The sequence below is a fragment of the Canis aureus genome, chromosome 12 (assembly GCF_053574225.1).
Source record: "Canis aureus isolate CA01 chromosome 12, VMU_Caureus_v.1.0, whole genome shotgun sequence".
Lineage (NCBI taxonomy): Eukaryota > Metazoa > Chordata > Mammalia > Carnivora > Canidae > Canis > Canis aureus.
Window position 1 is genome coordinate 26630350 of NC_135622.1, and position 72089 is coordinate 26702438.

At 43.3% G+C, this 72089-nt stretch overlaps 1 protein-coding gene and 1 long non-coding RNA gene across 2 annotated transcripts; one reads left to right on the top strand and one right to left on the bottom strand.

Moving 5' to 3' along the window:
• Positions 1 to 10678: 10678 nt before the first annotated feature.
• LOC144280809 (uncharacterized) lies at positions 10679 to 43428 on the top strand. Its single transcript, XR_013349219.1, has 3 exons — positions 10679 to 10854; positions 32566 to 32701; positions 43264 to 43428. It is a non-coding gene; the product is annotated as an uncharacterized LOC144280809 (long non-coding RNA).
• A 19360-nt stretch (positions 43429 to 62788) lies between these two features.
• FOXI3 (forkhead box I3) lies at positions 62789 to 68704 on the bottom strand. The gene is made up of 2 exons (XM_077843214.1): positions 68017 to 68704; positions 62789 to 65315 (listed from the first exon to the last, which is right to left on the bottom strand). Exons 1-2 carry the CDS (start codon positions 68687 to 68689, stop codon positions 64684 to 64686), a joined length of 1305 nt encoding a protein of 434 aa, XP_077699340.1. The 5' UTR covers positions 68690 to 68704; the 3' UTR covers positions 62789 to 64683.
• Between the last annotated feature and the right edge of the window lie 3385 nt (positions 68705 to 72089).

The following is a 72089-nucleotide window of genomic DNA, read 5'->3' on the forward strand; positions in this document are numbered from 1 at the left end:
TTCCTTTCAGAACTTTCCTTATTGTTAGAAGTTTGATTTCTCTGATTAGGAAATTGTTGTGCCATGACAAATCCTGCTTTCCTTCTGCCCCATTCATTCAGAGACCTGAATTGAGGCCCTGGCTTTGACACTAGGAAACTGGATGAGCTGGGAATGATGAATCTGACCTCCCTGGGCCTCTTTTTCTCAACCTTCAAATGAAATGTGACAGGAGGTATAAGTCTCTGATTCTAGTTAGAGCTCCACGTGGCTGGCGTCTTGGAGGACAGGAACACTTAAGCCACTTCCAGGAAGCCTTGTGAAGCATGATCTTATCCGGGATGTGCAAAAGAATCATTAATGAAGGGATGCCTGGGTGGCTCAGTGGTTGAGCATCTGCCTTCAGCTCAGGGTGTGATCCTGAGTCCTGGGATCGAGTCCCACATCGGGCTCCCTGCTCAGTGGGGAGCCTGCTTCTCCTTCTGCCTATGTCTCTGCCTCTCTCTCTGTGTCTCTCATGAATAAATAAAATCTTTAAGAAAAAAGAAGAATCACTTATGAAGCTTTTAAATCTTAATTTCACATAAAAAAATCTCTTCAGTATAGGAAATTCTGATACCATAGCTTTAAAGCAGAGCTTGGAGACTATTATTTTCCTTTTTTAAACTTCCCTCATGATTCCTGATTGACTGACAGACCGACCGACATAGATCTCCTTGCTTGTATCTCCCATACAAAGTGTAACGGATGTATCTGGTTATTATCTCATTATTAAGTTCACCTGAACAACCACAATTACCAAGGAGGATAATTCTTGACGGAAAAAAGAAACCCACAGCCTGTCTTCTGCACCCCGATCCTTTGCTAAAAACTTGGGTAAGGTTTCAAATTGCAACAGCCAGAATCAAAACAACCTATAGTCAAACCCAGAGAGGTTAGTTTATCCACTCTGACAGAAGCTTTAATGTCAGAAGTCAGGGGAGCTGAAGCATGACAAAGGACAAAGACAAACAGCTTCTCTGTTTCCTCTGTGTTGCAACTCCCTGGGAATCGATAGAAAGAGACTTGTCAGGTATTGAGAGTCTATAATAAGGTGCTATGGGATGAAGAGAGGTGGGCTGGAGTGGGGGTTGATATCCAAGAGCTATAGCCATCTTAAAGATGACTGCAGGTCAAGGGGGAAATGGGTAGTTGATCGTCAGTTCACTGTGGCTGAGACCACCAGTAACCAGCCTGTGAGATGTTGAGCCTTCGAGTTTCATCTCTGTATCTCCCCCTATTTAGGCTCTACTCCCTATGATGTATCTCTAGGACTTTCACAAATGGCTCAGCCTCAAGAGAAAAGGCAAGGAAGGAGTGACAGGAGAGGGGTCAGAGTGATGGTCAGGGATTCGATTTGGTAAGGCTTTGTAGACTAGGATAAAGCATGTTCATTTTATGATGTATATGTCTGGGAAGATTTACAGGATTTTAAATCTGATTTATGTTTCTAGAAATCAGTCTGGCTACCATATAGAGGATGGTGTATAGGGGATTCACAAGGATGGGTAAGGAATGGAATACCTTCTAAAAGACTACTACAAATGTCCAGGTTAAAGAACATGGTGGCTTGGACCAGTGATAGCAAGGGACATGATGATATGGAAATATTCGACAGATCAAAGTATACTTTGGGGACATCTTTATTTGGACTTGCTGATGGATTAGATGTAGAGAGTTAGGGGAAGAAAGAAATCAAGATCTCTATATTTTTTTTATGTGAAGAATTGCCTGGATGGTTGTGTAATTTACTGCAAAGGAGGAAACCCAGGGAGAAATAGGCATGAGTAGGTAATAATAGAGGAGATACCCAGAACGACGACTTCTGTCTTGGCCATGTTAAGATTGAAATACTTACTAAATTGTCAAGTGGAGATATCAAGTAGATAGTAAAATATATGTCTGAAATCCTAGTGAGAGGCCAGGGCAAGAGATATGAATTTGGGAGTCACTGGCATATACGATTGAAAGCCATTCATGACATTATCTAAAATGAGAGATTGGATATAGAAAAGATACAAACTTGGGATTCAGTCCTGGTTTACTTCAATATTTCAAACAAGCCACAAGGTCTACCTCAGTCAAGAAGGAGAGAGAAGAGGCAAATCATTAACATGTACACACACATGCAAGTGAAGAAACACATATGCCTATGGTCTTAATTCTGTAAATGGTCATGAAGATGTAGTTGACATTTATGAACTTTCTTCTCCTACAACCCTTTCTAAGTTTCCTTTTACTTGGCCAAGTGACACAAATGTTCATTCTCAGAAGGTCTGAATCTTCAATGTCCTTACCATTTTTTTTTTTAAGAATGTATTTATTAATGAGAGACACACAGAGAGGCAGAGACACAGACCCAGGCAGAGGGAGAAGCAGGCTCCATGCAGGGAGCCTGACGTGGGACTCAATCCTTGGTCCCCAGGATCACACCCTGGGCTAAAGGCAGGCGCCCAACTGCTGAGCCACCCAGGTGTCCCAATGTCCTTACCATTTTTGTAGGTTATTGACATTTTCATTGACTTTTACCATTGCAAGTAGAAGTGAAGAGACCTCCCAGGGACTCTTTTAGGTTCCAGATATGTCCTGCATGCCCCTGTGGTGCAGCAGCAACTCCATTCCTTTTTGGTATTGAGATCAATCACCCTCTCTCCACAAAAAATAGTAACACTTTTCCTTTTCTGCTAAGTCTTTGTCATGAGAGGACCAAAATGGCCAGATGGCAGTTTCATTTACTAGTTCAATGGAATTGCTAATGTGTCCTTTGGTGGAAGTGTTTTCCCCACCTTGGGAATTAAGACCTTAAAATCAACAGAGCTCAAAATGGTGGAGATGTGAAGCAAAAATTCTGCAAGTGAGGTATTAGATATAATCGTGAATGCGCCCCCCCCCCTTATTTCTACCTCCTGATATCCAGACCCAATTTCTATATTAGTCAGGAATCGTACAGATGACAGAAATGGTACCATTATTTAAATGGAGGAAATAGAGTATTTAAAAATGTTACCTAGGTATACATTTGTTAACTAGGGGAATGAAAGAGTAAATCCTGACCCTTAAGACATCATGAGGATAAGAATTACAGGAAGCTTCTATCATTCCCAGGCCTGAAAGAACAGAGGAAAGAGGTTAAAAATATTAATGCCTAGAAATCTAGAAGAAGAGGGGCACTAAGGAGCTGAACCTCAAAATCTTAAGAAGGCATTCTTAACCAGTACTGGTGTCTCTGAGCTCTGAGGAGGGTCTTTGTGAGCCGGAGAACTAGACCCTTCAGAGGGAGCACCGGCCAGCTGATGCTGGGGTTTCTGAAGTGAGGCACCATAAAGCTAGTTCTGCAAGTATTAAATACTTTTCATTCTTATCACATATGCAAAGCATTTCTCATAATGCATGACATGTAGCAAATGCAAACTCTTATTACAAGTAGTAAGTATAATAGTTATAGGACGGCAGCAGGTACGTGATGGGTTCCCAATAAATGATTGTTTTTAGCGTTCATATCTGTATCCCTGAACAAGCATAAAACTTCAGACAAAAAGCTCACCAAGATTTATCAAATAGAATATCTGGATGTGCCCACCTGAGGAACCCCAGGCTTAACCACTTTTATCCTTCTTTTGGCCCTTAACTAACATTGTGGTAGGCAGAAGAGGGATCCAGAAAGATGTCTGCATTTTGATCTTTGGGACCTGTAAGTTTGTTACTTTATATGACAAAAAGGACTTTACAGATATGATTAAGTTAAGGATCTTGAGATGGAGAGATTACACTGGATTGTTCAGTTAAGATGCTATGATCTGAATGTTTGTATCCCTCCAAAATTCATGTGTTGAAACCTAACTCCCCAGAGGAGGGTATTAGGAGTGGGGTCTTTGGGGTGATGAGGTCATAAGGCACAGCCCTTGTGAGTGAGATTAGTCACCTGACAAAAGAGATCTTTTCTGCCACCTGAGGACACAAGGAGAAGTCTTTGACCAGGAAGAGGGCCCTCACCAGAACACAGCCATACTGGTGCCCTGATCTGACCTCTAGCCCCCAGAACTGGGAGAAATAAATTTCTGTTCTTTAGAAGACCCTCAGTCTGTGGTAATTTATTGCAGCAGCCCTAACTAAGACATGGGCCCTTAGAAGTGAAGAATCTTTCCTAGCTGTGGTCAGAGGGAGATGTTATGACAGCAAAACCAGAGAGCTGGCAGGGTGAGAAAGACTCAACCTGCCATTGTTGGCTCTGAAGATGGGGGAGGGGGGCATGAGCCAAGGAATGTAGGCAGCCTCTAGAAGTTGGAAAAGTCAAGGAAATGAATCCTCCTATGGAGCCTCTAGAAGGGAGTTTAGCCTTGCAACATCTTAATCTTACCCAACCAGATCCACATCTGACTTCTGACCTCCAGAACTGTAAGATGATAAATTTGTATCATTATAAGGTACCAAGCTTGTTGTATTACAGCAATAGGAAATGAGTACCAGCACTGTGGTTGCCTTAATCTCTTCCTGGGCTGTCATTCCCTACTCCCAGCAGTGGCCACACAGTCCTCTGATGTCCCTGGGTCCTGAGAATCAATTTTGGAAGGAAGCAAGTTGGTCATTTCTTCCTCATGTCCCTGGCAGTGAGAGAGGGGGTCCTGGCAGGGCCAGCAAACGACTAAGGCTTCATCACCAGGTCCTGTCCAGACCCTCACAGGAAGGGTGAGCATGTTTTCCACAAACCACAGTGTCTGTGCATCTATTGCCCTTATTCAGCACCACGGTGACAAAATTCTACCTTTATTAAAATCAAACTTCTTGATGTGGCCTATAAGGCCTGTAAAGTCTAGCCTCTCCCATCAACTTTCCTTCATACTGTGCCTCACACCATCACTATCATCTTAGCAAGTCCCTCTTTCTATTTCTCCAGTGGGCCTAGCTATGTCCCACCTCAGGGCCTTTGCACCTGCACTTCCCTCTGTCTGGAACACTTACCTGTTACTTTTTACATGATGGCTATTTCTCGGTCTTTATTTACATTCCAGCTCAAATCTCACCCCTCAGATCCTCCCACCCATCAAAACATTCTCTATCAGGTCAGCCATTAATTTCTTTCACACCATTTATCACAGTTAGAAGCTAATTTTTTGTTTCTGGGTTTCCTCATTTACTTTTCCGTTTACTACATTTATGAGAATGTAAATTCCATGCCATCAGGGACCTTGTCTGGCTTGTTTGCTACTCTATTCCCAATGCCTAGAATAGCACCTGGCAAGTCACTGACATTCAACAAATACTTTGAAAAAGAGGGAATAAGGAAAAGAAAAAATCCTGGTTATGTCCCCATTTCCTGATCTAGTATGAAATCTCGACCCTAATATCATTTAGGGTCTACCCCAAGCCTGTCCTAGTCTATGTCAGAATTGAGTGCCCTGCTCGGTTTCTAGAAGGTGCCTGCTGGAGGTCCTGGCCCTTGACCCAGGCCTGGTCCAATATTTGAGCTGTAGCAGCAGGTCAGGCAAATCCTGACTTAAAAGTTATCCTGCTCTAGTTCTGCCTGTCTCTTAGAATATGACCCTGACTTGAGAGTCTAGAACAAGGAACACTATTATTCATGAACAGAGTCTTGTTTCGACATTTAGGCAGTGGGGTGAGTGTGCTGCAGATTTTGGAGTCAGAGAATTGCAATATGAATCATGCCCGTGCTGCTTTCCTGTGTCTTAGTCAGCTGCCATAACAAAATACCACAGACTGAGTGGCTTAAACAACAGAAATGTATTTTCTCACGATTCTGGAGTGCAGAAGTCCAAAAGTCCAAGATCGAGGTGCCAGCAGGGTTCATTTCTGGTAAAACTTCTTTTCCTGGTTTTCTGATGACCACCTCGCCACCATGTCTTCACATGGCCTCTTCTCTGTGTGCACACAGGGGCAGTGAGACAAGAGTTCTTCTGGTGTCTCTTCCTCTTTTTAAGAGGACACCAGTCTTAACAGATTACGGCCCCATTCTTATGACCTCATTTACCCTTAATTATCTCCCCAAAGCCCCAACTCCAAATACCACCCACTGGGGGTTAGAGCTTCAACATATGAATTTTGGGAGGACACAAGTCAGTCCGTAACGTCTTGTGACTAATCTGTTCTGAGCCTTGGTTTTTTTCTTGCCTATAAATTAGAAATGATATTCTCCTGGTTACTGACAGCATTAAATGAGCTGAAGAAACAAGTGTGTTTCGGTTATCTGATACTGTACAACAAGCCACTTCAAAACGTGGTGACTTAAAATAACATTTTGCTTATGAGTCTGCAGTCTGGGCAGGGCTGGGCAGGGACAGCTCATCTCTGCTTCATTGGCAGTAGTTAGAGTGGCCGAGGGGTGGGAGCTGGAAGGTCCCTCACTTCCCTGGCTGGTACCTGGGCAGGGAAGAGTCAAACATCCACGGACTGGAACATGTGAGGCTCCATGAGCATCTCTCTTGATATAGACATAGATGATACAGGTAGAGGTACAGGTACAGGTAGATACAGTCGAAATTTCCAGGGGGGGTCTCTAGATCACTGACTTTCTTAAATATCAGCTCAGGGTTCCCAAGTCCCAAGAGAGGAAGTCAAGTGGAAGCTGTATCACCTCTAATGACTAAGCCTTGGAAATCAGGGATCATCCCTCCTGCCTATCAGATGAGATAGTCACAAGGCCTGCCCTTGTTCAGGGGGAGGAGAAATAGCATCTCCTGATTGGAGAGATACAAGATTCTAGAAGGCATGTGAGACTGAAAACTCAGTTGTGGTCAATTTTAGAAAACTCAGCCTGCCACCGTACTCGAGTATATGACTTGCTTTGGACCCAATTTCCAGATTACAAGCCCTGGCCTTCTGTGAAGCCTCTGCTCCTCGAGAGATCAGCAAAGCCTGGGAGCTGTCCCCTGACCAAGTACCCAACTGGGCCCAGAACACATAGGAAAAGGTTTCTGGTTCTGGAACCAAAGTGATCATTTTGCTGATTTCCTTGCATCCTTGGAGCTCTTGTGGTTTGTCATACTGCTATTCATTCAGAAGCCTTTCAGAGAGAAGAATAATCTAGGATCTCTCTTTCCAGCTGAAATCTCTCATCCATCATATCCTATCCCGGCTGTTTACTACACTTATCAGACTGTAAGTTCTGATAGGGGGGCTGGCGCTGCCACCTTGAGCACTAGGCCAGATGCCCTGGCTGTGCTGGCCTGAGGGCTGGAACTGAGGGCTGGAACAGAGCCTTCTACACACCTAGAGGGAGGTCTATGCCCTCCCCTCCACCCGGGCTGGGGATCCTCTCCTGGTACCCCTCATGATCAACTCCATCGTCACCAGCCAGCTCACCACACCGTGCACAGAGTTCTCTGGCTCAAAGAAATGCTCCTTTAACGAGAAGTCTGGTGAGGGTCCATGGCCACTGTCTCCTCTGTCCCTCTTTCCGTCTATCTTCACTGATCCTCCTCATTTGCTCTCTCCTTCTGCACCAGCCCTTGTTCCTGAACATCGTTGTGGCTCCGTCTGTTCCAGCTGCAGAAAGCCCCCCACAGAGGTGAGACACATCCTCCCTGCTCTTGGACACATAGCCCAGGGCCAAAGGGGCCCTCAGACCTGCCTCGTTTTTCCCCTTCTTGGGTTTTTCTTGAACTGCGTGGGGCTCTGCCCAAAACTCTCGCTCCCCAAGTGCCAGCCTCTCTCCTCGGCTTGCCCTGATCCAAAAGAAAAAATCCAGAAAACTCCCTTTGCCCTCACTCCACAGAGAGGTTCGGCTAAACTTTTCAGATGGATCTTCTCCGTAGGTCTACAGGAAAGCACCAAGCAGGCCTACAGCCTGGACACTGATGTCTCCCTCCAACTTTGGCTACCTCCTGGCTAAAGGCTGGCCTGTCCTGGGTTTGACAGGCCCGTGGCTAGCCCTCAGGCTCTCCCTCTCTGAAGCAGCAGCCGATCCAGGCAGGAGGTGGGGAAAATGTGCAGATGGCGCTGCCGTCTTGAGCGCTAGGCCAGGTGCCCTCAGAGCACATCACCTACTTCCCTCTGATCACATTAGAGGACCTTTCACGCGAAGTTTCCAAAATAGGGATTCGTGAGCAGTACTTCTCTGATGAGGTCAAGCATGGCTCTGTTATAAAATAATCCAGACAGAACAAGTCATAAACAGTAAACAAGGCCTAGTGGAGCTCTGCCCCCGGTCAGCTGGAGAACCGGGAAGGGCAGTCAACTGCTCTGGGCTTTGGTTTCCTCATGCATCGGATGTGAGCAAGGCTCAGACTGACAGGCTAAAGGGGCCCCCCTGTGCCCTCGGTGATCCATTCCGTGCCCGAAAGCCCCTGCGGAAGTGTGTCACCCAACCCCGTAAAGCTTTGTTTCCCTGGGGTCTGGGGTGGGGGAGGGATGGGAGTGGCAGGAAGGGAGGAGAGAGTGGGGGGCGGGGGCGGGCCCAGCGGAAGGCGCTTTGGGGGAGCCCTAGAACGGGGCGGCGTGCCCCCGTCTCTCCCCTGGTGGCCGCTCCACTAGGAGGTCTGGGTGGGGCGCTCCTCCCCGGGGCACAGGCTGCCAAGCGCCCGCCCACCGCCGGCGGCCAAGCCCCCGGGAGCCCGCGGAGCTGCAGGAATTCAAAGGAACCTTCCCAGGTACAGGTGTGCGCATTCCTGGCCTGACAGCCGCCTCCTCCGCCCCGTTCTGGGGCCGTTTGTCCGAAGGCATTATGCAAACTAAAGCCGCCTTGTTTCCCGGGCCTGGCAAGCCCGGCTCCCGCGGGGCCTGGGGGGGCGGGGGGGATCCGAGGGCGCGGGCCGGCGGGGTCCCCAGGGCTGGGCCTTTCTGCAGGGAGGAGGCCCCCCGGTTCTGGCGGAGCGCGGCACTCGCGGCGGCAGGGGAGCCCCGGGCGCCCTCCCCGGCTCCAGCTCGCGGGGCCGCCAGCCTCGCGCCGAGCACCCACGTCTGCGCCCTGCAGCGCCCGGGAGGGTCTCCGCGGGGCCGAAGGAACTGGAATCCAAGCCCCGGGCGGGGTGCCAGGACGTCCGCCGTCGGGCCTCTAGGTGGCACGATTCTTCTCGAGGAGCCGCGACCCCCGCGCCCCCCCCCCCCACCCCCGGAGTCCCGCTTCCCCCGCGCCGCCTCGTGGCTCCTGGCTCTGTTTCTCCGGGTCTTCGCGGCGCCCCTGACCCGCCGCATCACGCCGCAAAGGGCAGAAGCGGGGATGCTTGGGCGGATGAGGGCCTCGTTCCCTAGCACCCAGCAGAGCTTTCCCAGCCCGACTCAGCCTAGAGAAGACATGTGTGCCTGCTTGTTTTTTTGTTTTTGTTTTTGTTTGTTTTTTGAGTGTCCCGAGGGAAAGCAGTTTTATAAGCAGATAATTATAATGCCGTTTGCTATGATTATAATAAAGGCTTGTACAAGGTTTCATAGAAGTTCAGGGAGAGGGATTTTAACTTTTCCAGGGAAGTTGAAAGAAGTTTCGCAGAGAAATTAGGGGGGTTTTTTTGTTTTTGTTTTTGAGAAATTAGGTCTTGATGAAGAGCAGGCTTTCCGGAAATAGGAATGATGGAAAGTCAGACAATTAAGAGCAAAATCAAAGACCTTGAGGCAGGAGTGTAGAGACCATATTCAGAGAAGAGTCTCACAATTTTCAGATGACGCGGGTGTCTACACCGAAAGCATCGTCTGAAAAACTGTTGGGGCTTGTGAGGCTTCGGGAAAGTGGCTTGTCACAAAATATACGGGAGAAAAGTCAGGTCCCCCCCCCCCCCTTTTAGTTCTAGTAGTAAGCAATTAGGAAATATAATGGGGAAAATCTCCTTTTGGCAACAAGAGCAATAACAAGCAAAAGACCAAGAGGTAAACAAAATAATAAACATGCAGGATGTAGATGAACAGAGCTCCAGCACTTTCTGGAGCACACTTCAAGAACTAGAGACACATGATATTTCTGGATGGAAAGACACGAAATAAGAGGAGGCACTCCCAACATATTACATATGTATCCTCAAAGCAGAGCAAACTGCGTGCTCATTAGAGGAACAATAAAATCACATCCCTATCCCACATCATACTCCAAATAAATTCCAAAAAGATTCTGATATTTCCCCTCCCCACCTTGTAACTTCATATCTTCTTGGCAGAGACCTGGTTGAGCCAGTCCTAGTGTCTAAGCAGGGTCCTCAGCAAAAGGCCGGAACCCCTATGGAGTTGGCCCCTGCATGAGACCATAATAAGGAAAACTTGGAGAATTTTTTTTGCCCTTTTGAAGAACTGAACTGTTACATGCTCAGACATGGAGGCCTAGAGCACGATGGAAGTTACAAACAGCAGTTGACATCTAGCCAGCTTGCAGAGGAGTGAACAGGCATTACAGATTTCTTTCTTTCTTTTTTTTTTTTTTTTAGATTGTATTTATTCATGAGAGACACACACAGAGAGAGAGGCAGAGCCTTAGGCAGAGGGGGAAGCAAGCTCCATGCGGGGAGCCCAATGTGGGACTGGATCCCGGGACTGCGGGATCATGCCCAGGGCTGAAGGCAGGCTGAGCCATCCAGGCGTATAAGATTTCTTATTTATATTTTCTGACCATGTCATGAATTGAATCGTGTCCCCTAAATAAAGATAAGTTGAAGTCCTCACCCCTCCCCCATACTTTAGAGTGTGACTTTATTTGGAACTAGAGTAACTGCAGATGGAATTCCTTAAGCTAAAATGAGATCACAGTGAATTAGGGTGGGTCCCTACTCCAATGTGACTTACATCCTTATAAGAAGATGGCCAGATGGGGACAGAAACCCAAGGAGATGCCTTGTGAGATTTAAGTGATATAACTAATGGACCAAGGGACACCAAGAACAGCTGGCAACACCAGAAGATAGAGAGGTATGTGACAGGTTCTCATCAGAGCCCTTCAAAGGAATCGACCCTGCCAACCATCTAGATGTTGGACTTCCCACCTCCAGAACTCTTTGAGAAGACATTTCTGTTGTTTTAAGGTACTGAGTTTGTGGTATGTTGTTATGGCAGCCCTAGGAAACAAACTCTCTAAAAAGGGAGAAATATTATTCAGGCATCATCGAATAAGTTCTTTCAAAGTCTGCTAACCAACAAGTCTATCATTCTGAATGGAATCGTTCAACTTGTATTTTTAACTCTAAAGACACTGCTGGTGGTAGGGGTGTACAGGCTATTGGCAGACGCGTGAAGAGGGCTGAGCCCTACCTCTCCTCAGCCCCTCGCCCCAACCTGTACCCTGGCTTCCCCTCAGAAGACCAACAGGCAACTTGGCTGGCTTCCCAGGCAGCTGCCCCCCAAGGGGAAGCCACCCAAGCTCCCTTAGTTACTTTGGTGCTGGATTTACCTGACAAGGAAAATGCCTCCCAAACAACATAAGAAAAGGAAGGTGGGACATTTGAGCAAAGAAATCCTAGGGTGTTGACCACCCAGACCAGCCCACTTGCTCTACATAAAGTCACAGGACAACAATTCTTGGAGCATGAATTCGAGCTTGTCCGGAAGCTTGTGGATAGTTTAGGTTTTCCAGCCACAATTTCCTGACTGGTACAGTGACACTTCTGCTGTGGAAAAGGAGGGGAAAGTCCTTTGTACATCCTGTAACCTTTATAAAGATAAGGGAGGCCTGGTGGTAAAATATCAGTGAAGAGTTCAGCTGTGGTGGAAATCTATTGCTCCAGCCTAGCCTCTCTGATGAGGCCCTTTGGAATAGGTCTTTCCCTCTGCTTTCCCTCTGCTTTCCCTCTGCTTCATCCTGAGCCCTCCACCATCCCTCCAGTTTTTCATTCCTTCTGTGCCACAAAGACTTCATGCCAGCTCTTCGTCGATTGGCATACTCCTCCCTGATTCCAAACCCCTGCCTCCCCCACACACCTCCAGGCCTCTTCTTACTCCTCAGTCAGGACTCAGGTTTAACATTTCCGGGAGCAGCTCTCCATCAAACACCCCATTCCGTCTGCTCAGAACTGTAGCTAAGGGATAGTTCAAGTTAGTTATAAAACTTGATTTTTACGTATGAGTTCAGGGTTTCCAGAAGTAAAGTAAATATACTGAAATTCTCCTTTACAAAATAGTTACATATTTTGGGATCCCTGGGTGGTGCAGCGGTTTAGCACCTGCCTTTGGCCCAGGGCGTGATCCTGGAGACCCGGGATCGAATCCCACGTCAGGCTCCCAGTGCATGGAGCCTGCTTCTCCCTCTGCCTGTGTCTCTGCCTCTCTCTCTCTCTCTGTGTGACTATCATAAATAAATAAATAAATAAATAAAAACAAAAAAAACAAAATAGTTACATATTTTAAAGTGCATGGGCAAGATTGCAAAAAGGAAAAACAAATGCAAAAGGAAAAATCCTAGGAAGAAGCAGTGCAGAGTAATCACCAGTGGAAGCTCTCAGCTGCCCCCAGGCATCTACTCACCCCAAGCATCTAGCTCGAAAACCACACACAGGAAACTGGCCCAAGACTCTCCAGAGCCCAGAGGGAGATCAGAGATCCCCTTTTAAAGCTGGGCCCCAACAAAGGGCCACATTTTAGGGAAAGGAGGAATTAGGGGGAAAAACCTCTGGCACCTGGAATAGGCAGTGTGGAAGAGTCTGTTTGGCTCTTGGTGAGGGTAAAGGGAGTCTCCCTAGAAAACTGTCAAATGCCTGAGTGTCTATGGGTATGGATTTGTCTTTACATCATTTGCATGGTCAAAAAATTGATTTTTTTTTTAAGAGAAGCATTTTAAAATGAGATAGCAAAAAGAAAAAAGACTCAAACCTGAATCCAATTAGGTTTTTAAAGCTCATGTCAAATACAACCAGAAGGTTGCATTCAGCAAATGCTAGACTGTGGGACACTCTACTGGACAAATAGTCCAGTTTTTTCAATGAATGGGTTACAAGAAGAAAAAAAAAGATGGAAGGAAAACTCATAAGTCAAGAAGTTAATATGCATTATCAGCCAACTACAATGTGAAGACCGTATTTAGATCACATTTCAAATAAATATACAGACAAAAATATGACTTTCATAGTACAACTGGAAATTATACACTGCCTGAATATGGAATATTAAGGAATTACTGTTCAATTTTTTTTACATGTGATATTGGTATAGTGGTTTTGGTCTTTTAAAGTACTTATATAAGAATACCTCAGTGATATGGGCGTACCTGAGTGGCTCAGTGGGTTAAGCATCTGCCTTCAGCTCAGGTTATGATCTCAGGGTCCTGGGATTGAGCCCTGCTTCCGGGGGCTTCTGCTCAGCTCAGCGGGGTGTCTGCTTCTCCCTCTGCTTCCCCCTCTGTCCCTCCCCATTACTCGCACTTTCTCTCTTTCTTAAATAAGTAAAATCTTTTTTAAAAGATAAATACTTATGTATTAGAGATATGTAGTGAAATTTTTATGGATACAATTGTATGATATTGGAATTTACTCATAATGATATGTGAGGGGGATGTGGATGGAGGTTTATCAATGAAACTCGACTGGCCGTGAGTTGACAATTTTCAAAGCTGGGGGATAGAGATACATGGAGTGCTATACTATTCTTCTTACTTTTGTAACTGTTTGAAATTTTCTATTATGAGTTAAAAGATAAAATAAAATGGACCAAACCTGGCTGTGTTTCAAGTTGTCTCCAGAAAATAATGCAAATTCTTTCCGAAGGCATGTACCCCCTTTAGAAAGTCCAGAAGGTTCCTACTGGTAGCCTTCCAACAAATATGAGTTTACAATTGAAATACACGTGACAAAACAAGGTTTTAAGACCAAGAGTCAACAGATAAAGCTGTAGAGCCAACATAAATATATTTAAGATGTTTAAAGATATTAAAGAGATCACGGAAAACATGAAAAAGGATTAAGAAACCATAAAAATAAAAAAAAAAAAAAAAGAAAGCTGGATAATTCTATCAATAGCAGCTCCTGTTATTGCAGACCAGCCTTCCCACTGAAAAACTATTAGGAAATCTGTCTAAAGGCACCAGAGATCTACCAAGTCAATGGTAGATCAACTATAGACAAAAAAACAAAAAAGAAAAAACAAAACCCTAAAATGATAATAGAATTAAAAAAACATAATTATAAACAGGGGCACCTGGGGGCCCAGTCAGTTAAGCGTTGGACTCTTGGTTTCAGCTCAGGTCACGGTCTCAGGGTCCTCTGATCGAGCCCCAATTTGGGCTCCATGCTCAGCCAGGTGTCTACTTTTCCCTCTCTCTCCCCTTCTGCTCCTTCCCTCATGCTCTCTCTCAAATAAATAAAATCTTTAAAAAAATAGCACACACAACCAACATAATTATAAATATAACCAGTTTGTTTCTCTTCTTCCTAACTTTTTTGGGGGAAATTACAAATGTACTTAGAATTAGAAAAAAATCAGGGACGCCTGGGTGGCTCAGCGGTTTAGCGCCTGCCTTCAGCCCAAGACGTGATCTGGAGTCCCAGGTTCAAGTCCCACTATCAGCCTCCCTGTGTGGAGCCTGCTTCTCCCTCTCCCTGTGTCTCTCATGAATAAATATATAAAATCTTAAAAAAAAAAAAAAGAAAAGAATTAGAAAAAAATCATATAGTGAAACCTCATGTATGATCATCCAGCCTCAACAAACTCCAACTTGTGGAATGTCTCTCTGTATCTTTACCTACTTCCTTATCCCCATTGTTTTGAAGCAAAACCCAGACATTATATCAGTCTATTTGCAAATATTCCATTATAAAATGCAATCATATTCAACCATCAAATGAATTACTAAACCAATCACTCTCAAATGTCCATTTCTTTGTCTGTATATCACACCCAGGTAAGACATTCCAAACTTGTCTGTAAAAGTAAAACTTTGTACATATATTTGGAACTATCTCCACAGGTACCAGAAAAAGTTATAAAATGCACCATTACCAATTTATCAGAATAATTTTTAACCTGGTCTCATTAACAAGTTGCCATCAAAACTTACAGATACAAGAGATAGATATAGGTAGATAGATAGCTAGATGGATAGATAGATAACAGGGAGATGCATAGACACAGAAACAGATTTAAAGAATCGACTCGCACAATTGGGATGATTGATGAGCCCCATATCTGTAGGACAGGCTGCTGGGCTTAAGTCCAAATTCTGCACAGCAACAGGGAGGAAGCTCAGGTAGGATTTTCATATTTAAGTCTTGAGAGTTCCATCTTTGAGAAAACTGTCTTTGCTGTTATGGCCATTGATTGGAGGAAGCCTACCTATCCACACTGTAGAGGGTAATCTGCTTTACACCAAATCTCCTGATTCAAATGCTAATCACATCTAAAAAGATCTTCACAGCAATATTCAGCCTGGTGTTTGACTAAGCAAGTGGGCACCAGAGACTAGCTAAGTTGACACATAAAATTAACTTTCACATCTATAGAAAAATGAACTACCTGGCAGAGAAAAGAATACGTATTTTTAATAAATGTTTGTTATATTTAATAAATATCAAATTTTGGATTCTTTAATGATGTTCTGATCAATTTGGTCTTAATAAGCATTGAAAATGACCACATATTTTACTGTACAGCTTTATTGTTATAGAACATTAGAAAAGTAACACAAATATGTTTGTTGCACAGGTGTATGAAAGTGAACAGTCAGTAAGAGTTTCAAGCAAAACTTAAATTAAGGGGCACCTGAGTAGCTCAGTTAGTTAAGCGGCTGCCTTTGGCTCAGGTCATGATCCTGGGGTCCTGGGATTGAGCCCCATGTCTGGCTTCCTGCTCAGCAGAGAGTCTGCTTCTCCCTCTCCCTCCATCTCTCCCTATGCTTGTGCACTCTCTCTCAAATAAATAAATAAAATCTTAAAAAAAAAAAAAAAAAAAAACACCTCAAGTTTCGGGGAAGAAAAGTGGGATGTAAACTCTACATAAAGAGTTTATGCATTTTTTTAAACAACTAATCAATATGAAAGTCACTGTGAAATGTAGATTACATGGGATAAATTTAAAATAAAGTTAAATGACACAATTGTATTTTTAAGTCGCATGTATGTGTATATATGTATATATATATTCAGAAATCACATTTTCTCAGCTAAACAAATATGTTTAATGTCAACGTAAAAAGTATATAACAGTACACAATTTTTCAAAATTCTTTTATCTAGGGTACATAAGCAAAGAAGTCTGAAAGCCACTCCCTCTAGATACTCTGATTTCAGGACAGCATAGAATCTTGGGAACTCCCTTTTCAAGACATCTGCCTTGAAACAGCTATTCATGTTTTAAAGTTTTTTTCCCCAGGATTTCTTATCACAATGAAGCACAGGATCTACTCAATAGACTCCAGGTTCTCTTCCCTTTCCTGATTCACTGGAATTCCCCTCCTCCTCCCCATGTTCCCTTCAAACCATCCTAAAGCCTAAGGCCCTCTGCCTGGTTAAAGCATGAAACCTCAAAGGATTAGTGGCCCCGTGACTTCAACTCAGAAGAAAATTTTACTGCCATCATCTGAGTCATTTAGTAGAAAAGTATTGGGACCTTGGACCAACCATGTTACTTCCGGAACACTCCAAGTAGTCCCTTATATCTTTGTGTGTGTGTCTGTGTGTGTGTGTCTTTGTGTCTATGAATGACCTAAACTTGAAGATTGGCTTTGACTTCAAGGTGAGTGCCTGAGGCACTGTGTAATCAGAGATCTCCATCAATAGAGCCACTCTGGTTTAATACTCCTCAATGGCTCTCAATAGCATTTACAATAAATGTAATCCCCCAATGGCCCTCTTTCATTCCATCAAGCTTATCTCACTAACCTCAGCTGAGGCCACTCTCCTTCTTCACTAAACCCCATCACCCCATCTTCCTTCCTGAAACATGTCTATCTCTCTTCTGCCCCAGGGCCTTTGCCTTCAAGGGCTCTTAGCCTGGTATGTTCTCCACACTCCTTCAAGAAGTATAGTAGTTGCCTTTTTTCAAGTTTGCTACAATTTAAAAATACCTCAAATTGTAAGAGATCTGCTCATGGACCCATGAAAGATAATTCTAGAAATCTTCCTGAAGGAATGTTTCTATGGTACCTAACAATATATATAAAAGGATATTTATGGTATCAATGTTAAGAGTAAAAGGTTAAGAATTTCAGGATGCTTGGGTGGCTCAGTGGTTGGGTGCCTGCCTTCAGCCCAGGGCGTGATCCTGGAGTCCTGGGATTGAGTCCCACATCGGGCTCCCTGAATGGAGCCTGCTTCTTCCTCTGCCTGTGTCTCTGCCTCTATCTGTGTTTCTCTTGAATAAATAAGTAAAATCTTAAAAAAAATAAAATAAAATAAAAGGTTAAGAATTTCAATGTCCTTTGAGAGAAGAATGGTTAAATTGTGGTACTATGCAGCCGTAGAAAAGAATATAATCTGTAGGTCCTGGCTTGGACAGGGGTCCACTGTATATTGTATGTGAAAAAAGAAAGTCATGCACACTATGGCGCACGTAGGCCCTTTTATACAAGTAAAACAAAGCCACAACACCCATGTGAATATAGAAAAGCAGGCCTCACACCAACTAGGAATGGGAGGATGGAGGAAGGAGGACAAAACTCTTCACGACTCATGCTTATTTTGTGTGCAATTTTTACAGCAACTGTTGCTTATGTAATAACAGTGTGCTAAATCTCTTAAATGTTTAAATAAATTTGAGGAGGAGGGACTATCTACAAATTGGTGTCATGCTAGGGAAACAGTCTTTCAAAGATACCAAAAACTTGAGGCAACTTCCCACACCTCTGAGCAGAGCTGTGAAAAGCCAGGTTACTGCCCTGATGCTGGAACTGGCAGTCAGATGCTTATCATCCAGGCCAGGACCCCATCTTTTGACAGGGGGCTGTTTGACGGTCCAGCTGGCTCACCATCATGGATGTCATGATGGTTAGAAATGCTTCATTTCTTCTTGTGAGGGAGTCCCAGCCAGGGGAAGCTTGCTCCGCCAGTTCTTTGGCAGAAGGGCTGGAAAGGGAGATGGGAGGAAAGAGAAAGCAAGAAAGATAAGAAAACAGAGGTTGAAGAGTAAATGAGCAAGGGGAGTAAAGAAGAGAGGAGAATTAAGGAGGCAGGAGGTGAAGAGAGAAGGGCAGGGGATGGGAGAAAGAAGGGAAGGGGGAGGCGGGGAGGGCTGGGTTGCAGGGAGCAGAGCTGAATGAAAGGAGGAGAGGATGATAGCGAACACTTACTGGATGTTTAGTATGTGCCAGCCATTCAAAGTGCAGTGTGGTTTTGATGTTGTCCTTTTCAATGAGGGTGGTTATATCACCATCTCTGTTTTATCACTCAGGAGATGGAGCCCAAGGCATAGAGATGTAAAGAAACTTTTCCAAGTTCACTTGGCTTGTAAGTTCTTTTATTTTTTTTTTAATTTTTATTCTTAAAGATTTTATTCATTTATTCATGAGAGACACAGAGAGAGAGAGAGAGAGAGAGGCAGAGACACAGGCAGAGGGAGAAACAGGCTCCATGCAGGGTTCCCGGGTGTCCAGGATCAGGCCTGGGGCTGAAGGTAGCACTAAACTGCTGAGCCACCCGGGCTGCCCGGCTTATAAGTTCTGAAGCAAGAATTCAAACCCAGTTTGAGGCCAGAGCATCTGTTCTTATCTCTGGAAACTTAAAGAGAAGAAGAGCGCTTGTGACAAAGGGAGGAAAGAAGGAAAAGGAGAGAGGAAGGAAGACGGAGCAAAAATAAAAACATGGTCTGATGGTGCCTGCTGTTCTAATCTCTACACCTTGTGGAAGGGGAGATCAAGTATACACAATAAGCCATTTCTGTATAGATGACATGTGGGTGTGCTTTGTTTGCCTGCCTCAGCCAGTCTAGATAAACCAAGGTGTCCACAATAGCACAACAAATCATCCCCAAACTCAGTAGCTTCAAACAATTAACATTTGTCATTTAACAGTTTCTGAGAGTTAGGAATCCAGGGGCAGCTAAGATGGGTGGTTGTAGTTCAGAGTCTTTGGTGAGGTTGCAGTCAGGATGACCGCCAGGGCTGTATCATCTGAAGGCTAGACTGGGGCTGGGGGACGTGTTTCTAATTAGCACTGGCTAGAGATCTCAGCTGTTGACTCCCTAGGTCTCTCCATAGGGTCGCTTGAGTGTCCTTCAACATGGCAGCTAGCTTCTAACAGAGGGAGTGACCCAAGAAAGCCAGGTAGAAACCACAATGTCTTTTATGACCTAGCCATCACTTCCACAATATTCTATTGGCTACACAGACCATCCCTGACACAATGTGAGAGGGGACAACAGAAAAGCATGAATATCAGAAAATAAGGATAATTCAGGGCCATCTTAAAGGCTGGTTGCCACATAAAGCAGCAGATTGGTTTCTGATAAGCAGTGTCTTCTCTGGCCATCTACAATAACTTAAAAACTAGTCAAATCTCTCTGGGAGGCTTGTCACCCAGCAACTTCTCTACTAGCTACATAATATGGAGTTACATGTATTTATGAGCAAGACTGTCCCTAGAAACATTATTTGTAATAGTCAAAAAATGGTCAATAGCCCAAGTGCAATTCAACAACTGAATACACATATTGTGTGACATTTATATGACACAAGACTCCATAGCAACTGTGGAGTCACATGAAATACCTAAATGATTCTTCCAATGTAGAGCAAAAGAAGCCAGGCTAATATCTAATGTATGAATTCCCATTTACATCCAGTTCAAAAAAAGGGAAAAACTAAACTAGTGCTTAGGAATGCCTATTTAGATAGTGAAACTATAAAAAAAAAAAAGCAAGGAAATTATTAGCATAAAAACCAGGGGTGTGGTTACCTTTAGGGGTCAAGGAAAGGATTGTGATCAGGTCAGGGCAGGATGGGGCTTCTGGCAAAGTTCTGTTTCTTTACCTGAGTGCTGATTACAGATGTTTTTTATTTATTTATTTATTTATTTATTTATTTATTTATTTATTTATTTTAATTTTTATTTATTTATGATAGTCTGAGAGAGAGAGAGAGATAGTCAGAGAAAGAGAGAGAGGCAGAGACACAGGCAGAGGGAGAAGCAGGCTCCATGCACCGGGAGCCCGATGTGGGATTCGATCCCGGGTCTCCAGGATCACACCCTGGGCCAAAGGCAGGCGCCAAACCGCTGCGCCACCCAGGGATCCCCAGATGTTTTTTAAATAATACCTCCAGCTGTACATTTATGTTTGATGCACTTTTCTGTATATTTGCCATATTTCACAGTAAAATAACTTTAACCAATATTTTCGGAATGGTTTTAGTGATAGATTCTGGGTTTAATGCTCTAAGGTCCTGTCTCAGAAAACAAATAATCAGCAATGATTATGGCAATTATTAGTCTAAATATGCACAAAGGGCCCTGTTCCTTTATCAGTGTGGGTTTTACAGTGGGGATTTACAGTGAGCTGAAGAGGTATGGGGGAGCTTATTTCCTTAGATCAGTGACATGTAGTAAACCCTGCCCTACAGTACCCATTGCTACAGAGTCTCCCATTTGGACACTGGGAACTCAACCCCTATCATGGTAACTTTTGAACTTCACCTTCTAAAAACTTGGTCCTGGAGGAATTTCAGTCTGGTTCTACCATCATGGGTTCTTCCCCGCCCCCATCCGTCTTTGCCTGCTCCCTCCAACCCTTTCCTAGTCTAGCTTTCCTGAATTTCTTTTGTTAAGCTGACAGAAGCCATAATTGAACCCACTGACAAGAGCTGGACTGTGCTTCTCTCTCTCTCTCTCTCTCTCTCTCTCTCTTTTTTTTTTTTTTTACAATCTACAATGAACCTTCCAAGTTCATTACCGCAAATGGTCTTGGTCAGGACCCAGGGGCTGGTGGCAGAAGCTTATTATCCAGCCCCAGGGACAGTGAGAGCTGGCTGGCGGCCGCAGTCATTCTGAAGCAGTCATGTCCAATTAGAAGGAACATTAGGCACTTTCCTTCTGGAGCCCCATTAACAAATTAGTCCTACCACAAACTGAGAGGGACTGGATGGGACTGAATACCTTTTGACCACGGGATAATTTGATAATTTGGAGAAGAAACAGTGCAGAACACTGCTGTGTGTGTGAGTGTGTGAGTAAGTGCTGGAGGTAGAGGGTAGGCAGGTGGCTAGGGAGGAGGACAGGTCCTGCATTCTTGTCCCACTCAAGAATGAAACTTTTCTAATACCTGTTATGAGGTTACAATAGTTGGGGAACTGGGAAGAATGGCCACCTTTTCCGAGGTTAATACTTTGCCCCGGGCTGATGCAATGGGCTGGAAGAGCGGTTGCACCTGCCCTCAGCCAGGGCATTGCCTCCTTAAGTATTTTTGCAAGTCTGAGTTCCAGGAAGTTCATGGGAGAGAGAGCTAGGGGAACCTCTGTCTCTTGTACCTGCTGTGGTAAAAAAAAAAGAAAAAAATAATCACAACCTTAATTCATTATCTAAGGTTATATTATGTTTTCAAAATATTGGTTATAAATGGCTTGCTCAGTGAAAAGTACTAATTAGACTTCTGAGATCTTTAAAAGTCTGAATCACAAATAAATTTTCTTTTCTTTTCTTTTTTTTTTTTTTTTTACAAATAAATTTTCATTGCTAAGGAAACAACCACATTCAAATTACCATTACAAATTCCAATTGCCACTTCAGGTTCACTTGTAATAGAGCAAAAGACTGGAGCAAGACCTTCAAAAAAGGAGAGTGGGAAAAGAAACAAAGAGGAAAGGATGTTACAGTAGGTGAGAAAAGTATTCCTGTTTCCCATTCACAGCTGAAGAGCTAAGAATCCAGAAGCAGAGGACCACAGAGAAGACTCATCCTGTCTCTTTCTATGATAGTTTGTTAACCCTGGGATTTTCCACTGGAAAAATTCTTAAAGATTTTCTGCCAACTGCCATTCAATGTAGGACTGACTGCTCTTTTTATTCACAATAGATCCTATGGATATAAACAAATACTCTGAGGATCTTATGAATAACTTCATTCAAAATAATTTTAAAAACCTAAGAGGGAGGCCTGGGTGGCTCAGTGGTTGAGGGTCTACCTTTGGCTCAGGATCATGATCCCGGGGTTCTGGGATAAAACAAGCAACTATTGACAAATCCCCACAGGGAGCCTGCTTCTCCCTCTGCCTGTGTCTCTGCCTCTCTCTCTGTACCTATCATGAATAAATAAAAATATAAAACAAAAACAAAAACAAAAACCTAGATAAAATGGATAAATTCTACACCTAAAGGCTAAATGCCTTCAATAACATAACTTACCAAAATAGACAAAGGAGAAATTAAAAAAAAAAAAAATTAAATAGCTCCGTATCTATTAAATAGACTGAACTTATAATTAAAACCCACAGAGAAATCTCCAGCTCCAGATGACTTCACTGGTGAATTCCATCAAACATTAAAGAGAGAAATAATACCGTTGTACACAAACTCTTTCTGAAAAATAAAGAGGGAAGAAACACTTCTCGACTTGTTTTATGAGTCCAATATAAGCCTGATACTAAAACTTCAGTAGATGTGAAAAAGAATTTGACAAAATTGAACACCTTTCACAATCAAAGCTGTCAGCAAGCTAAGAGAAGGGTGCTTCCTCAACTTGATTAAAGGAACGATAAAACTTATAGTTAATTTCATAGTTCATGACGAAACATTTAACCATCTCTCATTAAGTCTGAGAACAGGGCAAAGATGTCTGCTCTTGCCAATTTTATTCAAAATTGAGTCCCCATTCCAAAGAAATAAAAAGCATAAGGGCTGGAAAGAAAAAAATCCTGAATCTGTCAATATTTACAGACAACTTGATTGTGTACATAAAAAAACTTATGGGAATCTGTGGAACAACTACTAGATCTCATAAGCAAATTTAACAAGATTGCAAAATACAATGTTAATATGCAAAAATTAATTGTATTTCTAGATATTAACAAGTAAAAACTAAAAATTTTAAATATACTATTTACCATAACATCAAAAAACATCAATTATCCGGGATGAAATTTAACAAAAGATGTGTAAGACTTCTACACTGAAAGATCTACAAAATGGAAAGGTATGCTATGTTCATGGATTAGAAGCCTCCCATGTTGCTAATATTTTCGTTCTCCCAGAAAAACTGAACAGAGTCCAGAAACGAACCGGCCTATATTATAACCAATTAATTTTCACCCAAAATGTCCTCAATTCAATGGAGAAAAGAAAGTCTTTTTAACAGTGTTGAAACAACTGAACATATTTGAGGGGAAAATAAATTAATCTCAACCCCAATCTTACTCCATACGTAAAATTAACTTGAAATAAATCATGACCAAACAGAAAAGTCCAAACTTTAAAGCTTCCAGGAGAAAAAAAGAAAAAAGAATCTTGGGATGAGCTAAGATTTCTTGGACAGAACACAAAAAATAATAACTACTAAAGAATAAAGAAGTAAATATGACTTCATTAATATTTTTATTCTTCAAAGACAGTAGAAAAGCAAGCCACAAAGCGGGAGAAAATATTCTCAATGCATATATGTGACAGACATCTTGAATACCAATTTAAAAGAATCCAGGGGTGCCTGAGTGGCTCAGTCAGTTAAATGTCTGACTTTGGCTCAGATCATGATCTCATGGTCCTGGAATCAAGACCTGAGTTGGGATCCAAACTCAGTGGGAAGTCTGCTTGTCCCTCTAGTTCTCTTCCCACCCCACTCCCTGGTTGTGCTCTCTCTCTCTCTCTCTCTCTCAAGTAAATAAATAAATAAGATCTTTTAAAAAAATCCATACAACTCAACAACAAGAAAAACAATCCATTTTTTTAAAATGGTCAAAATCTTGGCCAGAAATTTCACCAAAGAATATATACAAATGGCTAATAAGCACATGAAATTATATCCAATATCATGAGTTACCAAGGAACTGCATATAAAAAAGGCACTCATAATGAAATTTTAGAAGGCTGTTAATTACGAGGTTGAGGAGGATGTGAAACAAAACAACCAAAAGCTCACTCCAAGATAATAGAATAAAATGGTATAAACCCCTTTGAAAACCAGATTGTGACTTTTATAATTTTACCCCTCCTGAATCTAGCAAATTCTATTTCTAGGTAGAAACATATCCACAAAATGACTTTCATATAAATGTTCCTAGTAGCTTTATCCATAATAGCCCAAACCTGAAAACAGTCAAATGTCCATCAATAGGTGAATAGATTAACCAACTGAGGTGTTCCTACACAAGGAAATACTAGTTAGCAACATAAGACAACCAACTATTGGTGCATGCAATAACATGGACAAATCTCACAATTATGCTAAGTGAAAGAAGCCAGACAAAAGGAGTACATACTATGTATTTCTTTTTTCTTTCTTTCTTTTTTTTCTTTCTTTTTTCTTTCTTTCTTTTTTCTTTCTTTCTTTCTTTCTTTCTTTCTTTCTTTCTTTCTTTCTTTCTTTCTTTTCTTTTCTTTTCTTTTCTTTTCTTTTCCTTTTTTTTAGAGAAGGAGACAGAGGGGCAGAGTGGGGAAGCACAGAGGGAAAGGGAGAGAGAGAATTTCAAGCATGCTCCACACCCAGCACAAAGACCCACATGGCGCTCAATCTCACAACCCTGAGGTCATGAGCCTGAGCCAAAATCAAGAGTCACTTAACCATCCAGGGGAACCCCTGTGTATTCCTTTTATAGGAAGTTCTAAAATAAGTTCAAAGGGGGCTCAGTCTGTTAAGTGTCTGCCTTCAGCTCAGCTCACATTGGGCTCCCCACTCAGCAAGGAGCCTGCTTCTCCCTTCCCCCCTGCTCATGCTCTCTTCTTCTCTCTCTCTCTGTCTCTCTCTCAAATAAATAAAATCTTTAAAAAAAAGGGGGGGGGGAGTTCTAAAATAGGCAAAAGTGATGCGTAGTGATAGAAATCAGATCATGGTTGGCTTGAGTGGGCTCGGGCTTCCAATGGGGGATTCTGGGCTCCAGATGGAATGACCTGAAGAGGAGCCTTCAGGAGACGTGACAGGCCAAGGGCAAAATCTTTCATGGGAGGCAACTGGAAAACCAGGTGTGTTTAGCACCCTCCCTGTGGATCATCTCCACATTTAAGAATTCAAGTTTCCTTTCCTCCCTCCTTCCCTTCCTTTCTTCCTTCCCCTTCTCCCCTTTTCCACTTTCATCCAATTGAAACCTGTGGGAAATGCTGGTATCCCCCTGAGCCGAAACCTTTTAAAAATTTTTTAATCTGATTTCAGAGAGGCATCTGCTGATCCCTCCATTGTCTGTGATGGAGCAGAATCTCAGACCCGTAATTATCTCTTCTCCTGGCAGGCCTTAAGATGAAACAGACAGGAAGACCTGAACGGATTCTTCTCAGATGCCACCTCTTAGCACTGGGCTTTGTGAGCCTGTTATTTGGGGCACTGCAGAAGGCAGGGCCCTATCCCGCCGAGGATCAATGGGAAAATAAGCGGTTGCTCGTGCATAGACTGCGGTCTCCTGCAGTTGTCAGGCCTCCTTGGTAATGGCTATTTATCCCCACTTAATTGCTACCTGGGCTCCCCCTCATTCTGTGCTGGCTGGCACTTCCCACCACTGCCATCCTCGGCAAACTTAGGGCAGCCTGCAGAGGAGCGGCATCCCTGCCCGGTACCCCTTCACAGAGACTCGTGTTGCCCACGGTGACCTCGGCCAGATTGCTTAGGGGTGCCACCTGCACTGATTCTCTCCTGGGTGGTGTCACCTGATTTCCAGTGCCTGGGGACAGCTGTACTAGCGCAGCCCTGGGGTCTGCTCACTTGCCATGCTAAGCGTCCAGGCATTTTCTGGGAAGGCCAGAGGGACAGGGTGGGAAATTCTGACAACAGTCTGAAAAAATATTAGTCCATATTCTCAGAGAGTGCAAGAGCCAGAGAACCTCAGAAAAAGAGAACATCAAGCCCATCTACATCTGGACTTCTTGCTGTGTGAAAGGCTAAATGGATACCTGTCCTTAAAGAGAAGAAGAAACACATTAGCACATAAGCAAAAATCCTACCCAAAATATTATAATCCAAGCCAGATATTACATAATAAGCACATTATATCAAGAACAAATTTGCCCAATGCAAAGTAGTGTGAACTTGGAAAATGAAATACTGTAATTCATAATTTAACTCCATTAAAATAAAAAGCTTGAGATGCCTGGGTGGCTCAGTGGTTGAGCATCTGCCTTCAGCTCAGGGTGTGATCCTGGAGTTTCAGGATCAAGTCCCACATCGGGCTCCCTGCATGGAGCCTGCTTCTCCCTCGCCTATGTCTCTGCCTATCTCTCGGTGTATCTCTCATGAGTAAATAAATAATTTTTTTTTATTGGAGTTCAATTTGTCAACATATAGCATAACACCCAGTGCTCATCCCATCAAGTGCCCCCCTCAGTGGCCGTCACCCAATAAAATCTTTTTTAAAAATAAAATTTAGGGGATCCCTGGATGGCTCAGTGCTTTAGCGCCTGCCTTCAGCCCAAGGCATGATCCTGGAGTCCCAGGACTGAGTCTGGCATCAGGCTTCCTGCATGGAGCCTGCTTCTCCCTCTGCCCGTGTCTCTGCCTCTCTCTCTCTCTCTCTCTCTCTCTCTGTCTCATAAATAAATAAATAAAATCTTTAAAAATAAATAAATAAATAGAAATAAAAGATGATATTTTAAAAAGCTGATGATTAAAAAAAAAGGCTTTGTTCACTTGTTAGGGGCTCTCTCAGAGAGCTACATCATCACATAACTTGCCATATTACCTTTGGGATTCACTTTGATTCTGCAGGGTTAGGCAAGCAAGCTTCATTTTTGTTCCCATCTACACTGAGTGCCTGGTGTGCCTGGAGCCCAGTGTTGGGGAAGAGGGAGAGATCCCTCTGTGGGCTGGCAGGAAAGAGGGTCAGCATTGATCGGTAAGCTCTGCTGGGGCACTGAGGTGGCAGGTAATGGTGCCCACACCTTGTGTCACCCTGGTAAGCTTGCCTGCATTGGAAAGTATAGAACACTTTCCCAAAGTCGTCTTGTGAAAAATCACCTTGTTAGTCTAATCCTTCACACCAGAAAGTAGAGACCAAAACAACAAACTGTAAATCTTCATTGGTTAAGTTGTTTGCTTGTATTCCTGAGTTGATTTAGTCCAATCCAGGAGTAAATGGGGACTCTGTTGCACAGCCATGTACCCAAGCTCCTAAAAAAAGTTTTTCCTCTGTGGATAAGTTGTCTGTAAAAGTTTTACCTCTTACATAAAAATAAAAAATAAAAAAGAAAGAAGGAAAAGAAAAAAAAAAAAGAAGCCTCAACTGCTCAGAATCCCACTTTAATTCAACAAACATATTTGCCTGCTTACCAAGTAGAGGAGGAACTATGTTAGGTCCTATAAAGAATAAAATTTCAAAAGTCTATGGCATTGTACCAAGACCCTTTGATGGGGAAAGAATATTTTTTTCAACTACGGATGCTAGAACAACTGGATATCCACATGCAAATAAATGAATTTGGACCTTTATCCACACCAGTTACAAAAATTGACTCAAAATAGATCAAGGGCCAAAATATGGGTTAAAACCATAGAACTCTTAGGAGAAAGCATAGATATAAATGCTCATGACCTTGAATTAGACAATGATTTTTTTGCTATGACACCAAAAGCACAAGCAAGAAAAGAAAAAAATAGATAAATTGGACTTTATCAAATTAAAATTTTCTTGTTCTTCAAAGGACACCATCAAGACAACAGAACAGGAGGAAATATTTGCACATTATGTATCTAATAATGGTCTAGTATCCAGAATATATAAAGAACAATGACAGCTCAATAATAAAAGGACAAATTATCTGATTTTTTAAATTTTAAATAAACATTTCTCCAAAGGCAGTATACAAATGGCCTATAAACACATGAAAAGATGCTCAGGGATCCCTGGGTGGCGCAGCGGTTTGGCGCCTGCCTTTGGCCCAGGGCGCGATCCTGGAGACCCGGGATCGAATCCCACATCGGGCTCCCGGTGCATGGAGCCTGCTTCTCCCTCTGCCTATGTCTCTGCCTCTCTCTCTCTCTCTCTGTGACTATCATAAAAAAAAAAAAAAAAAAAAAATTTAAAAGATGCTCAATATCATTAGTCATTAGGGAAACACAAACTAAAGCCACAGTGAGATACCACGTCACATCTGCTAGAATGGCTACGATTAAACAGATGGACAATAATAACTGTTGATAGGATGTGGAGAAACTGGAATCCTCATACATTGCTGTTGGGAATGTAAAATAGTTCAGTCACTTTGAAAATGTCTGGCAGTTTCTCAAAAAGTCGAACAGAGTTACTATATAACCCAAGAACTCCCCTCCTTGATACATATCCGAAAGAATTGAAAATGTGTATCTGCACAAAAAGTTGGACATGAATATTCATAGTCAACCCAGGTGTCCATTAGTTGATGAATGGATAAATAATAAGTAGCATATTCAAACAACAGAATAGTATGTAGCTATAAAAAGGAATTTGGTACTGATACATGCTATAACATGAATGAACTTTTAAAAAAAGCTAAGTAAAAGAAGCCAGACAAATAAGACCACATATTGTATGATACCGTTTACACAAAGTGCCCAAAATAGGCAAATCCATCATAACAAAAAATAATAGGTTAGTGGTTGCTGGGCTGGAATGAGCAGGGAAGGATGAAACCTTCATTTCTTAGAAAGGGGTAAGGCCTTCTTTCTGGGGTGGTGAAAATGTTCTGGAACTCCATAGTGGTGATGGCTGCCCAGCTTTGTGAATACACTAAAAGCCACTGAATGCACACTTTAAAGGAGTGAATTTTTTTTTAAAGATTTTATTTATTTATTCACGAGAGACATAGAAAGAGAGGCAAAGACACAGGCAGAGGGAGAAGCAGGCTCCCTGCAGGGAGCCCAATGCAGGATTTGATCCCAGGACCCCAGATCACAACCTGAGCCAAAGGCAGATGCTCAACCACTGAGCCACCCAGGTGCCCCTTAAGAGGTGAATTTTATGGTATATGAATTATATATTAACTTTATATAACATATGTTTTAAGTCTAAGACATAGTCTTGAACTCTCAAGTAGCTGACAATCCTTAGTGCTTAAATGTGCCTACTTAACACCATCTAATTATCAATACTGTATGCTTTTATTTTTTGAGGTGGCCACAAATCACATTATTTTTGATACATTAATCAACTCACAACCTAAAAAATAAAAATCAGTCTATGGATACATTGTATTAATTTTTAATTATTAAGAATGGAGCATTTTACAATACATTTTTTTCTAAGTGACAAGGAAGACATTAATCATATCAGTGGGCCTGAAGATATCTCCATTTGATGGTCTTGGAAGTGACTCAGACTTAAATATAACAAAAAAATCTCTCAAATGAGGTATCTGGATGGCTCAGTTCATAAAGCATCTGGTTCTTGATCTCAGGATCCTGAGCTCAGACTCTGTGTTGGACTCCTAGTTGGGCATGGAACTTACTAAAGAAAGAAAAAAGAAAGAAAGAAAGAAAGAAAGAAAGAAAGAAAGAAAGAAAGAAAGAAAGAAAGAAAGAAAGAAAGAAAGAAGAAAGAAAGAAGAAAGAAACAAAGAAAGAAACAAAGAAAGAAAGAAAGAAAGAAAGAAAGAAAGAAAGAAAGAAAGAAAAAGAAAGAAAAGGCTCTTCTGTTTTTATTTGTTCATTCATTCCCAAAACTTTATTGATTATTATCATCTGCTGGGCCTTGGGGAGAGATTGAGTTCCCTTAAGGAGTTTCCCCAAGGAGCTCACTGTGTAAGGTAAGAGGAAAGCCTGAGTACAAACCCCTGTGAGCCTGCCCTAGGAAAGCCATCACAAATCTATGGGTAGGCCCAGCTGTGGGCCATCCCATGGGACAATCTTTTGCACACAAAATTTAAGGGACACATAAAATATATTTAGGGGACCCAGAAGCAGCGTGACATTGGATTGTGTTTCCTGTTCCACCAGCAGCATTTTCTCCAAGTATGTGTTATTACCCCAAATCAGCAACTGGCAGCACCACCTTGATCTCTGCCATCTGTATTACAAATTTTAAATGAATTGTTAACATATAAAAGTCAGGGGGTTTCAAATGAAAATCACAACGTCTAGCTTCTTTTAAAAACCTGGCGGTGCTGGCATACTCTGGAATAGAATTCTCAGGTGGGGTGGCGTAGTGCCCACTCCCACTCACAGGTGCAAAATGGGCAAGGATCTCTCTAACTGGCTGCGATCAATGAGCTGGCTGATGGGCTCAAAGGCCTTATTATACTATTCTCTCTGTTGCTGGTTTTTTTTTTTTTAATGTTTAAATGTCTATAATAAAAAGTTAAACAAAAATTGGTGGGTATGCATTCTACAACTGGCTACAGTCCCCACCCTACTCTATTGTCATCAGCAGGACTGTCATCACCACTCACCAGGCTTACGCTACTCTTTTCCTTAGAAGTATTAAAAGGAAGCCGAACTCTCTCACACCTCACTTGTCTGCCTCATCTTCCTCATCTGTGCAAGGACCCTGCTGGCATCTGAGGACTGTCTCTGAAAAAAGCCTTAAGCATAGGGCACAGCCTGGTGGCCAATGGCCAGACTTGGCCCAGAAATGTGTTTTTGTTTCGCCCAGAGAATGGTCCCCAGTAAGAGCTCAGTGTCGTGGATGAGCATCACTGGAGCCAATTCACTCCAGTCCTCACCACCTACATTAGTATCTGGCCCAGTAAATGTTTTTGTTCCACACTTTGCCTCTAAAGATATTTGATTTTTAAAATCTAAGACAGGAGGGACAGCGGTTTCCTTCAGGATTTATGCTGGCATGGAGATTGGCACTGCGAATCTTCAAATCTTGACACCCTGTCTGTCCATTAATCCTTCCTGTTGTGAAGATGACCACCCTTTCCATGTAGTGGCTTTTGTGAAAGTCTTCCTGTCTGGGGGAGTTGAAAACAGCTCTTTAGCTTTCCTAATTTTTTAATTAAATGATTAATTCTGTATTATTAACATAATCTCCATCTCCAACTATGCCTAATTGTCCTTAAATGTTCAACATAAGTGGGTAACTCATATTTTTTTTAAGATTTATTTATTTGAGAGAGAGAGAGAGAGAGAGAGAGAGAGAAAGAAAAACAGTGTGCACAGCAGTGGAAGGGCAGAGGGAGAAGGAGGGAGAGAATCTTAAGGAAGCTTCGCCTTTGGCACAGAGCCTGACATGGGGCTCGATCTCACAAGCCTGAGATCATGACCTGAGCTGAAATCAAGAGTCAGACACTTAACTGACTGAGCCACCCAGGGGGCCCAGAAGCAGGTAATTCATTCTGTGACCAAATATAGTTTACACCCAAAAAAAGCAGGAAGTACATGATTACCTTTTTTTTTTTTTTAAAGATTTTACTTATTTACCTGAAAGAGAGCACAGAAGGAGAAGAGAAGCAGACTCCCCACCTAGCAGAGACCTCTATGTGGGGCTCCATCCCAGGACCCTCAGACCACAACCTGAACCAAAGGCAGACGCTTAACTGACTGAGCCACCCAGGCACCAGAGTACATGATTACTTTGAAAAATTCACAAGCCTTCTGACAGAGAAAGAAATGCAATCCCAAACAGGTTTAAGACTTTATCTCTATTAAGTAGATTACAAACATTTCAAAGGGTCACATTCTGTGACTATAAGAAAACAGGCACACTTACATATTACTCCTGTAGCTACAAATTGGTTGGATGAGTAACCTGCAAATGTTACAAGAGCTGTGGTCACGTCATTTTATTGGGGAAATAAATTTCCAAGGAAATAACCAAAACCGAAAGGTACAAAACTATTCCCACTAGTGTCATTCTCAAGGTAGAGACACATGTCAACAAACCCTGGCCACAAAAACAAACAATATCCCGAAAACTCTAGCTTCTTAACAAGATAGCAAACTATAAATTCTTCAAATGACAATGATGCCCACTGTGGTCAATAAATAATGAGCCTGTGAGAGAGAAGGGTAAGTGACAAAAACTAAATGAAACGGAGACTAGGTTCACAAGGATTTCATATGAATAAAAAACAAAACATAATCATTGAAAAAGGTCAGAAGTGGGACACCAGGCTGGCTCATCAGTTCAGCATCTGCCTTTGGCTCAGGGCATGATTCTGGGGTCCTGGGATTGAGTCCCACATCAGGGTCCCCACAGGGAGCCTGCTTCTCCCTCTGCCTGTATCTTTGCCTCTCTCTATGTCTCTAATGAATAAATAAACAAAATCTTAAAAAAAAAAGAAAAAGAAAAAGAAAAAAGTCAGAAGAGAATAGCAGAGGCTCCAAGGATTTTAAATGGCTTGACGTTCATATGTAGTCCAAAAGAACGATTTCAAAGAGAAAGTTAGAATCTGGTTAGAATTGTAGATGAAAAGGATGTAACACAGTGATAGCGTTGTCATCTTGTAGACAAGGGGACGGAAAACAGAATACATGTGGGGAAGAGCAACCCAAAGCATGGAGGTGTGCAGAAGAGTTTGAAGAACACAGCTAGTACCCAAACACCCAGAAGCTAATGGTCACTGTTATTTCTGCAAATGAGGCATCTTAGCTTGTGGATTGAATTTCTCAGGGTGTAAGGTAATGGTTAACTGTTTTCCTCTTTTGCTTTTCATAAATTTGCTAACAGTCTCCAGGAAAGGTGCTGAAGACAAATTTATGAAAGGAAACAGCAAACTTAGCCACTGGTGGGAGAATGCCACAGAGATCTCTCAGAAAACCACAGAGAAGAGGTGACATCTGAAGTGGGCCCTGAAGGATAAGCTGTAATGTGTCAGCAATGGGAAAGGGTGAGTGCAGGAGAGCAAACAGCCTGGGCAAAGGCATGGGAATCTAGTGTTTGACTGGGAAGTGGTCACAGACAGAGAGTGAGTAGGTTTGGAACAACAAGGTTTTATCATAGAAAAATTTGCTAAACACCTACCAACTACTCCCTAAAGTCTCTGACTACTTGCACCCCATAAAGCCAACCAAGGATAAAAACAATATAAACAAATACACCAAAGCTTGAACCATAGCACCCCCTGGCATGTGAAACAACTGCAAATTCTCTTTGATTGTTCTTTGTTTCCATGAGTATGTCTTGTTGGCCCAACCCAGCTATAAACACATTTCTTGGAAAGAGTGAACACTGCCCCAGTAGTTTGTGCAGTGCATAATATACCAACTGTTCCTGCCCATACTGATTATGGTTAGTGTTAAATGTGGAGGTTAAAAAGTTTTCCTGGCTCTGAGATGCTCTTGCTGTAGAGTGTTTGACTGAGTTCTCTGATCAGTCTGCTCCTAAGAAATACAAGGAAACATCACACTTCTCAGAATGACTTGAAGCTATCCCACCACCTTTTAATAGACTGCTATTGATTATTTAATTTATTAAATAATTTTTTTAACAAGCATTACTTGAGTAATAACCATGGGCCAGGCTCTGTGCCCAAGCAATAGAAAGAATCAAACCAACAACAATGAGAAAGGAAGATGTGATCTTTTCCTTGTGGGGCCTAGAAAATTAAAGTGATAAGAGTCAAATATCTCTCTCCTTTATTTTCTATTTGAAATAATACACAAACCCCCCATAGTCTTTTTAGACTTTTCACTTCAGGCAGTATCTATTCACCACTCTTTCTTATCTACAAAAGGCAGGTAGAGATGTGAATAATCTGTTTCATTAGCAACAGACTACTTACTCAAAAAACAACAAAGCAGGAGATGGAGGCAGTTCATGATCAAATAAACTTGAAAAATGAGTCGAGTCATACTCCATCTTAGAGATTTACCTTCGTGTTCACTAATTAAAGGGTATGTAAAAGAACTTTTCACCTTTAGCTAATTCAGGATTTCCAAAACTTCTCTGGCCATAGAGCCATTTTTTTTTAAGGATTTTATTTATTTATTTGAGAGAGAGAGAGAGAGAAAGCATAAGCAGGGGGAGCGGTAAAGGGAGAGGGAGAGGGAAAAACAGACTCCCCACTGAGCAAGGAGCCCAATGAAGGGGGCTTGATCTCAGGACCCTGGGATCATGACCTGAGCCAAAGGCAGACACTCAGCTGAGTGATCCATCCAGGTGCCCCAGAACCATTTTCTTTATAGATTTTCTAACATTAAATTTAGGGAATAGTTCTCAGAGTTGTGAGGAAGTCAGAGCCATTCTACATTGGAATCACCTAAAGGTACATTATCAAAATTCTGCAGAGAGGCTTTCAAGGGTTTTAGGTAACACTTTAGATCATTAACACTGTATAGGCAATAGTGAGTTAATGGCCAGCAGAACTGGTAACTGGTCACAGACCTGAGCAGTGCTGAGGATGGGCAGTGTCCCTAGGAGATTTTGGGCTGGGTACAATAGGACAGAATTAGGACTCAAGCACCTAAGTACTGTCCTGGTGTCCCTTTGGATTCAGTGTGATCTGAAGGAAGCCACTTCCTTCCAAGAACCATCTGTGAAGCTTGGGGTTTGGAATTAGACTAGGTTTAATTGTGGAAATGTATGAGGACATTTTATTGGTCAGTGGTCAGGGCTCACTACTGACATGGAGTATGTAAGAAGCTGTGAATGCTAGAGGTCTGTGGTGTGCAGAGTATTTTCTTTCTCACCTTGAATTATCCTGCCTACTGCATGATTTTCTGATGTTTTGGACATTCATATAAGAGGTGAAAACCCTACTACCAATTACCTGAGCCAAGAAGTGCACATAAATGGTTTAACATGCACTGAAGTTTCCAGGAATGCAACTACAATGTGAATCAAGAGAAGATTATACTGTATACAGTCAGAAATTTACCAAGAATGTTACCACCATTTTGGAAAATCACACCACCGATGGTAACAGTACTCATAGGTTTTAATTAAATTGCTAATGTTATATGCCTTGCAGCTGTCACATTCATGTTGACTCTATGGTGCAAGCACCCAGTGACCTCATTATATCATCTAGACCAATGCTACTTGACATGCCCTTGTACTTCTTGATAAGGAACATGCATCAGAGCATATTATCAATATCTCACTTCTTTCATCAAGAAAGTCTTGCCATGAAAAAAAATGTCAGCTAAACTAAATAGTGTGCTTAGTGATATAGTTGATTTTCATTTCTGGTATAAGCTTGATGTCAATGAAGATCAGTAACAGTTTATTTCATGGATGGGATATGATCTTTCCATAGTCATATATATGAGTAAACTTTATTATCAATGCATTTTATTTCAGAAAAGGAAAGGGAACGCAACAAATATTGGTTATAAAAAAAGAAAATTCAGTCCAACATATCTGATGATCATTGGGGTCAAATGATTGCCAAGGGCAGCACTGGGCCCTTGCCCAGCACTGGGCTTTTATTTGCCCATAGCACCATCAACTGCCTCACTCAGTTCTCTGAGAACACAACTGAAGGTTTCTCAGTCTTGCATAAAGTGAGTGCTGGTCAACTGCCACTTTGTGACACCCCTTTCAACCAGAGCACAAGCCCTACCTATGTAGAAAGTCTGGAGCACCTGCTAAGGATCTCTGTGGCCTTTTCAGACTTTTAAAAAACTTATTTTTGTGTCTTTCAAGTTTTGCAACTCTGCCTTTGGCCCATCTGAATGGTTGCCCAAGTCACAGAAAGAATTGGCACTGTTCTATTAGGGGAAAAATTCAATGCGTTCTCTCCTGCAAAACAAGGACAATTACCTCCTTCACTGCTCTATCCCCTAAATGTGTACTAGATGGTTGATGAGAGCAAAATTTCTTTGCTCCAGTCAATGCAGTTCAGTCCCACAGGGGTTAAAGCTGGCTTCTTGTCTCTGCTGGGGAACCAAGCAGGATGGGGCTCCTCCTGTAATGGGCGCAGATGCCGCCATGCTTTGTTGATTACAGTCTCCCACACCAAGGAAGCTTTGACTAGGTTTGACATAATCAGCTCACAGCCTCTGCCTGCACTCTTTCACAAACAGGCCATTTTCACATCTTTTTCATGGAATCCGACAAGCGGAAAAATAATTAATGTTACCTCAGCCCAACAATGACCCTGGCTCTGATTCAAAAAGAAGGCATGTTGCATAAACTGCCCTTTAATTGAGGGTTGGGGGCAGACCCCACATACTCCTGTATCGGTTCTGCCTCCCTGGCCAAGACTGATTAAGCCTTTCCTAAGATTGAGGATCCATGGTCACTGAGTACTACTCAGTTTCAGGTTCAAAGAGTTTCTGTGAAAGCATTCTGTTCATGGTATTTAGCAAGCACAGACTTGTTATGCCTGTCAGAGAATTCCAGAAGGTACTGCTGGTTGTTCCCATTTTATTGATAAAGACAAAGTGACTTGCTCTTTGCGGAAGGTCCAAAATTAGAAACCGCAACTATTTTTCAGTATGTTTCTTTCCTTTGTTTTGAAAAAGAAAATACAAATGTACTTTAGTTATAGAAGTCTACATGGTCATTTACACAGTTGTGAATGGTACAGCCATTCGAGTGGCAAAATGGTGCGGCCCCTTTGGTACCTAATCTGACAGCTCCTCAAATGCTTAGCAATTCCACACCTAGGAATTCTCCTAAGAGAACTGAAAACATATGTCCATAAAAAATCTCATACATGAACGTTCATAGCAGCCTTATCCATAGCAGCTGGAAAGCGGAAACAATCCAAATGTCTCTCAACTGATAAATGGAAAAACAAAAGTGGTATATATAACCATACAATAGAATATTATTTGGTATTAAAAAGGAATGAAATAGATAATGTAATATGAATGAATCTTGAAAACATTATGCGAAGAAGTCAGTCACAGACAACACTTACTACATGACTCCATTGATATGAAATGCCCAGAATGGGCAAATATAGAGAGATAGAAAATAAATAAGTGATTGCTTAGGGCTGGGGAGAATGCGGGGCTTGGGACTAGATAACTAAGGGGTGCAGAGTTTCTTTCTGAGGTGATGAAAATACATTCTAAAATTGTGATGTTGCTTGTGAAACTCTATAAATACACTAAAACGCATTGAATTGCACACTTTTTTCAAAAAGTGTGTACTTTGCTAATCTGATTCCAGAAAAATGATTGTCAAATTGTGGGCCAAGGAACCTGGTGATTCTCAAGATCTTTTCGGGATGTCTATTATATATATTGTGTTTTATTTTCCATGCAATGATTTTTGAAAATAAAGAAGAACCCCCTTTTGCATATACAAATTTTCTTCATAGTAGTGTTAAACTAACAGGCTTCAAGTCCTAAAATAACCAAAAATAATTTTATAGGCAATCTTATTTTCTCTCATGTCAGAATGGCCAGTTTGTGAAAGGTTTCTGGATGGATCTTGCATGTAAATACCATCTAGTTTCTTCTACTCTTATGAACCTAATTGCTTTTTCTACTGACATTGAAGTTGCTCACTGTTTTTTCCCTTCCATATTTTCTTACTTTACAGTAAGGGTGGGTTGGTTGTTTTTGTTTTGTTTTGTTTTTTGTTTTTGTTTTTGTTTTTTTAGCATATTCTGATAAAATCTTTATTAAAGAACTTGAACCATATTCTCCTAGGACAGGATCAAAGGATATTTGAGGTACATTCTATAGTGTCATTCTCCAAAGATCCTCCCTGTCAACACTAAACATTTCCTCCAGGAAAATGTCCAGAATGGATCTTTCTCTTTCTTTCTTTCTTTCTTTCTTTCTTTCTTTCTTTCTTTCTTTCTTTCTTTCTTTCTTTCTTTCTTTTTTGATTTTTCTTTATATATTCAGCAACATAGTACCAGTGCAACAGATTGAATGCGGAAGCAGATGTGAGAATCGAGCTATTTTTTATCAAGCCATGAAAAAGATTTTCAAACACATAGAAAGAAAAAAAAACTATACGGTCACTGTAGAAAATTTGGAAAAATCCGGAAAAGGAGAAGACAGACAATAAATATCTTTAGTGATCTGACCAACTGCAGATTACTGCTGTTAGCATTTTGGCACATTTCCATTTGGTCTTTTCTCTAACACTTCGAGTTCAGAAGTCTTTTTTCTGATACTTTGAGTTCTAAGTCTTGTGAAGTGGTGAAGCTCTAGAAAACAGAGTGAGCCTCTTTCCCTCCATTGTCCTTGGTTCTCTCCAAAGTAAAGTGGCTAATACCCACCTTGCCAGGGGTTGGGTGACAGGAAATCCTGAGTATACTCCGTCAAAGCCATTTTACTTACTGATTACAAAAGTAGTATGTGGTCAATATAAAAAAAATACCATGTGTGTTTGTTTGCGTGTGTGTGTGTGTGTGTGTATGCTTGCACACATGCACATGTCTGTGTATCATGAATATATAAAGCAGAAAACAATGAGCTGGGATACTGGGTCAAGGTGGCAGATGAGAACACAAGTCTTAAAGTCTCTAACACAAGTCCCTTAAAACAACAGAAAAATTACTTAAATAGAGAATAAACTTATCATAGCAAATGAGAAGAGATGTCACTAGCAGACTGGCAATCATGACAAATTCCAAGAAGACAGAATAAAGAAAGGAAACAGATGAATAAGAACAAATAAATGAGAGACTCCAAACATACTCACACAAAACTGCAAGTGAGGAAAAACAAATTCACAGATATACCAAACTCCAGGTCAAATAGTGAAGATTCACAATCTCATTTTTGCGATGCCTAGATCCAAAAGCTCTCAAAACAGAAAGTGTTTTTTTTTTTTTCTCCTAAGTTTGGTACAAACTCGTTTGTAGCAAAACCTGACCAGAAATGAAATGAAGCTATTATTAGACTTTATCCATCTCGTTTTGTGTGAATATTCATTTATTTCTTTGCAAAAAAAATATTAATGTACCTGATTATAGGGTACTGTACCAGATACTGCTAGGAGTGTTATGAAATATTCAGTAAGTACAATGAACTACGTTTTTGAAATCCAAAAAATTCAGAATTCCAAAACATGACTGGGATCCTAGGGATCTGAATAAACAGTGTGAATTTGTTTCTGTATCAGAAGAGGTCCTAGGGAGAAAGTAAGAATTGGTTTCCTATCAACAGGAGAATAATAAGTAAGTTGGAGTATATTCCAGTACAAGTAAAGACATACAGATTGGAAAGGAAGAAATAAACTGTCTTTATTTTCAGAGAACATGACTGTCTAGAAAATTCCAAAGAATCTAAAAAAAAAAAAAAAACCCACAAAACATTAAAATAAAAACCACCAAAATTGTGTAGAATTCGTGAGTTTAGCAAATCCTCAGGATTTAAAGGCAACACTTGAAAAGCAATCATGCTAACAGTGCTATCAGTGAACAATGGGAAACAAATTAAAGCACAATAATGTAGCCAATTTATATGCTAAAAACCACAAAATGCTGAAAAAGTAAAAAAACAAAACAAACAAAAAAACCCTGAATTGATGGAGACACACACTGTGCTCATTAATTGAAAGACCCAACGTAGTAAAAATGGCAATTAATCTATTGAAGTCCCAGCAAGATTCTTTGTAGATATAAGCAAACTAATACTGAAATTTATATGGAAAGACAAAGAAACTAGAATACCCAAAATAATTTTGAAAAAGATTAAAGTGGACGAATCACACTACCTGCTTTTGAGACTTATTTATACAGCTACAGTAATTAAGACAATACAGTGTTGGCAGAAGAATAGACGCTTAGGTCATAGAACAGAGTATAGTCTAGAAATAGACAATATTTTGTGAACTGATTTTTGACAAAGGTGCAAAAGCAAGTAAATGGAGGAAGGATAATCTCTGTAGCAAATGGTGTTGAAAATACTGGATATTCATAGAATCTTGACCTAAATCTCAAAACTTAGACAAAAATTAGCTCAAAATAGATCGTAGACCTAAATGCCAAACTTAAAACCATACGACTTTTAGAAGAAAACAGGAGAACATCTTCATTCTCTGGGGTCAGGTGAAGAGTTTCAAGACATGTCTCTATGACTCTGTTTATACAATATTCTTCAAGTGATAGAATGGCAGTGATGGAAAAGACTATGGTTGCTAGAGTTGTAGCAATATCCTGGTCATGCTGATGGCTACTATAATCTAAATCCACACAGAATAAAATTTCATATAACTGTTTATGCACACACAAGAGAATGCATATAAAATTGGTGAGATCTAAATAAGGTCTGTATCTGGGTTTATTTTATTTTATTTTATTTTATTAATTTTTATTTATTTGTGATAGTCACAGAGAGAGAGAGAGAATGAGGCAGAGACACAGGCAGAGGGAGAAGCAGGCTCCATGCACCGGGAGCCCGATGTGGGATTCGATCCCGGGTCTCCAGGATCGCGCCCTGGGCCAAAGGCAGGCGCCAAACCGCTGCGCCACCCAGGGATCCCTGGGTTTATTTTATAATACTAAATTTAACTTGCAGGCTTTGATGATAAACATCACTTATGTAAAATATTATCCCTGGGGGAAGCTAAGTCAATGGTACACTGGAGCTCTCTCCACCTTCATCGAAATCTGAAGAAGCCTTTTAAATTTTAAATTTTAATATAAAGTTATTAAAAGAAAAGGAATGAAATGATCATTGAAAAACTTCAGAAAGTTATTAACTAAGGAGAGATGCAAGAAAATGGAATAGATAAGAAATATAAAAATAAAATTAATAAATAAAGAAATATAAAATAGATGTAGGTTACTAGTTATTTTGTAGTTCTGGGTTCACAGGTGTATTTGTGGCTATTTGTTGTCTTGCAATGCTTTCTACAGATGTAGGTATGGGTATGGGTATAAGTATTGATAGACATTGATAGAGATACTGATAGATGTAGATGTAGATGTGAAAACAGGGGGACACCTGGATGGCTAAGCGGTTGAATGTCTGTCTTTGGCTCAGGGCGTGATCCCGGGGTTCTGGGATCGAGTCCCACATCAGGCTCCCTGTGAGGGGCCTGCTTCTCCCTCTGCCTATGTCTCTGCCTCTCTGTCTCTCATGAATAAATAAATAAAATCTTTATTAAAAAAAAAAGAGATATGAAAACAAGGAGAGGCAGAGATCTTACACATAAACTTCCCTGTCCATCAAGACAATATTTTAAGAGTTGATGAAGAAAAAGAATTTAAATAGAAAGTTCTAAAAGTTTATACAATAGGAACCCAGTCAGATTTAAAGAAAAAAAAAGAGCTCTGTTTATATATTCACATGTATGTGTTTAAATGCACAAGAAAAAGCAGAGAATATAGATCCAAAGATTACCAAAGACTCTGGTGACAGAAATGGTATGGTACATAGGGTAAGGGGAAGTACAGGAGCAGAGAAAATGGAGAGTTTCCCCTTTTCCTCTTTATATTTTGTATTTATATTTTGTCCCCAAGAAAAGTGGGTTTCATCATACCACTACCATCATCATGTGTTCTTTCTGAAGTAGACACTGTTTCCACATATGCATGTGCCTTCCTGCCCACAATGCTTCTGCTAAAACCATTGCCTATGGAGTTATAGAGCGCCTTGTTCACCTGTATTCACACATTACTACTTCTGACCAAGGGATTTTTTATTTTATAGCAAATGAGGACAGCAATGGGCTTATGAACATAGAATTCACTTATCATGTTCCCAATTGTTCAAAGAAAGCTTCATAGAATAATTGATGGCCTTTTGAGGACTCAGTTGTGTCATCAACTGGGAGAGCTAGGGCAACGTGTGCTCTAAATCAGTGATTCCCCATGCTGCTGTTCTCCCACTCTCAGGATTCACAGGCTGAGTGCACCTGGGTGGCTCAATGGTTGAGCATCTGCCTTCAGCTCAGGTCATGATCCCAGGGTCATGGGATAGAGTCCAGCATCAGGCTCCCCGCAGGGAGCCTACTTCTCCCTTTGCCTATGTCTCTGCCTCTCTCTGTGTGTCTCTCATGAACAAATAATTAAAATCTTAAAAAAAAAAAAAAAAAAAAAAAAGGATTCACAGGCTCAGGGTATCCAGGAGTGGAAATGGCAGGGGGTCCTCTCACTATGATCCCTCATGAGCCATAGGCAGCATTCTCCTCCCCACCTCCATGACTTTGAGCTCCGCTGGTCCAGAGCTCTTAGTCCTCAAGGAGGAGTTCCACAGGAGACACAAAAGTGGAAGTTGGGACTGCCACCTGGCCATGGCAGCTCTTCACTCCAGTGATCAACAAGCGAAGAGGTCACTGTACTGTTTGGGGTGACTGATCCTGACTCTCAGGAGAAAATCAGGCTGCATCTACACAGTGGAGGTCAGGAGGAGTATGTGTGGAATGTGGGGGCTGCCCTGGGGCTGTGATAAAATTCAATGGAAAATGACAGCAGCCCAGATCAGGCAGGACTGCTATTGGACCAGGCCCTTCAGAGAGAATGGATCAGGTCACCCAAGCAGGCAAGGAACCTGGACCAGCCAAGATGCCCAGCAAGGGCAGAAGGAATATGGCATGAGCAGTGGATAAACTGGCCCACAACCTGGCAAAAGACTAAAAGCAGCTGAACTAGCTGCTGGCCCCAATGCTACCAAGTTTTTCTGGCCACGGAGAAAAATAAAATCCACTAGCACAGTGGTTCTCAAATTCTGGTGTGGATCTGAATCACTGGGTGAAGCTTTTTAGAAATGCTCGGTCTAGAGTCCTCCACTAGGTTTCCTGCTCAAAACCCTTGAGATGTGGCCAGGACATCTCATATTTAGTTCTCAAGACAATTCTAATACACAATCAAGGCCAAGACCATTGTATTGGGAGGCAGGTACTTGGGGAACATTCATGCATGGCCACTTTGTTCGTCAGTTGTCCAATATAATTATTCATTTTATATTCCAAATGAGTGACACCCTTGGACCATAGCTCCAGAGATGATAGGAAGTACGACGCTCCAAAGTCCTTCTTTAGTGTAAAAATCCTTACAATAAAGGCTGTCTCCTTAAAAACAAAAAACAAAAAACAAAAAACAAAGTCTTGAAACTCAGAATCTTCCCAAGTCAGTTCTTGGGTATTTTGCTTCAATTCATTAAATGGAAAAATTTTTAAATTAAATAGAAATACTACCCCTAGTAAAGGTACTTTTTTATCTTGCTTATGATAGTCAAGCCTTAAATAGACATTAAATTGTCTTCTGATCTGGAGACTCCATGAGACAATAAGAAATCTCTGCTGTGGATGTGCAGATTGAGATGTGATTAAGAAGGATGCAGTCAGCCCTCGTGGCCCAGCGGTTTAGCGCCGCCTTCGGCCCAGGGTGTGATCCTGGAGACCCGGGATCAAGTCCCACGTAGGACACCCGGCATGGAGCCTGCTTTTCCCTCTGCCTGTGTCTGCCTCTCTCTGTGTGTCTGTCATGAATAAATAAATAAAATTAAATTTAAAAAAAGAAGGATGCATGAGATCTATTCTTTGTGCTCAATTGCTAGCTCCAAGAATCCTGATGCCACGACTTTGTATCCTATCAACGCCCGGAAGGACGAGACCTCATTCCCCGAAGCAAGAGGCTGAGTTTCTCTCCTGAAAGGTGGAATCATTTCTAGCACCCGTAGCTGCTGAAAAGGTCCTGTTCCTTTGTTCAAATATACCATTACTCCTAAAGTCAGTGGGATGTTTTATTCACGTCATTCTTCAAATAGTGGTAATAAATTTGTGATATTCATGATCAACTCCTTGCTGACCACTGATGGCCTTTTAAAGATGCAAGTTTTGTTAGGGCTGCTTTCCAGGGGGTTCAGTCTTCACTTGCCTAAGACTCTCCACTGTGTCTTCCCATCTCTGGAAATATTCCACCATTTAATCAAAAGAACTTATACTATTCCCTAGGGCCTGACTCCACCATCCAAGGTGACTGGCCACTTGGCTGATAAGTCAACCCTATATATGTGGTTGTAGGTGGTAAATCAATAGCAACGATATAATATACAAAGCACAAAGCTTCCTATGACATTAGCACCCCGTGATGTGGGTGGAATTGTCTCTATTTTAAAGATGAGGAAATTGAAACCAAACACCCACAAAATTCAAAAGCAGAAAAGACAGGGTTAGAACCAAGGCCTGCCTGCTCCTTCGTTCACTCATCCGAGTGTCCCCGGTAAGATGCTCATCTCTAGCTCAAACTCCCCCAGGACCACCACCACCACATGCCTCATATCAGATGTCTCTGGAAAATACAGTCTTTTCTGTTTTGTTTTATTAACTAAAGTCCATACTTTATTCAGATTTTTTTTTTTTTTTTTTTTTTAGTTTTTACCTAATACTGTTTTAAGGAAAATACAATCTTAAGTCATTGTTTGCCTAATTTGGCTAATGATAAGAATTTATCTGTAGACCCTATTAAAAATACAGCCTCTGGGGCACCTGGGTGGCTCAGTCAGTTAAGCATCTGACTTCAGCTCAAGTTATGATCCCAGGGATTTGAGCCCTGAGTCAGGCTCCCTGCTCAGTGGGGAGTCTACTTCTTCCTCTCCCTTTGTCCCTCCCCCTGCTTGTGATTTCTTTCTCTCTCTCTCTCAAAAAAATATCACCTTAAAAAAAAAAAAAAATACAGCCTCTGAAATCCCAGCCCAGACCACTGAATTTGAGTCTTTAGCACAGAGGTCAGGAAAGCTGCATTTTTAATCGAGCATCCCCATTTGTGAATGATCATCATACTCAGAGAGATTTCTACCAGCTTGAGAGTTAGGTGAAGTAAAATTATTGGGGGTGGTGGTGAGGGTCTTTAGTTAAAAAACCCCATCCCATACAATTCTCCAGGGAACACTCTGGAAGTCAACAGGGGAAATAAGAGCATGGGGTGCATGTCTCCCACCCTGAAGTTTGATCTTGGCTAAAGTTCCATAAATAACTAAATAACTATCTTTTCTTTGAATAAGAATTGTAGAGTCATGCCACTTGACTCTTTGTCACTTTGTATCCTGACTCCTCAACTTCTAAACTTTGTGAGCTTGGACAGGTTACCTAACCTCTCTGGGCCCCAGCTTTCTCATCTATAAAACAGGGGTATTATTCGTAACTACCACCTAAAGATGTTGTCAGAAGGAAATAATGTGAGACTTAAAATAGTGTTCAGTACATAGTAAGTCTTCCACAATTATTATATGTTATTATGTTGTTAGAAAATAATATCAAGCGGTAATAATACTACTACTAAAACTCAAGTTTACATAATGCTTATAGCACAAAAGGACTTTCACCTATTCATTTTTTTAACCTACCATATATTAACTTCTTTTTTTTTTATTTTTTATTTTTATTTATGATAGTCACACAGAGAGAGAGAGTGAGAGGCAGAGACACAGGCAGAGGGAGAAGCAGGCTCCATGCACTGGGAGCCCGACGTGGGACTCAATCCCGGGTCTCCAGGATCGCGCCCTGGGCCAAAGGCAGGCGCTAAACAGCTGCGCCACCCAGGGATCCCCATATATTAACTTCTAAAATATGTCTGACATTATGTCAAATGCTTTACATATAATTTAAAAATTTTTATTTTGAGGTAATTTAGATTACAGAAAGCTGTAAAAACAGCATAGAGGGGCCCATGTAGGTTTACCACAGCTTCCCCCAATAAAATCATACGTACACGGACATAATACAATTTTTTTTTCAAGATGAAATTTCCCAGGTGTAGAAACTGAAGCTAGGTCATGCAACTTGCCTAAGGACAGACAAACTCAAGGTCTCCAATGAAAGAATACTACCCCTAATTTTTGCAGGGTGGGAGTGAAGGACAGAGAACAGACCTTCAGCAGATAGGGATTTCTCCTTTTGAAGAGGATTGAGCACTCTCACTGACAAAATATTTCACCTCTTTGGACATGGCTACATATTTTATCCCATTTAATTCCTGAAAACAGCCCTATGAGGTAGCAGGGCAGACAATGTATCATTCCAACTTCACATATGAGAAAAGTGGCTTTTAAAAATTTTGTCAAAAAAATTTTTTTTTTGTCTAGGGGCACCTGGGTGGCTCCGTGGTTGAGGGCCTGCCTTCAGTTCAGGTCATGATCCTGGGTCCTGGGATTGGGTCCCAAATCAGGGTCCCTGCGGGGAGCCTGCTTCTCCCTCTGCCTGTGTCTCTGCCTCTTCCGCTTTGGTCTCTCATGAATAAGTGAATAAAATCTTTAAACAAAAACTAAACAATTTGTCTATAGTCACGGGCTGCCTCAGATACAGTTGCCCTAAAAAGTGTCCAGAAAAATGGTTACATAAACAGGTACTGAGCCTACAGTTTCATTCTGTATCCTCCATTCTACTGGGAAAGAAACAAGCTAGGAGTTGTCATGTACCAACCGGCAGTTTGGGAGGAGAGCAGAGGGCTGATGTGCTGGATATGCGGAGACCCTTCTCCATTTCCTCCTAAACTCCTCTCAAATGCTAGCAAGCAACCTTGTAATGAGACACAGACACATGAACTCATGCTTTCAGCCTAGAAGGCATAGCACAGGGATAGCAGGAAAGAGAAATTGCACCGGCCTTTTAGCTGCCCAAACACCTCCAAAGAAGCCTTTATGCTGGAAAGCATAAAAGTGAATTTGGCTCCCTCTTAAAAACCCATGGACCAAATTGGATTTACTCTTTGAGTGCAGGAAACTTTACCAAGATTATGGAAACAGAAAAGAATTCGAGATTAACACATACTGTACATTTCAGTACAGGTGGCAGGACAATTAGAAATCTAGTTAAGCTATAGAAAATCTCCATAAATCTGGGAGGGATTTAGGTCTTGGTGTGCTTTGGTGTAACCCATCATCAGATGCATGTTGTACTCGGTCTTCGTGCATCCAGACTCCCCAGGTGCGGGGAAGATGATGTAAAGGGGAAGAATAAAGAAGTGATTTTTCTCTGATCCACCTTTTGTGTGGGGCAAACAATTAGGTGGCACTGGTGCTTATGAGGGGGACTGAGTGAGTCCCTGAATGCTGCCTGGTATCTCTGTTTTACAAGTTTTGCATGTTCCTTTTAAAAATAATCAGAGCAGTCTCACAGAATTACAAAACAGCTAAGGGAAAAGGAGAAAAAAGCTCAAAAACAAAGACTACCCTTATCCTACCTGCTTTGGCCACCTTATTAGCATATTCTGCAAAATAAAATAATAATAATAATAATATATTTTTAACCAACCAAAAATTGAGCAAAGTCTCCCTACCTGTAAAAACTATTCTGTTTCAATGATGCCAAATCAAGGGCTCTATTTTGTCTGTGATCTCAACCAATAGCACATTTTTTCCTGGAAAGTGCCAGGGAGTAAACATTTCAGGCGGGAAGGGTGACATGGTCTGTGGCCACGGGTCAGCTCTGCGGGGAGAGCCTCCACAGCTGCTGTGGATAATGTGCAAATGAATGAGAGAGGCAGTATTCCAATAACACTTTCCTTACGCTGAAATTTGGATTTCATATAATTTGCATGTGTCACAAATGAGTGGTCTTCTGATTTTTTCTGACATTTAAAAGTGTAAAAACCATTCACGTTCTCAGGCTGCACAAAAACCAGTCTCACGGGGATTTGGTCAGATGGACGTAGTCTGCTAACACTTGATCTAGACCTACTCCACCTGTCAAATCTCTACTGAAGAGATCTGTATGAGGCTGAGGAAGATAGAGGTAATCCAGGTCTGGGTACAGCTTTGATTCCCAGTTTGCTGGGGCCCCAATCTTTTCTTCCAGATCTTCTGACCTCCTGTGCCATCCATTGAGCTTGAACTCTCCTGATAGGATTCCTCTTCCACTCAATGATTACTGCCCCAACCATGAGTAAAACATAACCAAACACACACTTAAGGGTATCTTATAAAGCAACTTTAACCGCCAGACCTTGAAATGGCTTCTCAACAAGGGGTCTCTCTAGAAGCATAGTTCTTCTACACTGGGCATTGCATTTTACACAGGGTGGGGATATTTGCTCAGAAAACAGGCTTAGAGAGGCTAGGTCAGGCTGAAAGAGGTCCTTTCTCTAACCAAGAGAATCGAGGGAAAGAAAGCCCCCTGCCTTCTTTATCAGGGATTTCTGTTGGGTGGAATGAAAGACAGCCTTAGGGTACTTTGGGAATTAGATTTTTATCTGCTTGAGCAGTTTCCCAAATGAGAGGCCAGAAAACATACCTTGAATGTCAGAGAATGGAGTTTCCTGCGGGGAGAGTTTTGCAAATCTTTTGAAATTCCAACCAAGCCCTGGAGATTCAGCCCTGTGCCTTACACCAGGAACAGTCCCAGCCTTGGGGAGTCTGGGCTAGTAGCAGACTTCCCTGTACCCTCAAGGTCAAACCTGGGACAGGAAGAGAGAGTCCCTCTTGGTTTGCCTGGGTGTGGAGCCAACCAGTGAGAGGGAGGCTCTGGATAGGGAGCCAATGAAAAAAACAAAAACAAAAACTTCCAAGAGACTGCCAGTCCAAAGAGGGGCAAATACAAAGGCAGGGCCCAGAAAGCACTGACAATAGGGCCTCCCATTGACCAATGAAACTACAAATAAACCGGGAGTTGCTTCCAGAGTAACAAGTCCAAATTCCTATGTGTTAGGGTGGAACTCCTGGCCACATTTCTTCCCCATCTGCTGGCTAGGACTCTAGTGCCTCTGGTCTAGAGAGAAAGAGGATGGAGCAGGGAGAAGGAAGGTCAATTAGGGTGAACTGAAGTGGAGGTGGGGGGTGGGAGGGTGTAGGAATCAAGGAGCCTTCCAACAAAGCTGTTCTATCCAGGCTCTGGTATTGGCCTGACCAGCCCCCGAGCCTTTCTCTGCATGATTTTGCCAGAAGTTAGGGGGTTGTGTTTGGTAGGGTGATTGGGTGCTGTCTCATTGCTCCATTAGTAGAAAATGTTTAAAGCCCCAAAAGCAAGCCACACTGTGCAATCCTTTCTCTACGCAAAGGTCTGGCAGGCAATCAGGAGCAGGAGTTCATTGTTCTGACAGGAACCAATTACCCACAGTTAGCAGAGGGCAGGCGGACGCCCAGAGGGAGAAGGGTCCTCTCTCCCTTGAAGACGAAAGAATCTGAACTCAAGAGCAGATTTTAGCAGGGTTCCTAAAGTTGTCAGGAAGCAAAGATGAGGCCCCGCGAGACAGTAAATAAATATGATTTACATTTTGCAAAACATGAAACTCAGACCCCGAGTCAAAGCAGCGGGATTGAAGTAGAATCAATTAACAGAGGGAGAGAAAGGAAAGCAGTCATGGCCCTTTCGGTACAACGTAAACGTGAATCAGAACAAAATTGCAAAGAAGAAAAAAAATTAAAGAAGGTGGCAGAAATTCAATTGAACCTGTGTGAAAATGAATGCAGGTGTGAAAAGCTCATCCATGAAAGCGCAAGGTTTTCAGAAGGCCTCTGATACAAAACTCCACTGTATGCTGTGGGAAAGAATCATAACTTCAGGAAAAGCTAACTTCCAAAGGTTATAGTGTAGAAGGCAGGTCAACAGACACCATGAAATGCTACTGAGAAAAGACAAGGTTCTATGTGAGTATCAGATGACATTTGTGTACATCTTAGAGTGCCTTTCAAAATAATTTCCTAGAAGTGGAATTTCTGGGTCAAATATAAGTGTCATTTAAGTTGTGATATGGACATCGCCATTGGAATTTCCCACTAGTAGAACTAATTTATGTTGGCACTGACGATGGATGTGAATACACATCACCAATGTTGAAAATTATTGATCTTTTTCCATTTGTTAATTTGAATAAAAAACACACCAGTATTTGTTTTCATCTACATGTCCCTGATGCTAACGAGGCTGAGTATTTTTATGTTTATGGTGACATCTTCTATTTCTTCTGTGAATTGCTTGCTCTGTAGTTGTTTTGTATGGATTCATTGCTAAAATATAATATATGAAAGGTACTTATCTTTCCTAGGCAGATATTTCTTTTTTTTTTTTCTAGGCAGATATTTCTAAGATTAGAAAATATCCTCCTATATCTTTTTGTAATAATTTTAGACTTTTGTATTTGTTTTTATGATTTTTTTTTTCTGTTTAACTCCTCTGGACTTTATTTATGGTATACATAAGAGTTTAAATTTATGTTTTCTTTATGGAATCCAATTGTTCTGTTTTGAATGTTTTTCCTTTTCCTACTGGCTTGAAATGCCACTTTGATGATTTTAAATTCTAATGTGTGGATGGGTCCCTTGGTGGAATCTCCAAACTGTCTTCTTGATCCATTTGTAGGTTCCTGCACTGATACCTGCTGTTTTAAGTGGAGTTTGTAAATGTTATGTCTTAATAGTTGGTAAGGGGCCAGAGGAAATACATGTATCTTCTTTTTCCAAAATTGTCTCATATTTTTTTTTGAAAATTTTTTGTGTTTATTAACCATTTATATTTCTTCCGTGATGGTCTATTTTTGTTTATCCTTCATTTTTCTTTAAGATTTTATTTATTTATTCATGAGGGACACAGAGAGAGAGGCAGAGACATAGGCAGAGAGAGAAGCAGGCTCCATGCAGGAAGCCCAATGTGGGACTCGATCCCAGGACTCCAGGATCATGCCCTGCGCGGAAGGCAGGTGCTCAACCCCTGAGCCACTCAGGCGTCCCTAAAATTGCCTCATATATTTCCTACTCCAGATAAGTATTGGAATTCATTGCTTGAATTACAAAATTCTTTTGGGTTTTCAATTGGCATAAAATTAAATTTATTAATTGTCGGGGGGGGCGGCAGTGATATCTTTATATAGTGAGTTTTCCTATTTAAGAATGTAGTATTTTTTGTATGTGACATTCAGTAAGATTTTATGGATTTTAATAAAAATATTTATGTATAATGTGGAGCCTACCTTTTCCTTGTCAAATTATTCCTAGGAATCTTATAGATTTTATTGTTACTGAGAATGGGACTCTTCATTTTTTTTTTTTTTCTTTTTTTTTTTTCATTTTTTTTTTTTTTAAGATTTTAGTTATTTATTCATGACAGACACAGAAAGAGAGACTGAGGCTCAGTCTCGGGACGCCCAGGATCACTTTCTGAGCCTGCTAGTAACCTATTTAAGACCTTATTGAGAACTATAGGGATGCCTGAGTGGCTCAGTTTGTTAAGCAATCTGCCTTTGGCTCAGGTCATGATCCCAGGGTCCTGGGACTGAGCCCCAAGTCAGGGCTCCCTGCTCAGTGGGGAGCCTGTTTCTCCCTCTCCTCTGCCTGCTGCTCTGTCTGCTTGTGCTCTCTCTCTCTCTGTCAAATAAATTAAAAATAAATAAATAAAAGGAGACTACTGTGAGATCTTTTTTTGCTTGTAAGCTCACAAGTTAGCTTGCCATAAGATCAAACAAGCTGACAGAATACATGAGACTCCTGGGTCAAAGACAAAGGGCTTTTCTTTTTTTTTAAATTTATTTATTCATGAGAGACACAGAAAAAGAGGCAGAGACACAGGCAGAGGGAGAAGCAGGCTCCTCGAGCGGAGCCCGATGCAGGACTCGATCCCAGGACCCCAGGATCATGACCTGAGCTGAAGGCAGATGCTCAATCACTGAGCCACCAGGCGTCCCAAAGACATATCCCACAGAGACAACACAGATGGATGCTATACACACAATCAGTTTGCTTCACAGCCAATAAACTCTGGCCTTTAGGAACCGGAATCTTTTATAAAAAGAAGTAAGCATAACTACTGCAGGGAGACATTATTTTCATCATACTTGACAGTGAGCTCTGTATTCCAGATGAAGATTCTATCATTATTTTCCAAGGCTGTTCACTATACAAACATTTTTGAAAATATAGTCTGGAACAAAAGAGTAGTTAGTACTTCCATTTGCAAGACATATAGAAACACAAGAGTCCCAGAGTCTTTCTCCCAGAGAGCTTTTATCTGCATTGGCATATATTTGTAGGTGAAATTTGCATACAGTTTTCTTTTGGAGCTATCCAGTTTAAGAGGTATGGGGATCTTGCTGGCCTCATAGGATGAATTAATAAGTTTTCACATTTGTACATGTTTAAAAGTAACATGGGGATGATACAGTTTTTGAAACAGTGCTAGAGCTTACACATAAATCTGTCTTGGCCTGGTGCCTTTCCCTAATGCAGATTTTTGGCTACATTAAAATTTCTTCTATGGTTATTGTCTGTTCAGGGCTTCTACCTCTTTTGTGTCAGTTTTATTAATTGATCTATTCCTAGAAATTTTTCCATTTCATTTTAATTTAAGTATTTACTGCAATACAGCATTCACTATGCAGGAATCTACTCTTTTACATTGATCTTTGGGAAAAATTTTAAAAATTTTAAAAATTTAAAAATTTAAAAAATAAATTTTTATTTATTTTCTGGGCAGAACATAATTTTAAATCTGGCTTAAATACTGATAAAGATACAGTTATCAGAGAATTTTCATTCAGTGTGTTAGCTTGCACAGATGACTGAGGCTGTGATAACTTACTAGGTAGACTTGTGTAAACCTGGATCAATTCTAACCCACACTAATATTGAAATATCAGAAATATTTGGCACAAGAAAGATGCAAGGCTGATTATACTTTTCATGTTCACATTTGTTTTCCAGTTAGGCAAGTATAAAAAGTAAAGGGCTTGGATAATAGGAATATATTATTATAAATTTAATCTGATAATTAATAACAATATTCTAGGTATCTCTACTAGAGAAAATCAAAATAGCCCTTGATATCTGATATGGATATGGATATGGAAGTATTTATTGGACAATATTTTTCTTCATTCACTAAATAGAAAGTTAGAAATGATTTGCTTTCATCTGGCAGAGATAGCTACAGACCTCAACAATCTGCCTAGAGTTATATGCTCATTCTCTAAATGCATGCCACAGGTTTTATGAGCTACTAACTTTACCACTTTACTGTCTCACAGGACATCATGCTAGTATTCTCCATTAATGAGATAACAATAATGAAAAGCAAGAAGTAGCTATTCATACCTGCTTTTATAGGATATGGGAGAAAGCAAAATAATAAATCTTCAAAAATATATGGGGCTGCTACCTAGTGAAGTTTCTGTAGGATGTAATCTGCAGCGTGACAAAATATCCACACCAAAGTGACAAATTTGAGTAATCTGCACCTTCTATCACTAAAAAAGAAGCCCAGTGCTTGATGGATCAACATACGGCTTAACCCTGCTCCAAGGGTGAATCTACAGTCTGATATCTTGAGTGGAGTTCAGAGGAAGAGAAAGCTTTCTAGTTTACCCAAAGTGGATCATGAATAGCTCTACTTCCCTGTAACAATATATATGCATGTTGCTTGTGGTGTCCAAAGCAGATTAGAGTGTGTTATGGGGGGCAGCCTGGGTGGCTCAGTGGTTGAGTGACTGCCTTCAGCCCAGGGCCTGATCCTGGAGACCCGGGATTGAGTCCCATGTCGGGCTCCCTGCATGGAGCCTGCTTCTCCCTCTGCCTGTGTCTCTGCCTCTCTCTCTCTCTCTCTGTCTCTGTGTGTCTCTCATGAATAAATAAATAAAATCTTAAAAAAAAAAAAGAATGTGTTATGGGGTCTATGGCAAGCTGTTGCAGGAGGATGATTGAAGTCACTAAAATTTTACAACAAAAGTGTATTCCACTTGGTATATATCTTTACTTGTAAGATGTAGCTCCTATCCTATGGCTGAAAGTTGGTAGACTCTTAATACCCAACCATGGAGTATCAGTTGATGATGGGACCTGAGCTACCCATCATGGATTGAGTACTATCAGTTCTAACTAATGAAGTATTAGACTTGCCCAGAAACAACTCTTCATGTTGCAAAGAAAGACACACAGCGAGGGTGCAACAGGGCCTAGTGAAGTGGGCTTCTTGTAGAGGCATAAGAAGCCACTTGGGTGGAAGTACATACCCTATGTGAGCAACATGGCCCCAAGGGAAGTTGATTGAGGATTAAAAAAAAAAAAAAAAAAAAAAAAAAACCTTAGGCCTGATTTACGGATGGCTATGCACAATACTACAGCATCAACCAGAAGTGTCTGATTTCATCCTTACACCTCCACACAGAAGTGGCCCTGAAAGATGGTAGAGAAAGGAAATTATCCCAAAGGATAAAACTTCAAGAAATAGATTTCATGGTCAGCTTTGCCTGAAGATGAGAAGGTCTGAGAGGAGAACCTTATTCTTTTCTTTTTAATTTTTTAAAAGACTATTTATTTATTTATTTATTTATTTATTTATTTATTTATTTGAGAGAAGGAGAGAGAGAGCCTGAGGGTGAGGGTGAGGAGTGAAATGGTGGGAGGGAGGGGGAGAGAGAGAATCTCAAGCAGATACCCACTAAACACAGAGTGAGGAGCCCAACAGAGGGTTTGATCTCAAGACCCTTAGATCAAGACCTGAGCTCAAATGAAGAGTCAGGCACTGAAATGACTGATCCATCCAGGGGCTCTGACCTTATTGATTCTTGATAACTGACTATATGAACAGAGGGCATAGTAGCATCAGTCCTAATGGCTTCCAAGCAGATTTTGGTAGCAATGCAGTAAGTGTTGGGGCTGAAGAGGGCACAAATTAGAATCATTGTCCTTAAAGAGCACTTTTACTATGTTCTAAGGACCACAATTGTTTAGATTTACCTAAATGTTAATCACTTTCTTTGCTCACCATCATTTCTTACATTTCTTCACAGAAGTTTTCTTTTCTGCTGAAGTATATCATAGAGATGTTCTTTCAGTGAAGGTCTTTTGGCCATACACTCCCTCAGTCTTTGTTTCTATAAAATGCTTCCTTTTGCCCTTGTCCTTGAATGATAGTAGGTTTTCAGGACAAAGATATCTAAGTTGACATTTGTTTGTCTCAACCCTTTAAGGATGGTATTCCGTATCTTTTGACTTCTGTATCAGATGTCTGAGTAAGTGTCCCTCCTCTAGGGAGCATCTCTGCTTAAACCATCTTCCCAGGGAGGCCTTCTCTGACAACTCCATATAAAGTGGAAACATTCTCACATGCACTAACTCCTTCTTCTGTTTTACCTGTCTCCATGGCCAGTATCAAGAGTATAGACAAGTTCAGTCTCCAGATTCACACAGAAACCAACCAGGGCTTGTCCTAGAGCACAACTGCAGTGCTCTAGGCTGTGCCCTGTGGGGACCTATCCATGGTACCTACAACCATCTGTACTTACAGGACACATTTATTCACAGACCCGCAAGTCCTTCTTAAAATTTTGGAGGCCAAATGTGTTTTGTAAACCTTCATTTTTCAAATTTTATAAAGGAATAGGGTGCATATACTGTATATCAAAAAACACCATAGTGGTTCTGGGACAGCATCGGCAATCCTATCTGTTAATATTTCTGCTCTCAAATATGTGGCTATTCTTACCATTGTGTTTCCAGCCCAGAGCATGGGGTCTGACACAAAGTAGCTGTTAAGTGTTTATTAAATGATTAAATTAAATCTTTCACCCACATTCTGACTCCTCCCGGATTTACATAGCCAACTTGGCCCTGCCCCCTAAACTCAATGTAAGAGTTCCAGTTTCTGCTAGAAAGTTCCTCTTGGGTGACACACACTCAGTCCCTCCTCTTCTGGAATGTCCTAATCTGGTAAACCCCTCACCCCAACAGTCATCTTGGAGTCTTCCTTCTCCCTCAACCACCACTCTCAGGAAATCACAAAGCCTCCCCTTCTATTTCCTAAATGTCTCTGAGACCTCCCACTGTTTTCTTCCCTGTACTCCCTGCCCTACTTCACATTCCCATCACCTCTTGCTTGTTTTTCTACAGTAGCATCTAGAAGGGTCTCTCTTAGGAGATCTTGTCCTTCCGGGTGATTCTCCAAAAGATCTCTACTTGAAAAACAAACATCATTCTTTTTTTTTTTTTTAACTTTCTCTTTCTCTGACTCTCTCTCAAATAAATAGATGAAATCTTATTTTTCTTTATCTAGAGACAGAGCATGAGCAGGGGGGAAGAGGCAGAGGGAGAAGGAGAAGCAGACTCCCTGTTGAGCAAGGGGGTCCAACGTGGGGCTGTATCCCAGGATCTTGAGATCATGAGCGGGAGGCAGACACTCAACTGACTGAGCCACCCAGGTGCCCCTACAAACATCATTCTTAAAATGAAATTTGATTCATTCCTATCTGTTCTGCCCAATTTTATTCTACGGATGGGCTTTATCAGACGATAGATTCATCTTGTACCTCCTCCACTGCCCTTCCTGTCTGAAGCTGCTGAGTAACTCCTTGCCTCCAAGTGCAGCTTCTCTCAGTTCCCTATGGGAGTCATGGCCTCTCACTGCCAGGTCCCCACTCTGCTTCTACTCCTGACACCTGTTTCCTCCCTCTCTGTTCTCTTCATCTCAGCAACTCCTATTCAGGTCAGGGTCAGGGCCTCTCCCAGAGATTCTCAGGGCACCTCACACTTCTCTGATCAAGGCACTTGTCACCCCATGGTTCTCCCTTCTTTGGTTCTTCTCCTCCACTAGAATGTAGGTGCCACCCTTACAGGGACCTTGACTTCAGCCATGTCTCCCAGGAGGTACAGGAAGAGGTTAGTAAAAATCGCTGAGCAGAGGAAGGGGCACTAAATACAGAAGCATCAGAATGAACTATGATGCTGACCTCTGGAGGAAACTCAGCACATAAGATGCTGGAAAGGAGGTTTATATGCCACACAAGTGCCGACCACGCTATGACTTCATCAATGGCAATAATCCTATAAGGGTAGTAACATATGTTCTCAATAATTTCTGACCCAAGAAATAGATACAGCAGGACATGGGCACATATCCTGAGCAAGGGAAGTTACTGGGGTTCTGTGGTAGACATTACTGTTGTGTGTGGCAGTCATTGCAGTTAATCCCATTGAAGGAAGTTTCTATAAAGTCTTTGCTGAAGTAGCAATTCTTTGGCTTTTACCACTAGTCTACAAGGAGGTATGCAAGGTGACAGTGGCTACGGGTGTTTTCCCCTTTCCCAAACCTACTAAAGGGGGAGAACTTGAAAGTCTGCTGGCTGAAAGGAGAGCTGGGGCCAGCTGATGCCTTCTGATCAAAGACTGCAGGTGTTTGGTTGAGACTCCTTTCCAGGAGAAGGCAAGGGAGGTAGGAACACAGGGAAGGGTGAGTGATTTGTGGGGAAATGGAGATGGCTGGGCTCTAAATCCAGGCTGAACATAGCAAAAATTCTTGGGGTTCTGCCCATGTAAACCTGAAGGAGAAAGACAACTTTTTCCTTTTTATGTGCTGTGTGATGCCACGGTCAGCAAGTGAGGTATATCTTAAGTCTTAGGAGAGTAGATGCTCTATGCCTTGGTTTCCCCAAATGGGAAGGAGGAACGATTACTTTTCTTTTCTTTTCTTTTTTTTTTAAGATTTTATTTATTTATTCATGAGAAACATACAGAGAGAGGCAGAGACACAGGCAGAGAGAGAAGCAGGCTCCCTGCAGGGAGCTTGATGTGGGACTCGACCCTGGGACAGTCCTGGCACTCTAGGATACCACTGAGCCATCCAGGCATCCCATGATGTGCTTTTCTCACAAGATCAATAAGACAATCATTTCAGGGTCACCTGGGTTGCTCAGTGGTTGAGCATCTGCCTTTGGCTCAGGTTGTAATCCTAGGGTCCTGGGATTGCAGGTAAACTGGTGTGAGGTCATAGCCTAGAAAGCATTTTTTTAACTTTTTTTTTTTTTTAGATTTTTAAAATTTATTTATTCTTGAGAAACACGCACACAGAAAGAGAGAGGCAGAGGGAGAAGCAGGCTCCATGCAGGGAGCCCAACGTGGGACTTGATCCTGGGTTCCCAGGATCAGGCCCTGGACTAAAGGCAGTGCTAAACCACTGAGCCACCTGGGCTGCCCACATTCTTTTTTTTATTTTTTTAAGATGTTTTTTATTTATCTATTTAACAGAGAGAGAGAGAAAGAGAGAGAAAACACAAGCAGGGGGAGTGGCAGGCAGAGGGAGAGGGAGAAGCAGGCTCCCTGCTGGATCCCAGGACCCCAGGATCATAACCTGAGCCCAAGGCAGACCCTTAACCTACTGAGCCACCCAGGTGCCCCAGAAACAATTGTGAGAGCCAGCACTTCTTGTTCCCGGTTTGGATGTGGGCTGTGAGGCACACCGAGGAAGCAGGAGAATTGGTTGGCATTCAGTACATTTATGCACTGACTGACCCACAAACTGGAGTCCATGAGACGTGCTTTTCCCTTCCCTGCGAGATGTCCTCAGCTCCCGGCGGCCGGCTGCTTGCCAGGCTTCGTACTGTTTTTACCTTTCTGGAACATGAAGCTAACTAATACTATTCACCCTCCAAGGCTGCTGGGCAAACAAGTGGATGATACTGCCATCAGACTTTCTGAGGAGAGACAAGGGGAGGCTCTGGGAGTGGATGCTAAGGCCCCTCTCGAGGCGCCCGTGGGGCAAGCACACAGGTGCAATACCAGGTAGATAGGTTAGCTCTCTCAGCAGCCCCGGGAAGCTTTTGTCCGTTTTGCCGAGGAGAAGATAGAGGCGCTGGGCGTTTGTGTGTCTGGCCACAGTCACAGCGCTGTGAGCTGGCCCAGGTGCGGAGAGCCGGCGGCGGCCACTTAGGGAATGGGGAATGGGGCCCCTTGGCATCATCCTCGGAGATGAGAAGGGAAGGCGATCCTCTTGCCTGGAAACGCCCCCCTTCCTGGTCCCAGCGTGGAGCGGGAGGATCCCTGAGGCTGTGCTTTGCTTAATGCATTCCAGGAAGGTAAACTGGGGAGATAAAAAACCCACCACACTGGTAGTCTAAGGCCTCCTTTGAAGTGCAGGCAGAGAAGCCCTCTCCTGCTCGCTCCGCCTCCCCGGGGGTTGGGGCTGACAGCTGGTGACTTGCGACTCACTGGGAGAGAGCTGCCTCCAGCCAGGCCCCCAGGCCTGCGGCCCTACGTAAAGAGGGGGCCTTTAGGCCTAGTTCCTTCTGAAGCACCTCCGTTTTGAAGAACAGCCTGGTCCTCATCTTCTAGCTTAAGCCTCAGAACGGGGAAGGAGTGCACGAGCGCTACAGACTCTCAGGCGGGACTGGGGGAACTGGCTGCTGCTCTTCCAGAAGGCTAACCCACGCCATCTCCCTCACCGGAGGCTGGCAGCCAGGTGGGAGCACGCAGGCCGACCCTGTGCACACCGGTGCTAGCCCTCCATCTGACATGCTTGCTAACGGTCTGCGCGGGTGTGAGTCCTCTTAGTATCAGCAGTGCCCAGCACAGGGCCTGGTACCCAAAGGGATTTGCCGAGTCCAAGGTTCCAAACCAGCGTCTCCAACATCTGGCTTTCCGCCGCAGCTTCAGGGCTCCAGATCCAGGCGTCTGACCTGGCTGCTGGCGGATCCTGCAAAGGAAGACGGGTCAAGGAAAAGCAGCTTTCCTTCCCACTGCTTACCATCCTGTGTCTGGGAAAAGGGAACCCCAGTTGCGAAAATCAACCTCAGGGAGCATACTAAGGAAACCCCTCAAGGGAACATCACTGAGGAGGGCAGGAGCCTGGCTTCTAAGCCCCCCAATCTGCAAGCCACAAGTGTGGCCTTGGGCCAGTCACTTCACCTCTCTGTGCCTGTCCTTTCTCACCTTCAAAATGGAGAGACAGGAGTAGTATAAGGGCAGGTAGGTTCTGACTCCAGATGACTGGATTTTGAATATCAGTTCCACCACTTATCTGCAGCAGTCACTTAGACTTTTGACCATGGCCCAGTTATACAAACTCTGCGTGCCTCAATACTCCCATTGGTGAAATGGAAAATGACAGCATCCACTTGGGGCACCTGGCTGACTCAGTCGGGAGAGCATGTGATTTTTGATCTCGGGGTCGTGAGTTCAAGCCCCACATGCGGGATAGAGTTAACTAAAAAATAAACCAACAAAACAACAGTGCCTATTTCATAGAGTTGTGTATATGTTGTATATTGGTATTTTATATTTAATATATATCTGCATATATTTTAGGACAATGACCGGCACCTAGTAAGTGAGTTATTATTATTGTAATGTTTGCCTTTTTTAAAAATAATAAAGGCCCGCTCTCTAGGCCTCCCGGAGTTTTGGTGGGATCCCCTGACATCTTGAATAAAAAAGCCTGGAGGAATTTGGTAGGTAGCTGGTCTTTTTGACCTTTTTTTTGTTTTCAAATCTGACAGGAAATTCCTTCCTTCAGCGGTGTCCTCCACCCAGCTCTGCACCCCAGCTGACTGCTTTCCATGACAAAAGGCAAGGCCTCCGTGGTGACCGGTTCTTGGCCCCCAGAAACCAGCAAATCCCTGCCTCAGGTAAACCACTGGCAGTTTCTTCTTCATTAAAAACCTTGAGGTTGAGGGGCACCTGGGTGGCTAGGTGGTTGAGCACCTGCCTTTGGCTCAGGCCGTGATCCCAGAGTCTTGGGATCAACTCCCACATCGGGCTCTCCACAGGGAGCCTGCTTCTCCATCTGCCTATGTCTCTGCCTCTCTCTGTGTGTCTCTCATGAATAAAAAAATTTAAAAAGGGATCCCTGGGTGGCGCAGCGGTTTGGCGCCTGCCTTTGGCCCAGGGCGCGATCCTGGAGACCCGGGATCGAATCCCACGTCGGGCTCCCGGTGCATGGAGCCTGCTTCTCCCTCTGCCTATGTCTCTGCCTCTCTCTCTCTCTCTCTCTGTGTGTGTGACTATCATAAAAAAAAAAAAAATTAAAAATCTTGAGGTTTTGCTACTACAGCAGCTAAAGAAAACAAAAACCAGTTAGATGCTGCACACTTAGCCTCTTTCCAAGTTCTGGGCAGTCTCAGGGAGGAAGAGAAGCAGGGTTTCAGTGACATTTCTCAGGGCCAGAGCTTGACTCAGTTTGCCCTGGGACTGGACAGCACCCTGAGGAGCTGGAGCTGTTGGGGTGCAAAGGCACACAGTTCTTGAAGTCCGGGTGCCCCCTTTCCTAGTAAATTGAAGAATGGGATAAAAGGGGGGGGGCACCTGGGTAGTTCAGTTGGTTAAGCGTCCAGCTCTTGATCTCAGCTCAGGTCTTGATCTCAGGGTCCTGAGTTCAATGCCGCCTTGGGCTCCACGCGGAGTGTGGAGCCTAATTTAAAAAAAAAAAAAGAAAATGGGATAAAGATTCTCAAAGTACCAAAAACGGAAACCTGGATCTGGTTTATTAGTTTTAAAAACTCTTCTTGGGATCCCTGGGTGGCGCAGCGGTTTAGCGCCTGCCTTTGGCCCAGGGCACAATCCTGGAGACCCGGGATCGAATCCCACGTCGGGCTCCCGGTGCATGGAGCCTGCTTCTCCCTCTGCCTATGTCTCTGCCTCTCTCTCTCTCTCTGTGACTATCATAAATAAAAATAAAAAAAATTAAAAAAAAAAAAAATAAATAAAATAAAAACTCTTCTTTGCCCCTATCTTATTCTGGAAGGTACAATAGATTCCCAAAGGCTTGGAAGGCAGTCACTTTGTTATACATGTTATAAATGTTATAACATGTTATAAATGTTATGTTATACATGTTATAAATGGCCTCGGCCTAGGCTGCAACTCCTCATGAGCCCCTGGCCCCCAGCCCCTCTAGAGAATGAAGAGCACTCATCTACATGCCACGGGAGCACATCTTTCCCTCTGCCCTGTCCCGAACAACGGAAAGTGAAATCTAGCTCAGATCCAGAATTTCTGACCTGGTTCCCAGGCAGAAAGTGTCACAGATGCAGGAAATTGGTGCCAGTTGGAGGGCTGGTTGCAGACTTTGACCTGGAAACATCACAGACACAGGCAAGCTTCGTTGCCCCTCTGTCTCCGTCCCATGCTCAGCAGGAGGCAGTTCCCTGATGGGAGACTTCCTCATGGCATTGCTTCTTCAGACCTGGGAGTAGAGACTGAGCCAACCTGCTGCCCCTTGCAGTTGTTCAGCAGGAGATTGAAGATTCTCCTCTTCACCTTTCTCTCATAAATGTCCTTGTTCTGGCATCTCGTACCAACCACTCAGAGCTAGATACTTCCAAACACGTCACTCATGTTCTTTTTACAGGTCTTTCTTTCCAGGAAATCCTCATGTCTGCCTACACTCCCCCACCCCTTTGCACCACCATGCCAACCCCCCCCCCAAAAAAAAAAAAACCCAGGTAGTGTATTATTGGTCAAAGTTATTCCAGCCTCAATCTCAATAGAAACAGATGCCAAGAAAAAAGGTACCATAAGAATATATAATTAGCAACTAAAATATTGAAGGAATCTACCTCCAATGTGATAGGGCAAACTAGTGGATCTTGGTTCTGAGAAATGCCTCATTGGCCAGGCTACTCCTGCTCATGATGGATTTTCTTGAGAAAAGGCCTCTCATAGGACAAACTGTCCCATATCGGAAACCCAGGGACCAAGTCCATCAGGGCTCAACAGCTGCCCTAGCACTTGGGACTTAGTGTGGGGGAATGAGGGAACAGGTTTCATTGGCAAATTATCAGTCTAGATCAGTGGTTCTCAATCGGGGGGGGGGGGGGGGGGCGGGAATTTTGCCCCACCCCATCCCATCCAAGGACATTTGCCAATGTCTGAAGATAACCTTTGGTTGTCCGATGTGGCCAGGGCCAGGAGAGGGGGTGCTTCTAGGATCTAACAGGTAGAGACCAGGGATGCTAAATATTACCCAGCCTCAAATATCACATGCTGAGGCTGGGAAACCCTAGCCTAGAAACCTCAATTTTCAGGTTTTTTTCTAGAAGCTCAGTTAAAGTTTATTTCCTTGGTAGTAATGGGCTGCTTGTGGCCCCTGTGAGGGCTACTGCACCTGAGAAATACTGCCAGCTGGTGAGACCTTCCAGCACCATTTTGTTCTGGAACAGAAACTGTCTGGTGCACTTAGTTTGATCTAAGAACTGTAACTGCTAAAAATCATTAAAATGCTCGTAGGCCTATAGACCGTCCCCAAAGAGTAACTGTTTGGTTCCAGCCTTTCAGATGTGGGCAGGTGTGACAAATCCAGGAAAAACCATTTGCTTTCACTCTCATCAAAGTCCCCCCATGGTAGCTTCAGTGTCAGGCCCCTTACATCTCTATTCCTTTAGGAAAGAAGCTAAAAACAGAAATGCCTAAAAGTGGCCAGAAATCATCCCACTTAAGAGTTTATTTCATGTAATTCTCAGCATGCAGTGTACTTTCTTGGCAAAAAAAATTTTTTTGTCCCAGTTTACATTATAAATTAATTTACAAATATAGAATTGCATTAGAAACAATATTCAAAGTCCATAGGATTTTTCACATAGAAAAATATCCATAGAAACTGGCTTCTGTACATACAATCTAGGGGTAGGTAGTCTCTTTGGCTGTCTTTCTCTGTAATATTTTAAAAAGTAATGGTGATGTTATGTATACCTCAATAAACTGTTTAAAAATAATTTTCTGTATTGTATACTTCAAAATAAAAATTTAAGAGTAATGCTGTGAGTCTCAAAAAATAATACACAGGGAGAGGTTAAAATTTTCTTACAATGTACTTGTGTTCCTTTTTCTAAAAAAATTAAATCCCCAAACCAGCAATGTTCCTGTCAAAGACCCAACAACATGGTAGAGGCAATTCAGGACATTATCTTCATCTTAATGGCAGCTGTTCCAATAAAATCCACACTTATCTGTTTCAATTAGCACCTCTTAGATAAGTTCAAACAGTGGCTGAGTATCTGCCATGGACCAGAGACACTAGGCTGGGCATTGGGAGGGTGACCACAAACACTATTCAAATGAAGATACCTCTTGAGAAGTAAAAGGGAGTGCTAAAAATAAATTATATTAAAAAAAATTTAACTGGTTTATTAGGAAGCCATAAAAATTCCACTTAAAAACTATTTTTAATAAATTCTAGTATCTTGCTTAAAAATGGAAAAATTAGGACACATGCTAAAAGGCCTGGGATATTAAGTTAACTAGGACCATGGTCACCCCCCCTCCCCCCCCAACCTCAAGCATATAGCATCAGAAGGCAGGGGTGATGTCTGTCTTTGCTGCTCAGGGCAACATCTCAAGTGATACTAATTTCAACCAGAATCTTTGGTTAAATGAGATACGAGTTCACTCTTATCCCCAATATGCTAACGGATAATGGCACCTTTGTTTTTCAGAACTAGAACAAACCTTCCAGCACCCGCCCTGGAGCCAGAGTGCCTGGACCAGATCCTGGCTCTGCAACTATCTGCGTGACCACCTTGGGGGAGTTACCATCTTGGAGTCACACAGCCCTCACAAGTGAGTAGTAATCATACCTATCTCCCAAGGTTGTTGTGAGGGTTAAATGATCTAATATGCTTCTGAGCGCCGGGAACAGTGCTCGGCAGCAAGGGCTCGCTTGGGCAGTTTTGTCGCTATTAGGATCTACCACGGTCCAGACGCAGAGCCTAGGTAGAGGCGATGCGTGAGCTGGATATAGCTCAGAGGATTTGTGGGATGTCCTAGTGCAGGATTTTAAAACTTTAATTAGTGGCAAATAATGCAAATGGAGGTTTCCTAGAAGAATCCAGATTATGTGACTTCTAGAAAAATCAGGATGCTGCCAGACAGGAAATAACTGCCCACACAGCAGCCTTTAGCTGGTCAGTCTCGACTCACTCCCTACCTGCTTCAGTTGCCAACTGCTACCTTTTCCTACCGTTTTGTGTTCTTCATCCTTTTGTGTTCTAGCTGGCCCCTGGACACATCTGTGCTCATAACCCTGCTATACAGTGATGAACAAAACAGACATGGTCCCTGCCCTCGCGGGGCTCACAGGTACTGTCCCAAACAGAGTTGAGGCGGTTTTCTCTCCACGAAGGCCCTCATCCAGAGAAACCTGGAAAAGCTTGCCGGGCTGGAGGAAGAGTCAGCAGCTACCATTCCCCGGGGACTGCCGAGGAATGCAGTATCCCACACTTCCTACCCCAACCTACAGCCTCGGCAATCCGCATTTCACAAGAGCTCAGGTGTGCATATTCAAGTCGGAGGGCCGGTTGTCCTAGACCTCAGAGCCCTCCCGGGGGTAGATGAGGCTGTTGACCATGCTGAAGTTGTAGAAGGGGCTGCCGAAGGGGCTGCTCTGACCCCCACTGGTGCTGGCAGGGAAGGGGCTGTAGTAGGAGGACCTCTGGCCGCTGCCGCTGCTGGCACCGTTACTGAGCTGCAAGGTGTCCGGCGGGGCTTCGGAGGAGATGCAGCTGGCCGGGAAGGCGCCGCTGGAGGACAACGGGGTGCCCTGGATCCCTAGGTGGCGGCTGCCCGGGCCGGCCCGCTGGGCGCCTCCACTGCTGCTGACACTCAGGGTGCTCAGGCTGCTGAAGAAGGTGTTGAGGCAAGGGGCGGAGGAGAGCAGGGATCCTCCTGGGGAGGAGGCAGTACTTTTGGTGCCCTCGGGAGGCTCTGGGGACTGGGGCGGCCTTAGCAAAGCCGAGGGGCTGTCTCCTTCGGGCTTCCCGCCCACTCCAGACCCCAGTCCTGAGGAGAGCCCCTCTTCTGACTTGGTGGTCCCTGCAGCCACCGTGGAGGTGGAGGCGCTGCTGGCCTCTGAGCGGCGCTTTCGCTTCCGACGGAAGTTCCCATTGTCAAACATTTTCTCACAGTTTGGATCCAGGGTCCAGTAATTCCCCTTCCCTACCGAGAGGAGAAAAGAAACACAAGTTAGAGAGTGACCTAGTGCATGCCCATGTACTCGGCTTCAGTTCTGGAAGGAGGAGCACAGACTCTCCCATTTAAATGCGGACAAAGATGGTCCACCCACTCTACTGTTTAAATTTATCCTTGTGGGGAGATTTTCTTCTTCACCTTCAAGGAGAAATCTGGAACAACTGGCAGTGTCTGCTACCTGAATCTTAAGACCTGATTCTAGGCCCAAAACACCCCTTCCCCCTCCGGACCTGTATTGCATGCCCTTGCAAAATCCTGGTGCTGCTTAAATGTGAGCCTACATTTCTTTATCAAAGTAGGCTCAAGAATAATACCCATTTCATAGACTGATTGCGAGGGTTAAATGAGGTCTCCCAACAGTAGCTGGCACACAGTAAACAGTGAAAAATCACTATCTGTTATTATTTGTTGAAAGGGCACAATATTTGCCCCTAAAAAATGAAAACAAAACCAGCACTCCACTGGAAAAGGCAACCTCAAATACCCAATCACTTGTCTTGCCACACAAAAATTACAAAAGTTACCGGTGAGCCAACTGTTTTAGCAATACCTTGGATAAAACATTGTTCAGGGGGCAGGAAGATCCTGGAGTCTCCATCCCTTCCTCACCTTGAGCAGGAGAGGCCTTGCATCTCTTGCCTGCTTTTCCTCTACCAGCAGATTTCAAATCAGAGCCTCATTTAATGTCTGCGGCCAGTCTTCCGCTTAAAAAATTTCCCTCACTATTTAGCACAATTAAAGTAAAAAAGATCTATCATCTTGGAGGATTTTTCTCTCAATAGCTTTTCTCACTTCCAGTAAATAGAATCTTTGGCGTGTGGAAGCACAGGTAAACCCTTATACCATGTAGAGCGCTTTATACGGACGATGACTTCAGTTGCTCCTACAGCTCCGTGGAGACAGGCAGTTATTAGTGCCTTCATTTTTCAGGCAGGAAAACTGAGGGCAGATTGGCTAGTAACCTGCAGTACTCCCAGTTAGCAATGGTCAAACCAGGATTTAAGTAGGCTGGCTCTAGATTCAGAATTCGAACCTAACCACTGTGTTAGGTTGCCTACACAAACTAGCACACATTCCTCCAAACCCATTATCTTCATTAACACATCTTTTGCAGATAGTTGCAGAAAAAAACCTTATTCTTACAACTACCATCTAAATGATAGTACTTAGGGACACCTGGGTGGCTCAGCGGTTGAGTGTCTGCCTTCGGCTCAGGGCGTGATCCTGGGATCCAGGACCGAGTCCCGCATCGGGCTGCCTGCGAGGAGTCTGCTTCTCCCTCTGCCTGTGTCTCTGTCCCTCTCTGTCTCTCATGAATAAATAAATAAATCTTTAAAAAAATAAAAATAAACGATAGTACTTGCACCTATAAGAACAATTATATTGTGCCCCTTAGTACCACATGCTTTGACATGACACTAACTAAAGATATCAACTTTTTAGAAAGTCCAAAAGAATACATATGACAATTAACTTGATAATCTCAGGTGATTTCGCGGTCAAATGGGGAAGCTGCATCTTCTAGAACTGTATGCCCTGTCCAACACAGTAACCACTTGCCACACATGGCTGCTGGGCACTTAAAAAGTGGGTAGCCCAAAATGTGGACTCAAACACACGTAGGATTCCGAAGACTTAATACCCTCCCCCCCCCCAAAAAAAGAGTAAAGTATCTCAGTAATGATTTTTATATTTGCTATGTATTGAAACAATATTTGGGGTTACTTAAAAAAATATCAAAAGCAATTTCATCTGTTTCTTTTTACCTTTTTAAAACGTGGCTACTAGAAAACTTAGTCTCCCACGTGATTTACATTGTAATTCTTTTGGAAAGCACCACCCTAGGCCAGGGGCAGAACATTCGGAGCATTTACACAAAATCCTGGATATCTCTGTAGTGTGCAACTGAAACCTTTCATTTCTCTTTCCCCCATCACACCGCTGTCCCTACCACCCCGGTCGCTAGCTCCTTTTGAAAACCTCTCGTAGAATCTTGTCTCTCTCCTTTTTGAGCCCCCCCTCCGCCTCCCCCGCCCCCTCGCGCTTCTCAGGGGAGGAAAACCACTCACAATACTGCGCTGTAACCCAGCCTCCCCACCTGCGGGCTTGGAGCAGAACTCCGCAAACTGGCGGTTCATTTTTACATTCTAACACAGTAAAGGCACCAAAACACCACGATTTGCGGGACCCAGCTAAAGCTCTCGGGTTCCCCTGGAGGGGTCTCACGAGGCCGGTGTCACTCCCTGCTCTCAAAGCTCTCTCAAGGTGGGCACTTGTTGCACGGAGGGCCCGGGCGGGCTTTGGGAGGCGGCTGCGGGCCGAAGTGCACCGGGGCCAGCGCCTGCACGGCCTGCAGCTGCTCGGCCTCTCTCCGCCTCTGGCGTGAAATGCGATGCGATGCGATTCTCAGCTCACCGGAATCCCTTCAGAGTCGCCCCTTATCTGGGAGCCACGCGCGTCCTTACTCCTGACCCACCTCCCTAGCATCAGCGCGGGGCGCTCACCGCCCGGGGGGTGGGTGGGGGGTCTGTGGGTGTCAGGGGCGAGCTCCACCCCCTCCCCGTGGAGCACGGCCCCGCTCCGAGGATCCCTTTGTCCTCGGGCTCCTGTGGCCGCCCCCGCCCCCGCCCCCGCCCCCGGCCGGGAAGCACCTGCCCGGCGCCCTCACCTGGGTCGTCCTCGTCGCGGGGCACCTTCTTGAAGCAGTCGTTGAGCGACAGGTTGTGGCGGATGGAGTTCTGCCAGCCGGCCTTGCTGCGCTGGTAGAAGGGGAAGCTGTCGGCCACGAACTGGTAGATGTGGCTGAGCGTGAGCTTGCGCTCGGGCGCGCTCTGGATGGCCATGGCGATGAGCGCCGAGTACGAGTAGGGCGGCCGCACCATCTTCATCAGGTCCTCGCGGCTGGCCATCGACAGCCAGCCCAGCTCCCCGGGCGCGGCGGGCCCCGCGGGCGAGGCGGGCGCGGCGGGCGCGGGCTGCGCGAAGGCCCGTTGCGCGCAGCCGAAGGTGCCTGCGGCGGGCGGCGGCTGCAGGAAGGGCCCGGCCGCGCCCCCGGGGGGCGGCGGCGGCGGCGGCGGGGCGCCCAGGTACGCGGCGGCGGCGGCGGCGGCGGCGGGCGGGCCGCCCACTCCCACGCCCACGCCCACGCCCACGCCCGGCCCGTTGAGCCACAGGTAGGGGTTGGCGGCGGCGGCGGGCGGCGCGGCGTAGTCGGCCAGCGCGTAGGGCGCCCTGGAGGCCGGGGGGGCGCCGGGGGCGGCGGCGGCGGCGGCGGCGGCGGCGGGCGGGGGCAGGCCGGGCTGCGAGTACACGCCGAAGTTGTCGCCGCAGTACAGGGCCATGTCGGCGGCCGGCGGCGGGCGCGGCGGGTGCGGCGGGTGCGGCGGGTGCGGCGCGGCGGCGGCGAGCGGCGAGCGGGGCTGGTGTCGCCGCTCGGGCGAGAGCATCCCTTTGGGGGCCCACCCGCGGCCCCGCCTCGGCGACCGGTGCTCGGCGGGGGGGTCGGCGGAGGCGCGCGGGACGCCTGCGAGGCGGCTTCTTATAACCGTCGGCGGCGCGGCTCCTCCCGGGCCGGCCCGGGGCTGGGCGGCGGCCCCGCGGGCCCCGGCTCTCCACGCCCCCGCCCCGCCCCGCCCCACCTGCCCGCGCATCCCCGCCCCGCCCCGCCCCGCCCCGCCCCGGAGCCCCTCCTCGGCGGGCGCGGGAGCCGGGGAGCCGGGGAGCCCGGGGGCTCGGGGGTGCGGAGCGGGGAGCCCGGCGCAGGCCGGCGGCGCCTCCCGGGTGAAGGCGACGAGCGCCTCATTCCCAGCCGAAGCGTTCAAAGCCCAAGAACGAAATAAAACAACGAATATTGCGACCGAGACAAGAGAACCCGAACCGTACAACTGTTTTCTAAGAAGCCCCCGAGATGAGCCTGGGCGGCCGCTCAGACCACCTGCCCCCCCGCCCCCGCCCCCGCCCCGGGGGTTTCTACCTCCTGCACCTTAGGTGGTTGCAGCTCCTGGGTTCACGGCCGGTCTCACCTGTTCGGCTTCGGGCCGAAAGCACTAGACGAGACGAACAGAATCTCTTGGGGGTATACGGGAGATCTTACTAAGGGGCGTCCTTGGAGGGTCCCCTTCTGCTGGGGCTTCTGTGATGGGAGGGACCGAAGTCGTTTCTTTTCTTTTCTTTTCTTTTTTTTTTTTTTTTTTTTTTAATTTTCAAACCGAGTCTCTCAACGCGTAACTGTGTGTTCGTTCACAATCGGGACGTATTTGTTCAACGTTAAGTCCGGTTTGCGCAGTCCTTCGGTGTGATTTGTTTTCTTCAAAAACAGAAGGGTGTGTGTTTTCAGAGACATTTAAATAAGTGGGTTCGGAATTAGCATTTTAAAGCCAACTGTAATTTAAACTGTGCCAGAAGCGCTCATTTACAAAAATGGTCTCAACGAATTACGGCGTAGGGCTTGCTTTCGACTTCTGTGAATTTTGAAATGCGGTTCCTGCCCGGAAAAAAAAAAAAAAAAAAAAAGCGAAACAAGTAAAATACTGTGGCGACCCCACGTGCCCCACTATCATTATTTGTTCGCTCCCAACAAAAAGAAAATTTGTTTCTTTTACAATGAAAATTATTCCTAAATACTGTTCTTAATAGGTGACAAGTCTGAGATTGTCACTTACGGGAGAGGGGAGCGAGGAAAGCGCTTTTCTGTTTGCCAATTGTAGACGGACAGTTCAGAATATTTAATAATTCAGCAATCCACTCCCCTGCACTCCGCATTGAAATTCATGATATAAAGTTAGTTTTGTGCTTTGCAGAAAGCTGTCATCTTCTGTTATCTCATAACTTAAAAAGTGACATCCAGAGATATTTAACTAGTAAATCGTGGTACCTAAAATGCAAACCGCAGTTAAAAATGCAACTATTTTTCTCATGTTTTCTGGAACCGGAAAAGAATTATTCTCACCTCAAAATTTAGCGCACTGTTTCTTTCAATCCCTTGGCAAATGCTGTAGAGTGGATTAGTGTTTGCTTAACCGTATTTTGATTTAAGGATGTAAATTTTTCTTAATGTAAATAAGCGCAGTGTTGTGAGTTTTGGGCTTTGTTTTGTTTTGTTTTGTTTTGTTTTCTATCGTTCCCAGTCTCAAACAAAGTTATTGTTACTTCTCTTGGGATGTTAATAAAGTTGACAACTATAACCCAGGACATTTGAAAGCAATTTTTAAATAAGTTATAGTGCCTCCAATTTCATGTTTGTTCTTAAGTTTAAAGACCTAAACAAAAAAGAGAAAGTCCAAAAGAAAAGCTAGGAAGGAGATGGCAATACATTAGAGAATATTTGAAGCCATCTCCCCTTTCGTAACTGGATGTCCTTATGCCTGTCGTACCTTATTTTTTACTTTTCAACAAATTGTTTATGTTTACATACTTTGCGGTTTTGCAGGGTTGTTGTTGTTTGTCTAGTTCTTAACCCAATAGGTCCAAATTATTCTGAGTAAGAGGCCATGATTGCAGATTATCCTTTCTTGCTTTGATGAAACCTTCTGCCTACTAGTGATATTTTGTTCCTTAACTATGCGTTATCTTTGCGGACTTAAGTTCTACTTAAAAATGACAGAGCCATCTAGTGGCTCCTTGCTCTGTTACAGCATACATCTGGCAGGGATCTGTAAGGTGGACACCCCCTCTAGGGGTTTGAAAGTTTTTTCAATCACATCTTAATTAGATAAGCTTAAAACTATTATTGGTCATGGCCTGGGTTTTTTTTTTTTTCATGTCAAAGTTAAAATAATTTTTTAATCCCTATTTAAAAAAAAATCTTAAGCAGATGCCCACTGGATCAGGAACCTGGTGTGAGCTCCATCCCACTCACTACCCATGAGATCATGACCTGAGCCCAAGGCAGATAGTTAACCGACTGAGCCACCTAAGCGCCCCAAACCTAAAGATTCTGAAGATACCACAGAAGTTCTATGTACTTAATGGAGAAAAATAAGAGAGAAAGGTTAAGTAATTTAACTGTGGCCTTCCAACTTGTAAATGTGCATCCAGGATTCAAACCCAGGCAGTCTGGCTGGAGAGCCTCTGCTAATCGCCCTCAGCTGTAACTACCTCCTGTATTATATTTTCCCCAGTGCCTGACATTAGGACATGCTCAATTATGGTTTGTTGCTTGAATAAATTAAAAAGTTAAAAAGCGTTAGATGGTATAACCTCTATCCCATTAAATGATGCGACCTCTTACCCTCACTCTTTACATGGTCTCTCTCACCAAAAGTGACCACCAGTTTCTTACGCTGTCCTCCAGAAAATGTTTTGAGGTATTTACCAGTAACAACTCTATATGCATTTAAAAATGTACGATAATGGGGGATCCCTGGATGGCTCAGCGGTTTACTGCCTGCCTTTGGCCCAGAGCGTGGTTCTGGAGTCCCGGGATCCAGTCCTGGGATCGAGTCCCACATTGGGCTTCCTGCATGGAGCCTGCTTCTTCCTCTGCCTCTCTCTCTCTCTCTCACTCTCTCTCTCTCTCTGTCTCTCATGAATGAATAAATAAAAAATTTTTTAAAAAATGCACAAGAATGGAATCCATGTTATTCCCATGGCTCTGTACCTTATATTTACATTAATATATTTTGAAGAACTTTCCAGAACAACCCATACGTCCCTATGTCTATGACATTTTGTTCATCTGGGGCTCCCTTTCATTGGATATTCGGTGGGGACCCCCCAGTATGGCTGTGTGGGTGGTTTATA

Excerpts from the sequence above, each read along its gene's own strand:
- FOXI3 (XM_077843214.1), bottom strand. The coding sequence starts at position 68,689 with ATGGCCCTGTACTGCGGCGACAACTTCGGCGTGTACTCGCAGCCCGGC. Across the intron at positions 65,316-68,016 it reads CCGCGACGAGGACGACCCAG|GGAAGGGGAATTACTGGACC; the intron begins GTGAGGGCGCCG and ends TCCTCTCGGTAG.